The 72,089-nt window shown below is 40.7% G+C and overlaps 1 long non-coding RNA gene across 2 annotated transcripts; it reads left to right on the plus strand.

Annotated features, from left to right (window-relative positions):
• The first annotated feature begins 27,311 nt into the window (after positions 1 to 27,311).
• Positions 27,312 to 37,806, plus strand: LOC148130608 (uncharacterized). 2 transcript variants are annotated; one of them, XR_015750013.1, is made up of 3 exons: positions 27,312 to 27,717; positions 35,013 to 35,117; positions 37,189 to 37,806. It is a non-coding gene; the product is annotated as an uncharacterized LOC148130608 (long non-coding RNA). The 2 variants fall into 2 exon arrangements; XR_015750012.1 differs by lacking the exon at positions 35,013 to 35,117 and adding an exon at positions 35,164 to 35,380.
• Positions 37,807 to 72,089: the final 34,283 nt, after the last annotated feature.

Consider the following 72,089-nt stretch of genomic DNA (forward strand, 5'->3'; position numbering starts at 1 on the left):
ACCCTCCGGAGCCTGGTGGAGGCTGTTTTCACCCTCCCAGAGGCCCAAGGGAAGCCTCCAGATCCTGAGGAAGGTGAAAAATGGCCCTCCCAGAAGTTCCGGCACCCACTCCTCTTCTAGAAGAATGAAATGTTTTGGAAAATCTTAAAAAGGCAGATTATTATATTTCCCAAGGGGAGAAATGGAGAAACTTGCTGTTGGAGGCAGAAAGCAGCCCCCACCTTCCTTAATAGCCCACAGCAGATGTCAGCACTTAAGAGATAAAGAGCCTATTGAAAGAAGACAAATATCTAGATAGCTCTATTCATAAGCAAATAGCTATCACTCAAGGTCCAACACAGAAAAAAAGCCATTAAGCCACAATAGGAATTGCCCAACACCCTTTCATAACACAAACTCCTTTGTTGCATCACCCTCAAAAACCTCAACCAAACTTAGCTCAGACAAACATCTAGGATTTGTACTTTGCCTATATAACCAGCTATGACCTCTACGTAACCCCTACATGGCCCCATGGGAGTCTGAGAACAGCCAATAAATACATGTTCTTGCACAGGAACAGGAAGCTCAAGTTCAAAGCCCAAGAGAAGGTATTTAAAAAAACCTCAATTCCATTTTGTCAGCTGCCCAGAACCCTGCTTCATTTACTGGCCCCAAGCCAGTAAGGGCTTTAACAGTGATAACTTTAATTGCACCCAGAAACCCACATGCAAGCAATGCAGCTCACAAAGCTGTGGTGTTACATGTGTTGAACGCACAACACTCTTTATTGCCCCTGCAGCCATATTTTGCATCCATTGAAGCTTCCAATGACTCTTTGAGGAGTGTCCGAAACAAATTGTCACACTAAAGAAATATCAGTCCAGACATATCCTGCACAGTAGCACTTGGTAAGAGAGCAATGGAGGCTTTGGAAAAGATATTGAGATGCAGTAATGGTAATAAGTTTGAAAAGGGAGATTGTAACCATAAGGTTCAGGTTTTCCCAAAAAAACTTTACCCAAAATGAAAAATAGAAAAATCCATGCCAAGGAGGTCCGAATGAGCTGAAGATTGAACTGGAGAGTGAACTTTCTCCAAGGATGCAAAGAAACTTGTCCAAAAAAGGCTATTTGAACTTTTGCATGCACAATATTCACTTATTTATTTTGAAGCTAAAAATGATGGGAAATAAAATGCATTCAAATTTGCACAAAGATAGCATCTTTAGATAGCATCTCTAGAGATTCTCAGTCATCCAGGACCTGGTTGTCCCAAAGGTGATTTTTTTCAGGAGGTGATGAACATCCTTGGAATGGTGTGGGAGTAGAAATGGATTTCCAGAGGGGAAAAAAAATGCAGACTACAGGAACCAGCAGCACTACTCAGGTGACCCTGAGGACATAGATGAACCTCCAATGACCATCTAAAAGGATGCAAATGACTAGCTGTCTGCAAGTCCTTCCATTCCCCACCATCCTGTCAGAGCTGAAGAAGCTTCTTGGATGAGAAGCAAACAACTTCAAAAGAAGACAGTCCAGTTGCCTCCTGAAAAAAAGCACCTTTGGGATAGGTTTGAGATGTACAATTTGACCAAGGTGCCTGAACTTTGCATACGACTGTATCCTGATACATTTGAAACGAACAGAGAATCTAAGACTTCAGTAGCAAGTTACCAGGTTCCAAAAACAAAAACTTGTTGTGATTGAAAGCTTCTGGTTCCACCCTTTCTGCAACATAACAAACACAACCAAAGCTGTTCTATGGCTAATTATCCGTTTTGCTCAACTGATAGTACAGAAGAGAGCTGAGTCTTGCAAGCAGCTTTCTTGCTGATCACTAACGTGCAAGTGGCTTAAGTAAACTCAGCTGTTTTGTGTAATCCTGTTGAGTAGACTTAACATTTGGTAAGCATTGCTTTCTCTTATTTTCCAGCAAGTTAAGCAGGATATTTTGGAAACAGATTAGAGTAAAGCAGTACTACATAAAACATGTTTTAATTTAAGGAGTTAGTATGATGGTGAAATAGAATTGCAGAGATCCAAATTTAAATCCATCCTCAGCCCCTGGTGAATTTGGTAAATCAGTCACTTTCCAGGAAGGAAGGAAGGAAGGAAGGAAGGAAGGAAGGAAGGAAGGAAGGAAGGAAGGGAGGGAGGGAGGGAGGGAGGGAGGGAGGAAGGGAAGGAAGAGAGGGAGGGAGAGAGAAAAAGAAGAGAGGGAGAGAGGGAGGGAGCGAAGGGAAGTAAAGAAGGGAGAGAGGGAGGAAGGAATCATTGTTTCATAGCTTATAGGGAGGAAGGAAGTGAGGGAGGAAGAGAGGAAGGGGAAAGAAGAAGGGAGGGAGGGAAAGGAAAGGAAGGAAAGAAGGGAGAGAGGGAGGAAAGGAAGGAATCATTGTTTCATAGCTTATATTAGACAAAAACTTTTTCTTCTTTAAAAAAATAACTTTTTATCTCTCTCGGGGTGACATTTTAGAATGCTGAAGTGCTCACCAAAAAATGAACTTTTTTAGCCAAATTTCTCCACTGATGACTTTCAGACATTAAAATCCATAATCCTTCTCAGCAAACTGTCTCTTGTCTCTGTGTCCCTCCCCTCCCAAATGCAGTGCATGTAGTTATTTCTGACATAACTGAACACAAGATGGCAACAGAGCCCCTTAAAAAAAGAATGTGGTTTTTTTTAAGTGTTTTATTTTTTTTCAAAAAGAATATTTAAATTTGTCTTAACAGAAGCCACATATTTTATCTATGAATTAAAAGCATCTTTAACAGCAGTTGTTTCTGCTAATAATTTGATAACAAGGTAGTTTAATCAAAGAAAAATTAAATGTATTAATTAGATTTAAAAAAACAAACAAAACAAAAGCCATATTCCTGTTTGATACTTTGTTATCTCTTCTTGCAGATTTTAACATAATTCCATACTATCTGGGTTGATTAAATAGAAACCATCTGCTCTCGTTATCAGTACCAATACTTTACTTCCACATAGGTTAAAGACCTTCAAGGAGGAGAAGGAGAAGGACACCCTCCCCAAATTTCCAAAAGAATTGATTTCTGGGTTCTAAACCATATGTCCATCTGGGTTCAGTTCCAGGTGGGAAGAAAGACACTGGCAACATGGAGGCTGATGGGAAAGATGGTGAAACAGAACCACCAAGCTATGTGTGATTCTGGATAGCTGACCAGATGGAGTGGAGAGTGAGATATATTTATACTCTCTGTTGGGCTTTGAACTTGAGCTTCCTGTTCCTGTGGCAAGAAATGTATCCTGATTGGTTGTCAGACTCCCATGGGGCTGCAGGAGTAACTTTGCAGGTTGTCTGTGTGCTAAGTTTGGTTGAAACTTGGTGAGTGATGCAATGTAGGACAATTAAGTGGCTCTGCTTGAAAGAAGTAGATCTTTGTTATGTAGAATAGACTGGCCCAGGCCTTAATGGCCCATTAACAAGGGTGGTGGGGCTGAGTTTCTGCCTCTCTTTTAGGGGAAATAGTATGCCCTTTTAATATATCCTAAAATATTTCATTTTTCTTAGGAGAGGGGTGGGTGCTAATTTCCTACACCACGCCATGGAAGATGGAAGCATCTAACCAAATATGTCCAATCAAAAGAAAACAAGACTGCCTGCCTGTTTGTCTGTCTCTCTGTCTCTCACTCACATATGCAAAGACCTATTTGATGTCCATCACTAGTGGTTTTCAAAAATGGACTGGGCAACCATTTGACCAGGATGGCATAAGGTCTACTGCCTTGAGCAAGGTGTTCAACTAGAAGATTTCCAAGGTGCTTTTCAGCTTTATGACTCTATGTTTAATAGATAAACAGAGTTGGAAGGGACCTTCTAGGTCATCTAGTCCAACCCCCCCACCCAAGCAGGAGACTCTACCCCATTTCTGACAAATGGCCATCCAATCTCTTCTTGAAAGCCTCCAGTGATGAAGCTCCCACAACGTCCGAAGGCAAGCTGTTCTTAGGATTGCTGCATTAACAGAGGGATACAATCAAGCTCAAATGATGTACTAATGCCACTCTATAAAGCTTTAGTAAGACCACTCCAGGTTTTGTCACCACACTATAAAAAAAGATGTTGAGACTCTAGAAAGAGTGCAGAAAATATAGAAAAAAGTTCTATGTTTTGATGATGAATGTTCTGGCTCACCAGTGGCCAGCAAAGCTGGCAGCAGACTCAGACAGTAAGGACATTGTGGAGGAACATGGGCCAGTCCTGGAGTCTGGGAAAGGCTGTGACGAGTGCTCTGCGTTGAAGGCAGAGATGGGGCCAGGGCCGTCTGACAGTTATCAGCTGCTTTTAGAGTCAGAGATCAGTAGAGCAGAAAAACAGCCGGAGCCTGTTCCCAGTGTGTGCATGCACAGAGCTGCCAGGAGAAGGGAACAGTTAAGGAACAAGGGTCTACTCAGGAGTAAAGGCTCGGGTGGACGGTGAATAGCCTCTCCCACAGGGAATAAAGAGGAGTGAAAAAGGAGTGGTGTTTGCAGGACACAATTAGTTCAGTTCATTAGAGTAAAGATCTGTTTCTGACTTCTTGCCATGTACTTGCTGCCAGAGCATGGCATTTGGAAGATATCAGCCTGGCAACTTCCCAAGCCTGATAGCGGTCTATGGTTGTAAAATCTCATGAAAGACAGTTTGCCGGGACTTTGCTGGAGAGGAATTCACTTTAACCTAAATAAAAGGGGTTTTATCAACACGAGGAGTCTGCTTCATGATCTTGGGAAGCCTAGGTCAGAACAATGAACAATGAGGAAGTGACATCTGAAGGGTCCTCTGAAGATGGAGGGTCAAACTGATAAAAGCAGCTATTGGGAGAGGAATCAATGTTGTATGTTACAATGAATTTCCTTCAAACATTGGCGAGGTTGGAACAAGCATAGTGCAAACCCACATTTCATAACTGGACAGTTCCTTACACTTGCAGTTTACCGCAGCACACAGCCTAAAAATAGACTGGAGATCTTGAAATTTGTAAAGAAGAGTTTCTCCCGTTTTTGTGACGGGGAAAGTGCTATGCATGGGCCAGAAACTTCACCTCAAACTGGACAGTGTAGATAAGTGCTGGACTGAGTACAGTAGCTGCCACACTATTTAGGAGAATATAGTATAAGGCATACATTCATGCTTCATCTGCTAAGGTTCTAAGTCAGAGAGAAAGCCAACTCGGTCTTCTTGCCAATCCCTGTATCGAATAGAAAGCAGCCTTTTAATCCCCGAAAAGCTTCTCAGCCTCGTCTTAAAATTAGGAAAACTTGGTTTCCTGTGATCTCCTGGATTTTGCAGCTTGTCGGTTTGAATATTGAGAATGAAAGGAAGTGGGAAACAGGGATGCTCTAATTCGCCTGTCGTGCATTTACTTTGCTTCTCTGCTTCTGGAAAGGCAAAGACGTAATGAGAAGATTTTCTTCTTCTTCTTCTTTTTTTTTTTTTGAGCCGATTCTTCGGCTTGGAGGAACAAGCCAAATGCAGCTGATTTGTATTAACACTTCATCTCCAAGGCGTATTTCAAACAGTTCGCACCTCTAATCGTTGCTCAGCACAGATCATCTAATAACTTTAAGTGATCCAATTTTCTCTCGGGCTTCTCTTCCTTCATTCCTGAAATCTTAGGTGGGTGTTAGGCATCAGAAGGTGTCCTCCAAATGGTTTCACTGTTATGTAGGGACAGACTACCATTGGACTATGGTTGGGGGGGATGAGGAGGGGGAAGCTTGGGGAATCAAAAGTAGTGGCTGCACCTCCTTGAGACGCTGCCCCAAGGTCATCCAGCTGGAAAAAGGAGGGAGCCACATACCAAGCTGTGCTTGGACTGACCATTGTGAAAACATCTTGCATGGACATGATTGGTTACAATGAGGTGGGCAGCAAGGGTCATTTTAGAGACTTAGAGCTTAGAATAACTTTATTGTCATTTTAAATGTGACACTAATCGGCATATATTAAAATGAAATTTCATTGCATACAGCTCTCAAAGGGTCACTACCTCCAATATACACTACATAAACATGACTAAATAAATAAAGAAATACAAAATTATGCATGTACCCCCATATATTATGACACAGAGAAACAACACAGTCTAGTTTGGATGTATACATGTACGTGGCGAGAAGAACGAATCTTGTGAGTTTACCAGACAGATGGCATAGGGAAAAAAGTTGCTACAGAATCTGGTAATCCTGCTGTAGAAATACTTTGAATCCTCTTCCCAGTGGCGAGCAGAAGAAACAGACCATAAAGTGGGTGTGTGGGGTCTCTAACAATGCTTTGTGCTCTAAGCTCCTAACGCTTATAAGCAGTATCCTGAATAACAGGAAGTGAGCTTCCTATAATCTTCTCGGTTGTCCTTACCACAAAGTATGGACTTTCTATCTGAGGCGCTGCTGCCACCAAACCAGACATTGATGCAGTTTGTTAAAATGTTCTCAGTTGTGCCTCTGTAAAAAAGTGGCCAGGATAGAAGGAGAAAGATGTGCTCTCTTCATCCAATGCAGGAAATGCAGATACTGGTTTGCGTGCTTCAGTAAGGATGATATGTGGAGAGATCAGTTCAGATTGTTACTTATCTGCACCCCGAGATATTTAATACTGTTGACCACCTCTACAGCTGTGTCCTTGATACTAAGCAGAGTATGACTATTTGGGGAGGGAAGTAGAACTTGGGGAATGCACTTTGAGAATTTTTTGAGTATGTAATAGTGCACTACACTTGACTTCTCATCAAACTTTCTCAACAAATGGAGCCAAGGATCATTTCCATTCAGAGGTTAAGGTTGTGGCCAGTCTGAGAGTGTATTAAAAGACATTTCAGCTAAGAGACCATCTGGTAGAAGAAATGTTTGAGATCAAGTCCTTAGTGTAGGAGATGACCCCGAGGGCAGAGTCAGCTTTGGAAACTATGTTTTACTCAGAATTGGCCACATCTTAGTGCCTGGAATTTGGGAGGGAGGATTTCATGGAGAAGATTAGACATAACAACATTCTTCTCATAAAGTCAAGGACAAGTCACCCTACACCTGCAAAGGAGTGCCTGGAGGAATGTGTCCAGTTGGGACAATGGTTGGGCCATGTGATGGACTGGTGGGTGCAGGGGATGGGTTTTGAATTTTCAGTTGGGAAGGGAAAACCTGTAACTCTCAGATTCAGGTTTTCCCACATGTGCCAGTATGACTTCCTTAACAAATTCTTACTTGGAGGAACTTTGTTTCTGGGTGCTGAATGAAATGGAAAGTTCCATTGGAATGTTGACATCAAATACATCATTAATTTGGAGTTGCTCTGCTCCCACGAGAGACCTACGAGCAGCCCCTACCCCCCCCTTGAATTCCATTGACTCTTATGTAACACCAATTTGCCTTGATCATTAGTAGATCAGATTCTTGTGTATGGGTAGCATGTACTAAACCTGAAGTGCTTTGAACTAAACCCCTGTTCTTGAACCTGACACTTACGTCTATCTCTGGTTTCCCCAAGGGAAGATAGCCTGGAGAGATTCTTGTAAAACATGGGATCAACAACAACCTATCTGACCCATTCTTGGAGCTGTTCTGGTTGCTTGGCCTGACGGTTGTAGCCCCCAAACACTGGAAGGTTATCCTGACCCTCCTCTATCAAAGGTCATGCGATGGCAGTGGATATTTTAATCACTGCTCTTCTTTTTTAAATTACCCATTCTGAATGCTGTTCGGTTGGAAACTCAATAGAAAAATTTAGCTTAATGAGAAATTTCAGCACACACTCTTTTGTTGCAGAGCTGAAAGGGAGGCCCTGACTGAACAGATGCCCTTTGCAAGCGGTGCCCTTTTATGTCATGCTTTCCTTCCCTTTATCTTTTTCAGGGCAAGTACTTTGCTGGGAGAAAGTGATACCACTGCTCAGAATATCAGTTTTCTCTAATTAGTTGCAATCAGATTCTCTCTCATACCATTAATCAGGATTAACTCATGATATATTAATGCGACTGGTTATATCCTTTAAAAGGCTCTTGGAAATGAATTGTATCTTTGCTTCTGTTCAGAGGAGATGCCTGCTGAAAAGATGGAAAGGAAAAATAATAATGCACCTAATCTTAATTCAGGTACAGAATCGGGGAGAAACAATATGCCCAGACAAAAGTCACAAGAGAATTCTTCCTTCCTTCCTTCCTTCTTTCCTTCCTTCCTTCCTTCCTTCCTTCCTTCCTTCCTTCCTTCCTTCCTTCCTTCCTTCCTCCCTCCCTCCCTCCCTCCCTCCCTCCCTCCCTCCTTTCCTTCCTTCCTTCCTTCCTCCCTCCCTCCCTCCCTCATCCCTCCCTCCCTCCCTCCCTCCCTTCCATCCATCCTTCCTCCCTTTCTCCCTCCCTCCCTTCCTATCTTATCATCATGGCTATTATAGATTATTTGCACAATTAATGATGTGAATCCCTGATTGCTTAAGATAAGTGAGTTTACATTGCATATAAATGAGAAAATATGTTTATGTATTTTGTTTCACTAACACTCAACAACTAATCTCCCTTTACACATTTATATAAAAATGTGTGCAAGGTGTACATGATCCTGTAAGATGGGAAAACCCAAACTTACTCATTGAAAAGGTGTTACCTGCCTCTCAGAATTCTGTGGGAATGCAAAGGCATACAGTAAACAAAAATCAATCATATCTTGGTATTTTAGCCTACTTCAGGTAGATATTTCCAATGTTCGTAAAGTTTGCTATTCCAACAGCATATATTAACCAGTGAAATGGCTTGCCTTCAGAAGTTGTGGTTGTTCCATCACTGGAAGCTTTTAACAAGAGACAGGACAGCCACTTGTCTAAAAATGGAACAGCGCCTCCTGCTTGAAGAGGGGGTTGGATTAAAAGATCTCCAAGATCCATTCCAACTCTCTTATTCTCTTTAAAAAAATTCTTCACAATTTTCTTCTACTTGTACATCCATCAGCACTGCTACTGTATTATTTCTTGAAGACAACCTTAAAACCAAACTATCCAGAATTACAGTGAGGGGAAACATATCATGTATATAGTATTCTGCTGATCTTCTAGGAAGAAGATCCATATCTGCGGATTAAGAGATTCCTGCCACTGTGCAACTGTATACATGATGACATTTTCTGTGCTAGCATCTGGTCTGATCAGGCAACTTGTGATGTTGTGTCTTCAAGGGGTTGGGGAGAAGGAAGATTTCAAAGGTAAAATCTTCTTAAATATTCCCTTGAATTTCTGCAAACACCTCCTTTCAGAGTTCTTGCTAGGAGAGAAGCTATGATGGACCAGTGTGAGGGACAGGTTTTTCATGGGTGAAAGTACGCAAAACTCTGCAACAGAATCTGAAGGAACATGTAATCCAGGAGTTCTCTTGTCCTTACTTTTCTTTCTGCTCTGTTTATTGGATTTTAGAATCTCTTCATTATGTTGCATTCTTGTTGTTTGGCTTGGTCACCACATTATAAAAAAGATGTTGAGACTCTAGAAAGAGTGCAGAGAAGAGCAACCAAAATGATTAGGGGACTGGAGGGTAAAACATACAATGAATGGTTACAGGAACTGGTCATGGCTAGTCTTGTGAAGAGAAGGACCAGGGGAGACATGATAGCAGTGTTCCAGTATTTCAGGGGCTGCCACAAAGATGAGGGGGTCAAGCTATTCTCCAAAGTACCTAAAGGTTAGACAAGGAATAATGGATGGAAACTGAACAAGGAGAGATTCAACCTGGAAACAATCAAGTCATGGAACAGAAGTTGCCTTCAGAAGTTGTGGGAGCTTCATCACTGGAAGCTTTCAAGAAGAGACTGAACTGCCATCTGTCAGAAATGGTGTAGGGTCTCCTGCTTGGGTGCAGGGTTGGGCTAGTTAACCTACAAAATCCTTTCCAACTCTGTTATTCTGTTCTGCTCTTCTAGATGATTCCACATGTAGATGTATCAACCTTGAAACAACATGGCTCAGAATTGACATCAATTATCTAGCTGGTTATTGTTTCTTGAGAATGATCTCTTTAGAGGTGTCTGGATGAGTTGAGAGAAGTGCATGATGGGAGACTTTTCAATTGGCATCAGATATCAGGATGCAAAAGCATAGGCGTGTATGTGCTCTGTGATGACATCGCCACGTGTGTGTTGTGTATGTTATTTTTGTGTCACTGCAGCTTGATTCTGCATTTATATTTTACTTCATTGTCTATTTATGACAGAATAAAAAGTTGAAACTACATCTCGGGAATAAAAGGGAGAACAAGTTGAATCAGCCCTATGTTTAAGAATACAGACAGGAGATTCGAATACTTAGAATGCTACAAATGAAAGTATTGCAGGATGTTCTATTTTTTTCTCCTCTTTCACTCAGGGGAAACAAAACATGAAAAGAAAATATTTTTTAGAGCAATATTCATAAAGTACTATGGCAAATTGTTGATTCAAGATGATAGCAGGCAGCCATGTATAAACAATCAGTCTGACAAAAAAGGACGACGCAAAGGAACACATAGATATAAATGCATGAGACATAAAACTGTTTTTAACTACAGCCTTGAATTGGGAGCAATGCTAAATATATTGCAAAGTTTGTTCAATTTAAATAAATAAATAAATAAATAAATAAATAATTCATACATACATATATACCTATATAAGTCAGTAATTCAAAACTTTGGGGACTGGAGTCTAAAACATACGAAGAACGGTTGCAGGAACTGGGTATGTCTAGTTTAATGAAAAGAAGGACTAGGGGTGACATGATAGCAGTGTTCCAATATCTCAGGGGCTGCCCCAAAGAAGAGGGAGTCAAGCTACTCTCCAATGCACCTGAGGGCAGGACAAGAAGTAATGGGTGGAAACTAATAAAAGAGAGAAGCAACCTAGAACTAAGGAGAGATTTCCTGACAGAACAATTAACCGGTGGAACGACTTGCCACCAGAAGTTGTGAATGCTCCAACACTGGAAGTTTTTAAGAAGAGATTAGACAACCATTTGTCTGAAATGATATAGGGCTTCCTGCCTGAGCAGTGGGTTAGACTGGAAGACCTCCAAAGTCCCTTCCAACTCTATTATTCTGTTACTTGCATAAGATTTGATTCCCTACAAATAATTATCAGAACATCAAGGATTATTTTTTCCCTCGCTAAAATCATTAGAAACAATCTATCTGGGATGAAAATTAGTCATTTGACTGTAAGGATGAGTAGCAAGTAGAAGTAGAAACAGTCTTCTCTAGGCCCACCAACCTCACTTGATGATTAATTAACTGCCTTTAAATATATATATATATATAAGGGATGCGGTGGCTCAATGGCTAAGACGCTGAGCTTGTCAATCAGAAAGGTCAGCAGTTGGTGGTTCAAATCCCTAGCACTGCATAATGGAGTGAGCTCCCATTACTTGTTCCAACTTCTGCCAACCTAGCAGTTCGAAAGCATGTAAAAATACAAGTAGAAAAATAGGGACCACTTTGGTGGGAAGGTAACAGTGTTCCATGCATCTTCGGCATTTAGTCATGCCGGCCACATAACCACGGAGACATCTTCAGACAGCGCTGGTTCTTCGGCTTTGTAACGGAGATGAGCACCACCCAGAATCATTTCTTTTTGTGAACAGCACTGCCATTTATAGCCATTATATAAAAGAAATAATGTCATACCAAGGAAATTATGAAGCCCTGCCTATTAATTAGATGTTAGCTATCTATGAGCAAACTATGAGGAGAGACAAAAGGAAAGAGGTAATTAATGAGAATTAAATGCAAGCTATGTACCAGAATGCAGTTCCAGCATGAAACCAACATGAAACCCTGAATAAAAGCTACCTCAAGGGCTTTTGATGCAAAGGTGGGATTAAGGTGTCACAATGGTGCATCACACTTTGTGGTGGGCATATTCTCTTTTTTTTAACCACACCCTCCAGGAATCCCTGATGCATGAAGTACAGATGGAGATATATATTTTACATATGAAAAGTAATTTTTAGACATTTTTAATTGACTGATGGAAATTTTGTTGATGTGCAGATTTTCCAAAAAGTTTTTTGGTATGGCACCCACTGGGACCACTATCACCAGTTTACGCCATAATCTGTCAATTTTGATGTTCAAGTCTTGAAATGTTGTGATCCTCTCCAATTCTTTGGCTTTGATTACCTTCTGGCATTGCCACATCAATTGCTCATGCTTTCTTCTTTTCTCTGTGTTATGAGCCAACCCTTAATCCATTTGTATTCAGAAATCCCACAATTATTATGATTATTATTAGTGATGTGAAGCCATTTGCTCAGTGATAGGATCATTGCCTTTGCATGCAGGGAAATTCCAAAGGTAATTGAGAAAACATCTTAGTTTCAGGCCCTTGGTTTACAACTCAAAACCCAATTGCAATATTCTACTCTCTAAAACCTGGTGTGGCTAACATTTAAAGGCACAGAATCTTGTCTTAGGCAAAGCCTAGAGCAAGTGTCTTCAAACTTGGCAAGTTTAAGACTTTTGGACTTCAACTCCCAGAAATCCTGAGCTAACGTGACTCAAGGAGGAATTTTGGGAGTTGAAATCCACAAGTCTTAAAGCTGTCAAGTTTGAAGACCCCTGGCCTAGGGATTCATATATTATTATTTTTTCTGTTTTTAACATAGAATATGTAGAATAATAGGGTTGGAAGAGCCTTCTTGAGGTCTTCTAGTCCAACCTCCTGTTCAAGCAGGAGATCCTATACTACCCCAGACAAATCACTGTCCAATCTCTGCTTGAGACCCTCCAGTGATGGAGCAGCCACAACTTCTGAAGGCAATCTGTTCCATTGATTAATTGTTCTGACTGCCAGGAAATTACTCTTTAGTTCCTGGTTGGTTCTCTCCTTGATTAGTTCCCATCCACTACTTCTTGTTTGGCCCTCAGGTGTTTTGGAGAACAGAACAGCTTATTCTTCTGTGTGTACTTCCTCAAGTACTCCACAGAAAAAGAAGAGAAGGGCTAAGACTGATAGGATCTCAGCCTTCCATTACTTCCTCAAGTATGGGAAGGTTGCAATCTTATCAATCCTAGCCCCCCCCTCCTCCTCCTCCTCCTCCTCCTCCTCCTCCTCCTCCTCCTCCTCCTCCTCCTCCTCCTCCTCCTCCTCCTCCTCCTCCTCCTCCTCCTCCTCCTCCTCCTCCTCCTCCTCCTTCTTCTTCTTCTTCTTCTTCTTCTTCTTCTTCTTCTTCTTCTTCTTCTTCTTCTTCTTCTTCTTCTTCTTCTTCTTCTTCTTCTTCTTCTTCTTCTTCTTCTTCTTCTTCTTCTTCTTCTTCTTCTTCTGTGTGATTCCAGTGCAAGATTGAAGTATTCAAACCAATAGCCTTCAAATAAGTCCTACATAGGGGCTCTTTACACCTCTGCCATGCAGTTTCTTCAGAATCTTCTCTCCAGTGGTGGGATTCCAAAATTTTTACTACCGGTTCTGTGGGCATGGCTTGGTGGGTATGTTGTGGCTTGGTGGGTGTGGCTTGGAGAGCATGGCAGGGGAAGGATACTGCAAAATCTCCATTCTCGCTCCTCCCCACTGACCTGCTTTCCAGCTCTGATCTCCTGTGCAGGGGAACCAAAGAAGACCCAGCTGATCAGCTGGGAGTTGGGAGGCAGGGAATAGATGGAGGTGGGGCCAGTCAGAGGTGGTTTTTGTCAGTTCTCCGAACTACTCAAAATTTCCGCTACAGGTTCTCCAGAACTGGTTAGAATGTACTGAATACCACCTCTGCTTCTCTCCCTATAGGCTTGTTACAAGTTATGAGTAGCATGGAACTGCAGGTTCCATTCTTTAAGACTTCTCCGAGAGAAGAAAAAATAAGTACATACTCTTTTTTTTCCCCCTTCATATTTCCCTATCTTATTTGTTAGTCTTAATCTTCTTTAGCAGATCTCTCCTCTTCAGCTAGGCTATGTTATTTCAAAGAAATTTATGTTCACTGAAAAAAAAAAGCCTTCTAACAGTATGTAATATTATTTCAAATAATCTGAATGCTTTGTTTTTTTTCTTCTGTAAGCCCATAGCATGCTATTTTTTAAGTATAATTCTTGGTACTTAACAAGCAACTTCTTACAGTAGCATTCTAAATTTCCCTATAAATAATTGGCAGCGAGATGATTCGCAGTGCAGTTCAGCGTAAGGTGTCTTTCTACATTGCTCTGGAGAGAAAAAAAACTAGCACAAAGGAAGCCAGAGACTGAGTTTCCCTTCTTGCAATTGCTTCAGAGACAAGGTAGAAGAAAAAGGTTGCCAACTAAATTATAAATTTCATGTAGCACTCATCACTCAATGACATGTCATGTACTACTCTTAAAGACTATTGGGAGACACAGCACACAGAGAAAAAAATACATAACAGGCTCAAGTCATTGAGCCTTGCTCCCTTGGAACCTGTTCTCAAAATAAGGTAAATTAAAAAGTTTCCAAGAGATTCATCCAGCTTCTGAAATGTACATATCGATGGATTGAATCTTCAAAATTTCAAATGCAAGGCTGATATGTTTACCGGTCCCATTCAAACTTTATCAACAAATACCATGCATATGTGATAGGAGGGTATGGTTGAGTCCGCATTGACCCCAATTAGAATTAAATAACAGAATTGGAAGGGACCTTGGAGGTCTTCTAGTCCAACCCCCTGCTTAGACAGGAAACCCTACACCACTTCAGACAAATGGTTATCCAACATCTTTTTAAAAACTTCCAGTGTTGGAACATTTATAACTTCTGGAGGCAAGTTGTTCCACTGATTTATTGTACTCACTGTCAAGAAATTTTCCCTTAGTTCTAAGTTGCTTTTCTCCTTGATTAGTTTCCACCCATTGCTTCTTGTCCTGCCCTCAGGTGCTTTAAATAATAGCTCAACAATTCAACATGAAGTAGTTCAACATTAGTATAATAGTTCAGCATTCAACGTGAAGGCATGGTGCACTAATGAGAGAATACAGTAAATGTATGAACATAGAACTTAGAATAACTTTATTGTCACTTTGAATGTACACTAATCGACATACATTAAAATGGAATTTTGTTGCATGCAGTTCTCAAAGAATCACCATCTCCAATATCCAATATGCCAAAATAAATAAATACAAAATTGTGCATATACCCACTTATATGGAGAAACAACACAGTCTGGTTCAGATGTATATATTTATGTGGCGAGAAAAACGAATCTTGTGAGTTTACCAAATGGATGGCCTAGGGAACAAAGCTGCTACAGAATCTGGTAGTTTTGCTAGAAATACTTTAAAACTTCCTGAGCCAACAGTGTGCAGAGGCAGCCAAAAAAGCCAGTGCAATCCTAAATTGCATTAACAGAGGGATACAATCAAGATCAAGTAAGGCACTAATACCACTCTATAAAGCCTTTGCAAGACCACACCTAGAATACTGGATCCAGTTCTGGTCCCCACACTATAAAAAAAGATGTTGAGACTCTAGAAAGTGCAGAGAAGAGCAACCAAGCTGATTATGGGACTGGAGTCTAAAACATGATGAACAGTTTGCAGGAACTGGGCAGGGCTAGTCTAGTGAAGAGAAGGACCAGGGGAGACATGACAGCAGTGCTGCAATATTTGAGGGGCTGCCACAGAGAGGAAGGGATCAAGCTATTTTCCAAGCACCTGAAGGCCAGACAAGGAATAATGGATGGGGGAACTAAACAAAGGAGAGCTTCAACCTGGAAATAAGGAGAAATTTTCTGACAATGAGAATAATCAACCAATGGAATAGCTTGCCTTTAGAAGTCGTGGGAGCTTCATCAATGGAAGCTTTCAAGAAGAGATTGGACTGCCATCTGTCAGAAATGATGTAGGGCCATGATGGCAAACCTATGGCACAGGTGGCCCACAGAGCCATTTGTGCGGTCATGCGAGCCCCAGCCAAACCTCCCTGCATTACACATGTGGGCACCTTCCAGAAATACTGGAAGTGCCAAAAAGGGCCCGTTTTTTCAGCCTCCTGAGGCTGCAGAGTGTTCCCTCGAGCCTCTGGGAGAGTGAAAATGGCCTCAAAAGGGCTGAATATCAGCTGGGAGGTGTGCACATGCACAGTGCAGGTAAAGAGGCGGGGTGGGGGTGGTGCATGCAGATGCGCAAGGGGCGGGGTACATTGCACTGTGGGTGCCAGCCTGCATGGACTCACACTATCGCATGCACACACACATCCACTTTCTCCACACCACAACAAAAAGATTCGCCATTATTCGTGTAGGGTCTGCTTGGGTGAAGGGTTGGGCTAGATGACCAACCAGGTCCCTTCCAACTCTGTTAATCTATATCTCCTCCCAGAGGTAGGGACAGAAGCAGACCGTAAAGTGAGTGTGTGGGGTCTCTAGCAATGCTTTGAGCTCTAACAACTCACTCCTACTGGTGCATGCCAACCTTCCTCATAAATCAGCAGAAAGACTAAATCCAGGAAGCCCCTGCTGGCACTTGTACTAAATCTGCCCAACGATTTTAACATTGATTCCCAAGGGAAAGCCAAATGGGTGACTGAACAGCCAGTCACAGGAAGACATATAAACAACCCCACAAAAAAGTGCCATGTTTCGAACTACTACGTCAGCAATGGACAATCCTGAATAGGACCCACACACCTCAAACAGCATCTGCTAGGATTGTTTGTAGAAATGGGGCATAGTGTCCTCCCCTCCAGTGGTGAAATGCTACCGGTTTGGCACGGTTCGGCCAAACAGGTAGTAAAAAAAAGCTCCGACGATCAGCTCAGAGGTGAAAAAAGAGAAAAGTACAGGATCAGCCTCCCTACCTCCTATCATCTACGCTTTTTTATTCTTTATCCACTCAGCTGATTGGCATGGCAGAGCCTCAGATGGTGTTTGGAAAGTTGTGTGCGCACACGCATTAGGAGCATGCAGGCACGCACATGTGTGAAGTGTACAATCACTGAACCAGTTGGGAAACTGGAAGAATCCCACCAATGCTCCCTTCAGTTTGACTGCGGGATCCCACATCAAGCTGTAGATTACATTGTGGCTGGCTTTAAGCTGATGTCATATACCGGCCAAGTATCTGAATTTTTAAATATAAATGATGCTGTGTGCTTCGGTGGTTAGATGGCCTGGACATCAGTATTTGAACATAGATCTTTTTCACATTTGTATTTTATTGGCTTCTACTAATCTAGATGAAATGTTAATATCTCTTGCTAGCCCACATATAACATGCCATATGCTAAATAAATAACGTTCAACAGATCTGTCAAAAACCTTGGGCTTAGCACAAAGCAAATTGAAACTGAACTCTATTTCATCTTCTTGGCCTCACTAAGTGTCAGCAATCATTCCATCCTTCTTTCTTCAAAACTTTGGTGGCAGGAGCTTCATTTCTTTAATAACACCATTGCAAACATCCAAACAACAAGATTGGCCCATTTAGAGCACAGGAGCCAAGGGGGGGAAAAAAACCAAACCAATTAGTATATTCAGCAAAACGCTCTTCGTTTCCTCATCAACAAGCAGTATGAGCCTCTGTATAAATCCTCTTCAAAATGGCAAAGTAAGAATTGGATCAGAGAGCAAGATATTCCCCAACCTAGTATGGATCTGTCCACAGAGCCTGTGCACAGATCGCAAAAGTTTCCACAGCATAACCCAGAGATTTCTGCTTAGTGAGCTATGATGATATTAGGTTTAATGAATCTTTAACACCACGCAGTGCACATATCCAGACAAAAACATGGCAGTACTACTCTATCACTCCCAGGATCTTCTCTTCAGGCTTAATGAACCAGGTTTGTGGTGCTCTTTCTACAAGCCTAATGTCATGTACTGAATACAAGAGACTCTTTCACAGTAGACTATTAAGGTAAAGGTAAAGTTTCCCGTGCACATGCGTGCTAGTCATTTCCAGCTCTAGGGGTCAGTGCTCATCTCCATTTCTAAGCCGAAGAGCCAGCACTGTCTGAAGATGTCTATATGGTCATGTGGGCAATGAAGGTGCACATTATCTTATATTATGTTATCTTCCCACCAACGTGATCCCTATTTTTCTACTTGCCTTTTTAATGTGCTTTCAAACTGCTATTTTGGCAGAAGCTGGGACAAGTAATGGGATGGTGCTAGGGATTCGAACCACTGAACTTCTCATCAATAAGCTTAGCATCTTAGCCATGGAGCCACCACATCCCCTGTTATACCCAATTATACCCCTTGTCAGCATTACAATGAAACTCCCATTTCATTCAGCACTCAGGGATAAAGTTTATCCAAGTAAGAATTTATTAGAGAAGTCATACTGGCATATCTGGGGAAATCTGAATTAGAGAGTTCTGGATTTTCCTGGCATAATTAAAAATCAAAACCCATCCCCTGCACCCACCAATCCATCACATGGTCCAATCACCCATTGTCCCAATTGGAGACATTCCTCCAACCATTCCTTTCCAGGTGCAGGGTAACTTGTCCTTGACTATATGAGAAGAATGTTGTTGTGTCTAAACTTCCATATCTCTATGAAATCCCCTCTCCCAAATTCCCAGACACAGAGATATGGCAGCGTGGAAGCTTCTAAGTAAAATATGCCTTCCAAAGCTGACACCCCTGTTGTACCCAGACTATTATTAGCTGGCTACAAATCTGTAGCTGAGCCAGTTCCTTCTACAAAAGGCAGAAAGTTCTACCTTAACTGCCATTTAGTAGGTTTAAATACATATTTGTGTGCCTTGCTTTTAGTCATACAAATGGAGGCAATCCTCAGTTCTGATGCTTAAGAGAAATCATAAGGATGATTACAATTTACCCAGGCCTGTGCCCATTTTTATGCTTAACTTTACTATTGTTAGATGACCCATTTGTTCATGACAATCTTAATTTTCATCATCGTTTGAGCATAGCAATTTTCATCTACACACCAATCAAGGCTGAAAGCACAATGCACCATATCTAAAAAGCCAAGCAAAATTCACTTCTCCATGCAACTAATGAAATATTAGGAAGAAGAAAAGCCAACTCAGAGAACATCAAGAACCCAGCAGTACATTATTCATTATTCCAACAATGGCATTTGTCATGATTTGGTCCACCCCACCATGGAGAACTCTGGAAAGGCCAGGATTGTGTTTCCATGGTCCCAAAAGTTACTTATTTCATGGAAATAATTCACGTTGGATTTGGTGACATTTCTTGTAGTACAAACTTATTTAGCACAAATGCATATGAAAAAAACAACAGTATAAATATTGTATAGTTACCATCAGGTTCAAAGTCCTCAATATACTTCCAGAAGAAATTCAGAGCATGGCAAAGATAGTTGCATTCAGAAGATCCAGTCTTTTTATCTCTTTTTCAGACTTGAGTTTCATGACTAGCATTCTCTACCATCCTCTCAACTCCTACCGAGATCTCTTTCTTGGGCTGAGCTAGATAAAATCCACATTTGGTAGATTCCACTTAGTTTCATAATATAGATAACGTAACATTAGTCTCAAAGACTTCTTTCCTAACTCTCTGACAATATTTTGGGAAAAGAGCTCCCTTTTTATGACCCTTTTTATGTAATCCTTCAGTTCAGGGTCGAGTCAGGGTGACTGGATGGAGCTGAGTGTTTACTGACCAGGTACCCTTCCCAATGGATATGGGGAGCTCACAGCAGATTTTTTTTTCTCCTTTACACCTTAGGAGAGAAGCATCTGATGCTACCGAGGATTGAATTATCAACCTTCCAGGTGGGAGGCTAGAATCTTCACCATTAGGCCACCATGCTGGTCAAACAAGGGATACAATCATCATTTATTTTGGACTTTTACATCTCAATGATTACAACAGGGATTTGATATCTCAGGAAAGAAGCATCCTCGAAGATTGCTAATCACCACTGCACTGCTTCTAAAAATAATATGGCTATATCTATGTGGTGATCATAAGTCCAACTCTGCTAAGGGTATTTTAATATTTTATAATTTGGCAACTTGCATCTTTTATATATATATAATTTTAAAGGTGGCCATCAAAAAGAGCAAGCAGCATGTATAGAATAGAGTAGAGTAGAGTAGAGTAGAGTAGAGTAGAGTAGAATAGAGTAGAGTAGAGTGGAATAGGAATAGGAATAGGAATAGGAATAGGAATAGGAATAGGAATGGAATAGAATAGAATAGAATAGAATAGAATAGAATAGAATAGAATAGAATAGAATAGAATAGAATAAACATTATTGTCACTTTAAATATACTCTAACTGGCACATGTTAAAATGAAATTTTGTTGCATATAGCTCTCAAAAAGTGACCACCTCCAATATACACTACAGAAAAATGGCAAAAATATAAATAAATAAATAAAAATTATGCACATACCCACATGTATTATATGACACGGAGAAAGCATGGCTGGAATGAATAGAAGACTGTATCTAACCTTTCATTTAACCATCTGTCAATGGACCTAGGAAAGAGGTGAACATTTTGACTACTGATTGATTGGAAGACTAGCCCAGTTTGAATGCAGACGGCTTGCCCCCAGTCTGTGACTTTCAACGTAAGCTTTATTCTGACTTTCAAATGAACAGGGAGGTTTCTAGAACCATTTCCCTCACCTGAGGTTATATATTGTTGACCAGAAACGCTCCTTTTAACACTAAACAGTTTGTTTAATTAAAGCTTTTCCCTTTTTTAAAAAATCAACACAACTTCTACGAAAATGCCATATGTTATGTAAAGCATCAATCATATTTGTTGGGCAGCGTTTGAGAACAAGCAAACAGCTGATGAAGCATTTGGCAGAACAAAATTTGCATCCATCAATCTCTTGGTGACTTGTGAACTACGTGTTGTTGTTGTTTACACAGATTAAAGTGTGAGTAAGAGAAAGGTGGTTTTGCTCTTAATAGCCATCCATTTCAAAGTCACACATGCCAGGATTAATATTTAGACAGGAGCCAAGCATTCATCCTGGAATGACTGATGCCAGCAGCCTTGCCCTCATGGTTAATGGCCTTTTGTCCTTTATTTCATTTTACTTGTGGGTGGTTGTTGTTGCTGTTTTTAACACACACACACACAAATGCTATAATTTCCTCTAAATGCTGATAAGTGATCCCAGGGTGGCCTATCTTTATTATCATGTGTTCTTAGTAAGTTTATTTTTAGATGATGAAAATTATATCTGAGGTAAGCAGCTTGTTGCCCAGATGTTTAGGATTTCAGTATCGACATGGCAAGGTCGCAGAATGATGGAAGCTGTAGTCTGAAATTTCTGAAAAGCACAGCTGTGTTGTATTCAAAATTGGAGGAAATTGATATTTTTAAAAGATGTGAAAACACACACACACACACACACACACACACACACACACACACACCGAAGAAGCTCCTTGGATGAGAAGCAAAATGTCTTCAAAGAAAAAAACAGAAAGTCCAGTTGCCTCTTGAAAAAGCACCTTTGGGACAACCATGACCTGGATGACTTAGAATCTCCATAGACACACACATAGAGAGAGACAGAGAGAGGGGGGGGAGGGAGGGAGGGAGGGAGAGATGGAGAAGGAGGGATGGAGAGAGGGAGAGAAGGAGAGAGAGGGAGGGGAGGGAGAGAGGGAGGGAAAGGGAGAGGGAGAGAGAAAAGGAGGGAGGGAAGGAGAGAGAGAGGGAGAGGGAGGGAGAGATAAGGGGAGGGAGGGAGAGGGAGAGGGAGGGAGGGAGAGAAGGAGGGAGGGAGGGAGAGACAGGGAGGGAGGGAGAGGGAGGGAGGGAGAGAGAGGGAGGGGAGGGAGAGGGGAGGAGGGAGAGAAGGAGGGAGGGAGGGAGAGACAGGGAGGGAGGGAGAGGGAGGGAGGGAGAGAGAGGGAGGGAGAGGGGGAGAGAGAAAGGGAGGGAGGGATGGAGAGGGGGAGATAAGGAGAGAGAGGGAGGGAAAGGGAGAGGGAGAGAGAAAATGAGGGAGGGAAGGAGAGGGTGAGGGAGGGAAGGAGAGGGTGAGGGAGAGAGGGGGAGGGAGAGAGGGAGGGAGGAGAGAGAGAGAGAGAGAGAAAGGGAGGGAGGGAAAGGGAGAGGGAGAGAGAAAAGGAGGAAGGGAAGGAGAGGGAGAGGGAGGAAGAGATAAGGAGAGAGAGGAAGGGAAAGGGAGAGGGAGAGAGAAAAGGAGGGAGGGAAGGAGAGGGTGAGGGAGGGAAGGAGAGGGTGAGGGAGAGAGGGGGAGGGAGAGAAGGAGGGAGAGAGAGATGGAGAGGGAGGGAGGGAGAGAGAGAAAGGGAGGGAGGGATGGAGAGAGGGAGAGAAGGAGAGAGAGGGGAGGGAGGGAGAGAGGGAGAGGGAGGGAGAGAGAGAAAGGGAGGGAGGGAAAGGGAGAGGGAGAGAGAAAAGGAGGAAGGGAAGGAGAGGGAGAGGGAGGAAGAGATAAGGGGAGAGAGGGAGGGAAGGAGAGAGTGGGAGACGGAGAGAGAAAGAGAGGGAGGGAGGGAGAGAATTTTACCCAACTCTTTGATAAATCTGTCTAAAACAACATCAGATGTTTTTACACAATGCTTGCTTTCTCGTCTTTGTTCAAGCAATCTTACGCTGAAGTATAATTGCTCTTTGCTTGATGAAATTAAATAAAAGCTAATCAGTATTAATCACATTTTCCAGTTTACATTTTAGGTAAATAGCAATTAGCACATTAGTCAGGAGGAAGGGGAAAAAAAATCAATGTGCCATAATTATGGCATATACTATTTTATCGCTCAGACCTGGGTGATACATGTAGAATAACAATCAGTGGTTTTCATGTTATGACAAATTCTGATATTCATTGAAATAATCTCTGGAAGTAGGAATAGATATGAAGAACTTACTCCATTGTTAAAATGGTTTAGTGCAGGGATGTCAAGCTCATGTCACCATGAGTTTTTCTCCTTTGCTAAATCAAGTGTGGGTGTGGCCAGCATGTGATGCATCTAGCCTGCAGGCCGGGAGTTTGACAGCCCTGGATTAGTGTCTGGAATCTCAATCGATCAATCGATCAATCGATCAATCAATCAATCAATCAATCAATCAATAATAAATAGTATTACAGAATTTTGACTGAAATGCATTCATTCAAAATAGAAAACTAGATCTTGCATATTATAACTGCAGCTAGAATAAGTTTTGCTCAGAATTGGAAATTGGCTACGACCCCTACAGAAAACATGATAATTAATAAAATACATAAATGTGCCAAGATGGATAGATTAACCAAATTGTTAAAAGATAATCAAGACAGTGAATATTACAAAACATGGGATATGACTGGCTAAAGAAAAGGTGATATCTGATGACTTGGTAACATTTGGAAAATAAGGGTGACGTGTAAATAATTGTAAATACATTATATGTATGTATATAGAGAGTTTAAAAGGATGAAGGAGTTATTATAACAATGTGTAACATGCTATCAGAAGGAAAATACAAGTGTATTCATTGCTCAAATAATGCTGTAAAATGTATATATATGTTTTTAATTTTATAAATATTGAATAAATAAATTTAAATTAAAAAAAAGAGAAAACTAGATTGGAACTCTAAGTTAGGTGGATTGAGAAGGATCTAATGTCAACATGTGTTCATGCACTGGAATCTTAGAGCTGGAAATATCATAATTAACAATGCAGTCATATGGAAGTTTCTATATATGATATGATGCAATGTGGGTCATGTTTTGCTTAATATTTCATTAGGCACATGAAAAGTGGGAGGATTTCTTTCAGATATGTTAGGGACCTTTATAACATAGAACACTGCACCATGTGTTCTCCAATCATATAGAAACATCCCTTTTTCACAACCTGTAATCCCTTAATTTGGGGTAGAGTTAGGCAACTGGATGGAACTGAGCATTTACTGGCCGGATGCCCTTCCTAATGCCACTCTGAGTTCACAGCTGATTTTTTCTTTGTGCCCTGTTCTTCAGTCATGTGGATAAGAAAAAGAAACTGGCTGTGTTCTTTCCTCACTACGTTAATCCATGTGCCGCTTGACATGCAGCTAAACCCACCTATCCTCCAATAAAACAGACTGTGTGCATAGATTTGAAAGCTTCATTGAAAGAACAGGATATGGTGAAACTGGGGAAAATAGGGATACATACAATGAGAACCAAATGCAAGATAGACAGTATTGAGTTACTGCTGAACATAACAATTAATAAATTCAAGCAATTTAAATCTCACCAGTGATTCTCTGTATGCGGGATGTGGGTTTGTCCTTGGATGACCATGTGCCACCCTGTGCCACAGATTAAGATGGATTTTTCTTTGTGCTTCTGCCTTCTCCAAATGCTAAAGGAAATGGAGTCTGGTTTCCCAGCGTGCACTTGTTTTGAGAGCACGGGCTGAAGGGTAAATGGGTTGGGTCAGCTTCAAACAATATACTTGGTATTTGTCCCTCTGGCCACTAGATGGGGCAAGAGAGCAACAACAGTATATAAAAGTGATATGCTGTGGTATGACAGGCTGCCTTTCATGACTACCTCAAATTGTTTGAGAAGTCTGGAAGATTGGTAGGCATTAGTTTGTTGGTCACTAATTTTACAACATGAAAAAACCTGGACATGGCAACATTGTCCAAATAACTACAGGAGCAGAGTCATTTTCTCTCTGAAACCAGACATCAGAGTGAGAAATCTGCATGCCAACCTGGCTTCCATGTTGGTCTGTGTCTAATTTTTTTTCTAATCTCATAACCCATCTGGACAGGTTTATGAGAAATCAAAAGATGTGAAAGATACTCAGTTACCCTGTCACTCCACAGTCCTCCACTCCCCACAAGAGAGATGCTTAGACAGATTGGTCAAATTCTTATCATCTACTGAAATCAAAGATGAAGCTGGAAAGATAATGGGTAGATTCTTCCATCTTTACTGCCATCCTGCCAAATTGCAGCTCACAGGATATGCTGGACCTCTCTATCACCAGAATTTTCCAGATTCTCCACAGTGGGGCAGTGGTTAGAATGCATTATTGCAGGCTGACTCTGCTCACTACCACAAATTCGATCCTGACAGGACTAAAGATTGACTTAGCCTTCCATCCTTCTGAGGTCAGTAAAACAAGGATGCAGATTGTTGGGGGCATTATGTTGACTCTAATTATGCTCAGAGAGGACTGTAAAGCAGTGATCCCCAACCTTTCTTATGCCGCGGCCCGGTATCCCCAACCTTTTTTATGGCGCGGCCCAGTACCGGCATCAGCTGGGCGCCGCCATCTTTTTGATGAAAAAGTGCTTCCAGTGACCTCACCGGAAGCACTTTTTCGTCAAAACAAGATGGCGGCGCTAGCGCTCGGTGAGCTTTTCCGGTAGAAATGGCTTTCTACCCGGAAAAGCTCACGAAAGCATGGCGCCACCATCTTGTTTTGATGAAAAGTGCTTGCGGTGAGCTTTCTACCGGAAAAGCTCACCGGAAGCACTTTTTCATCAAAAAAGATGGCGGCGCCCAGCAAACCAGCGGCCCGGTAGGACTTGTTCCATGGACCGGTACCGGTCCGTGGACCGGTGGTTGGGGACCCCTGCTGTACAGTACTATAGAGCAATGTATGCAGTAAGTTTGCTATTGCTAATTATCTATCAGAAAAAAAAATATTTTAAAACTATTTCCCTTAGTGTAGGGAGGAGAAAAAACCCAGACATTTCTAAAATGTCATTTGAGATTTTATTAGCAATAACCAAATTTGAAACATTGCTCCTGCAGCATAAACATAATTAGACACAAAGGCATGCCCTTGGCCAAGTCACTCGTGATTCAAATTCTGCTAAATTCCTCTGGAAATCCTTCTCAATTGTTCAAAAAATCTATTTATGAGACCAAGGGTCTCCAAAACACTCAGCTTTGGTGAGAGAAATAACCTTTTCCACTTCTTTGCTACATTTCCATGTTCAACACATTCTGTTCATTCATCTCATAAGAGGTAGAAAGAAATATTAATACCAAGATGCCAATAATAATAATAATAATAATAATAATAATAATAATAATAATAATAATAATAATAATAATAATAATAATAATAATAATAATAATAAAAAAATGAGCTTTCTGCCATCAAAACACATTTTCCCTTAATGGAAATAAAGTGCATATCATAATATGACCTCCAATAATATTATTCAAATATTATTATTTTTCTCCCTGGAGTTGGAAAAAATATTTTCTGATCAATTGACTACCAATAACTTCTAAATACTAAACATATACTTGTGCTTTGCAGAAGGAAGAAAATAAATGTTGACACTAATAGCTTGAAAAAAACCAGACCCACAACAAATTGAAAGGATAGACCAATAAGAAGTTGATCGAATGTTATAGAAAAACCCTCTAATTATGCAAAATAGAAGAGCAAAAGAGACCCCCAACCCTCTGCTGAGAATGAAAGAAATATTCTCATTTATTTATTGTGGTCTGGAGTTCAAGGGGAGATATTCTTAGAGGGGAACATGGTAAGGGAAAGAACTATATAATACAGTATAATATACTGTATAAAGTATAAAGCTAATACAATCCTTGGTTATATAAACAGAGGTTGTATAAATAGAATCAAAATCATGTAAAGTATTAGTAACACTTTATAAAGCCTTAGTAAGGCCACACCTCAAATACTGCATCCAGTTTTGCTCACCACAGTACAAAAAAGATGTTGAGACTTTGGAGAAAGTGCAAAGAAGAGCCCTGAGATGATTAAGGGGTCTGGAGACAAAAACACATGAAGAACAATTACAAAATTTGGGTTTGGCTAGTCTAGAGAAAAGAAGGAGTGGCGAGGGGACAACATGATAGCAGTATTCCAGTATTTGAGAGGATGCCACAAAGGAGGAGGGGGGTTAACTTATTTTCCAAAGCACCTGAAGGCAGGACAAGAAGCAATGGATGGAAATTAATCAAGGAGAAAAGCAACCTGGAATTAAAGAGAAACTTCCTAATAGTGAGGACAATTAATCAGTGGAACAGCTAGCCATCAGAAATCATGGGCTAGAAGAGACTAGACAGTCACTTGTCTGAAATGGTATAGGTTCTTCTGCTTGAACAGGAGGCTGGACTAGAAGACCTTGGAGGTCCCTTCCAGCTCTATTATGATTGCTTTTAGCTTTAAGACACACAGTTGGGTGGCCTTGATTAGGAAAATCAGTATAACCACTCTCTCTGATTGGTTTTAAAAACAACCATTCTGACTCCCTGAAAGTTGATAGTTTAATATTCAGGATGAAACCAGTAGATAGTTCTGGACTCAAAATTCCCCAGAGATAATGAGTGGTTGTCAATGCAACAGACTCTTAAAAAAACAAAAAAACAAACAAACACCCCAGCACATACAATGCTGACCACATGGGGCACCAGAGATAAACATCGAACACTCTTCCTTTGATTTTGATTGTCTGAACCGAATATTTCTGCTGATAGCAGTCACATAATGCCTTTGCTTTCAAATAGGCTTGGTCTGATATTCCTTTCACCAGAGCTTTATGTAGCAGCCTCTGATATTCATTTAGACTTAACAAAGAGCAATGCATCTGAAAAACACATGAATATTTTCTCTCAAAGATTGCATATTTCCACAGAAATACAAGAGCATGAAGAAACATGATAACAAACACCTGGCTCTGTCCAGGGATAGTATTCTACCAGTTCAGACCGGTTCAGGAGAACCGGTAGCTCCCGTGATCGTTTGGCCCCGCCCTCCTGCCCCTGCCCTTTTCCTGTGCTTTATTTCCTTGTTTTTGAGCACAACTGATTCATGTGGCACAGCAGTTTGCTGTGCATCAGCTGTTTTACTCACCGGTGATTGAGCAAAACGTGAGTATTACAGCTAAAAATGGTATTTTCTAAATGCTGTGCACGTGTTCATCGAACCGGTTGTTACACCGGTTGAATCGTACCATTGTCTCTGTCTCTCTGTCTCTCTCTCTCTCTCTGTGTGTGTGTATGTGAGAGAGACAGAGCGACAGAGAGAATGTTGTAGAAAATATTGTCATCTGTTTTTCACAGAGCCTAAAATTCTTCTTCTCATGCCATTAACCAGAAGTAGCTCTGATATAAGCCTATGAAATGCAAGATTCTATATCTTATTACCAGTTTCTACAGCTTCGTTAATTTACATCTAACTGGGCGAACTTAACTTCTCAGCTCCTGAAGGGAGACAAAACTGAAAACCTTGGAACAGATTTGGTGGCACAGATCCAAATTCTAAATGTGTTAATAGGAAATATTATGTAAATGGCTAGCTATTTTAGGAAGTAGATTACCATACGACTCATTAAAAAATGTAGGGAAGGCATTGCTACAAGATGGGGAAATGGACGTAGTTGCTAGTTCACTAGCAGCCTAAAACTATGACTGTTTTACATGCTTAAACAAAATTAATATGCTTTTGATTAAGATTATTTTTGTTGCCGAGAGTCACTTTCTTAGGAGATAGCTGGCTGTACAAACATGACAAAAATTAGTTAAGTTAAGTTAAGTTAAGTTAAGTTAAGTTAAGTTAAGTTAAGTTAAATAATAAAGTAAAATAAAATAAAATATCCTACTTATTGGTTGATTTTTTTTTTAAAAAAAAAAACTTTAATTAAAAAAAGAGAACTAGTTTGGTCTAGTGGTTAAGTCACCAGATTAGAAAGCAGGTGATTGTGAGTTGTAGTTCTGCTTTAAGCATGAAAGCCATAAATAGGAGGAGGAAATAGCATTAGGTATGTTCACTGCCGTGAGGTATTTCTAAAAATAATAAAGGTAGGGATATATGTATGTATAAATAGCAATAGCACTTAGACTTATATACTGCTTCACAGTGCTTCACAGCCCTCTCTAAGTGGTTTACAGTGTCAGTATCTTGCCCCCAACAATCTGGGTCCTCATTTTACCCACCTTGGAAGGATGGAAGACTGAGTCAACCTTGAGCCTGGTGAGATTTGAATTGCCAAACTGCTGGCAACTGGTGCTCAGCAGAAGTAGCCTGCAGTACTGCACTCTAACCACTGCGCCACTGCGGCTCTTAAAACTTCAAAGAAAACACTGCATTTTTCATCTCTTTCTTTATCTCCCAAATCAGTCCATTGTCTTTGGCAATTTTAACTCCTTTTTAAGCTGTAGAGAAATGGGAAGTATTAACAAGAAAGCCAAAACTCTACCTCAAACTGGTCCACCTCGCTGGTAGGCCTCAAATGTGACAAGCACCCTTGTATTTGTGTGAGTGTATAAGGGTGATTGTGGCTCTGGGTGTTTTTCTTTGTTTTTCCTCACCAACTTGCAGCGATGCAAATATAGTGGCTTGTGATGGAGGAAGCAACTGTATTGCAAAAAGTAACCCATATCCTTGCTTGGAATTACTAGTGCTAGTAAATTGGCCAACAGTCTACTTGTCTAATACATAATACATTTGTGCTTCCTTCATTTGGAAAGAGGCTGATACAAATTCAGGCTTGGTTTTCCTCTTTGAATAATTTCTCTGTGGTTCAGAATTGTGGAGTTCTTTTGTTTTAATTCTCTTAAAATTGTGCTTTTGTCCTCCCTCAGGCTTAGTTTATTACATAATGTGCTCCCATATTGATGTAAACTGATTCCAAGACGCCATTTTTTAAAACATAAAAATGGGCCTTATAAAGCATAAAATAAAGCAGAGGCATAAATATTTAAGATCCTGAGGGAGGAAGCTATTATAGCTCATAAGCTGTGTTTCAATGAGCTCCCAATTTCTAGAGATAACGTGTTGAATAGGAACAGTATATTATATTGGATAGCAAAATTTCTTAGAATTAATCCATATATTATGATGATGCATTTTTCTTCCTTGTCATAAAATGCATCCCTTACAGAATTGAAAGTTCACTCTTTTTGAATATTGTGTTCTTCCTTGGCTGGTTTTAATGTGTGGAACCATGATCACTGCATGATTGGTGTTGACTTTGATGTGCTAAAAGAAGTTATTAATGGTACAGTTATTTTCATTGTCCCACAAAATAGTCATTCAACATAACAAACTATTCTGAATCTGGAAGACTTTGAGTTTGCTCCTTTGTTCACCCATTAATGACATCATCATGTTGGCAAGATAAATTGGGCAGCCAACCTTATAAAATTATTTCCAACTAGCTACGATGCTTTTAGGGGGCATTTTTAGGAGGCTCAATGGTTAAAGATGCTTAGCTGGTTAGCTGGGCATCCCCCCAGTTCCTGCTCACCTAGCAGTTTGAAAACATGCAAATGCGATTAGATAAATAGCCGCCACTTTGATGCGAAAGTAACAGCGTTCTGTGTGCCCTTGGCATATAGCAGGGGGTTAGCAACCTTGAACGCTCAAAAAGCCACAAAGGTCGTAATCGGAAGCCCCCCATTCAATTCTGGAATCAACCAGAAGTCCAGTTTCCCCCACTAGAATCTCCTCCTAGTGCCGCATCGTTTTTCCTCTACCTGTCCTAACCAGTAAGAGTTTCAGAAAGATAGGGGCTCCAATAACAAAATCTATTATCTCCCAGCCCAATTCACCTCACAGGGTTGTTATCGTGTGGAAAAATAGGAAGAGAAAGGTATGTTGGATGGAGTTAATTGTAAAAATAATATAGGCAGGATACAAATACTGCTAAATAAATAATATGTTGCACATAAGCTGGATTTGGCAACTCCACTCTATCAAAAAAATATGTTTATGGGGGGAAATGCTACCATGTTTCTCATATAATAAGGCCGGGTCTTTTTTTTTTTTTTTGAGCCCCGAAAAAATGGCTAGGCCGTCTTTTCGGGGGTGACTTAATCCCCCCCCCTTGCATCTTTGGGCAGGTGGGCGGCGACAGCTTGGATGTTGACCTCGGCGTTGGTGGGGCACTTTGTATCAGGGTCAACGCAGGCAGCACCATATCCGGGTGTGCAACAAAAGTACTTCCTAACAGCAAGCCCCCCCGCCATTTCCCCCCCATTTCGCATGTTTTAATATAGGCCTTAATTTGGGGGGAGGGGCTTAATTTCATTTCATGCCTATAAAACATGCTGGGACTTCCTATTGGGGGAGGCTGTATTGTTGGAGAAACAGGGTAGACTAAATAAAACCCCAAGCAATTCTTTTAGAGAGACTCTGAATTTGTAATCAGTCAAATGATATAAGGTGCTCTATTAGCCTCAAATCAGTGTGTATTCATTTATCCTTAAAGTTTAAGCAAATTTCTATAAGGTAGCAGATTAGAATGAATGCTTCTAGGTATTCTACCTCGGCATGTAAATCCCACTTTGACACACAACTTCATGGATTTTGGCTGGTTGATAGCTATGCAGGCTCATTGACCACACACATGAATGTAGACAGCTGTGTTCGTAAACAATTCATAATAAAAGTCAAGTCTTCTTCAAATTTAACTTCTCGTAAATCTATAATCGTATTCAGGCTGTTTCCTTGTTCAGTTGTATATCAATAGTATGCCCATTAGAGAAAACAGAGTAATTAGAGCTGGAAGGACCTTGGAGGTCTTCTAGTCCAGCCCCCTGCTCAAGCAGGAGAACCTATACCACTGCAGACAAAATGGCTGCCCAGTCTCTTCTTAAAAGAGCACCAGCGGTGGGATTCAAATTGTTTTACCACCAGTTTGATGGGTGTGGCTTGGTGGGCGTGCTTTGCCTAACAGGTGCGTGCAGCTTTCCCCACACCAGCTGAGGCCTGCAGGGCCAATCAGCTGAGAGGATAAAGAAGGAAAAAGTGCAAGCACAGGTGGGAGGGTCGATCCTGCGCTTTTCTCTTCTTTCTCCTCTCATCAGCTTTTTTTTTACTACCTATTCAGCCAAACCACTGCATACCATAGCATACCACCACTGTGGAACACCCATAATTTTGAAGGCAAGCCATTCCACTGGTTAATTATTCTCCCTGTTCTTTAGTTCTAGGTTGCTTTTTTCCTTTTTAGTTTCCATCCATTGCTTCTTGTCCTGCTGTCAGGTGCTTTGGAAAATAGATTGTCCACCTCTTCTTTGTGGCATCCCTTCAAATATTGAAACACTTCTATTATGTTACACCCTACTGCTTCTTTCCTCTTTGCTCATAGCCCATCTCTGCAACCTTTCTTCATATGTTTTAGCCTCCGACCCTCGAATAATCTTTGTTGCTTTTGCTGCACTCTTTCCAGAGTCTCTACATCTTTTTTTTTAAAATAATCCAGTGACCAAAACTCGATGCAGTATTCCATGTATAATCTTGCCAAGGTTTTGTATAACGGTACAAACATTTCACATGATCTTGACTTTATTCCTCTGTTTATGCAACGAAGAATTTTAGGCTCTGACAAAATTTTCTACAATCTCTCTCTCTCCCCCCCTCTCCCTCCCTCCCTCCCTCTCCTCCCCTCCGAATTTCTTCTTGTAAGATCTTTCTTTCAACTACAAAGTCTAGTCTTGTTGCACTCTGTTGTACAGTGGGCCTATTTATCAGTGTATTCAGTAAGGCTACTCACAGTTTAGTTCTTTAGCAATGGTAAACCTCTTCACCTGCCCACCCTCCTCACCAAATTCAATCCGGAGATTTGGAGATAAAATCACAGATTTGCAGGATTCCATAATGGAACATAATCGCGTCCTTTCTGGTTCTTGAGGATTACTGAAATGATCTCTCTTTTTTTTTAAAAAAAATACTTAATCGGGATTGGTGACTCAGATGAATGGTTAAGGTGCTTATCAAAATAATTTTAGACAAGCAAGGCAAGGCACAAATAGTGCTTTGGAAATCCCTTTGGAGCCTTTAGCTAAAATCATGATATCATTTTCTGCCTATAAATTAAGCACATATGGAGATGTTTTAAATATGATGCCCTCCCAGAGCTTAGTTAATCTCTCCTAAAGTGACTGGATTTAGCATGTTTATTTAGAAGAAGCTTACAAGTTCGTTGAACAAAACCATGCCATTCTAGGGAAGCATTAGTTCTGCAAAATATATCTTCATTTCTAATGGGAATACTTATTTTTGTAAAAGTGGGATTGCAGTTTAGTGTTGAAGCTGGTGTTACAAATGATATAGACCAATTGTATGATATCATCACTCACATCAATAGCATGGAAGAGTTTATATGCAGTGTTCCAATATCTCAGGGGCTGCCCCAAAGAAGAGGGAGTCAAGCTATTCTCCAAAGCACCTGAGGGCAGGACAAGAAGCAATAAGGATGGAAACTAATCAAGGGGAGAAGCAACCTAGAACTAAGGAGAAGTTTTCCTTACAATTAATCAATCAATGGAATAACTTGCTTCCAGTAGTTGTGGGTATTCCTACACGGGAGGTTTCCAAGAAGAGACTGGACAGCCATTTTGTTTGAAATGATATAGGTCAGGGGTGTCAAACTGGATTTCTTTGAGGGCCGGATCAGCATGGTAGTTTTCCTCCACAGGCCAGCTGGGGGTTGGAAGGGACAAATGCCTCCTGCAACACCTACTGGTCAAAACAGCACTGCACACAGTCCCCTCACACCCCACTTTGACCAACAGAGTGCTGCAGGGGGCCATCCAGTCCGAAAACGGGGCACGGGGAGGCTGTGCATCTCCCCCATGTTATGTTTTGGCCAGCAGTGCTGCAGGAGGTGGTCCAGGATGAAAACAGGGCTTTCTGCTTGAACAAGGGGTTGGACTAGAAGACCTCCAAAGTCCCTTCCAACTCTGTTATTCTGTTGTTGTTATTTTTCCAAAATTACCCTTGCACTGCAATACTTTGTAAAGAAATGCATGCAATGAAGAAGGAAATGGGAACATTATCATTTATACTGCATGAGGGAAAAACTTGCACATTAATTACAAAGGACAATATCATATAACATTCCATGAGAGTGATACAAGCAGCAGGTATTCTCTGCATTGAAAAGAGAGAAAAAAAAGTATGCCTTTTCTCAGATGACTGACCACAAATGATGGGAAATTGATATGTGCAGTTGGTACTGATCTCTATACCTGGTTTAGAATTACAAAAAAAAAATATACCTCTTATAATTTAGGTCCATCATGCAACCATGAAATGGATGTAGAGGTTTGGGCTTCTATAAATATTCAAGTATATATAGGTCAAGACAGCAAATTTAAAAAAAAATAAAACATAGTGTAGAGGAAATGTGGAATGGCCTTGAAAGGACAATGGTCTGATAAGTAGGACTTGAGTCCAGGCCATGAATGTAATGTGAGAAAGCGTCTCAGATAAGCCCTCCCCTATTTCACACAAAGACAAAGGGATAAAAAGAAAGAGGTAGAAGGGGAAGAACATCCTTTTTTTTTTCTTTTTACAACCCTTTAATCCCTTAATTAGGGGTAGTTGGGACAACTGAATGGAGCTGCTGAGTGTTTACTAGCCAGATGCCCTTCCTAATGCTTATGTTGAGTTCACAGCGAATATTTTCTCTTTGCACCCTGTTAGAGAAACATCTGCCACTGCATAGGATCGAACTCTTAATCTTCTGAGTGTGAGGTGAGCATCTTCACTTCTAGGCTACCACGCCAGTCATCCAATACAAGATTTTGTTAATGTTAATGTAGCTGTTGCATTAAGAACAACTGGTACAACCACCACGATATTCTTTAATTATATAACACCAATTTCTTAATCTCAGCAATTTCTTGCTGAGATGACACATGCACACAAATTCAATCATACTTAAAATGTTACCTTGAACTTCACTCTAATAATGAAATTGGGTTATACTTGCCTGGCCCAGTACCTGAATCAAATCCATCCGTCTGAGAGAAAATGGCCCATTGATTTGAGAAAAAAAAAATACTTCAAAGAAATTCATTTAAGATTGTAATTTTTTAAAAAAAAAATAATGGAAATCAATATTGCTCACTGCAGAGCAAGGGGTGTTTCCAGACAGAGACTCAAAGGAACAACAACGAAAATAAATGATTTAAGATTTGCACAAAATTAGATTTTGGATTATGCAGTGCAATCACAATTTATAGGCTTCCTTTGAATAGATAAGTTAATTGATTAATTTAAATGATTTTTGACATATGGGCTCTTTTGTTTTAGGAAAGCAACTGTGAGAATAGTTTCATAAGCACAATTTGTAGTAACAATATACAACGGAAGTATAAATAATTGTTTTATTGTTTTAGTACAGATCAATATTGTTGTCTTCTTGCTACCCTAGGAAAGAACATATAAGGGAAAGCTGAAAGATATCTAGATATATGAAGCAGACTGGAGTTTTGTTTCCTGTAGTCATGAGTGCCAGATATGAACTGCAAAAATCTAGGTAGATAATTATTAAGAGCTTGTGTTTATTTATTGGATTTGTTAAGGTTACCAAGCTTCAAGAAGAGATGAACAAAGATCTTGAGTCTTGGCTAACATCTAACCTTTGGCTGTGGTTTGGTTTGGTTTTTGCAACCCAGAATTGGGGACCTTAGCTTGATAAGAAGGTGTTTTTTGTCAGACAAATTGTTGCATGAATATCTTTGTATACCAAAACACATTTTTCTACAGCATTCTATCCCATCCCGGTAAATATCCCAATCGGTAAGTTTTATTACTGAGAGTTCCATAACTAATATGATCCATTTAGTGGTGGGATTCAATTTTTTTTTTACAACAGGTTCTGTGGGCGTGGCTTGGTGGGTGTGGCAGGGGAAGGATACTGTAAAATCCAGACAGAGGTGATATTTGCTGGTTCTCTGAACTACTCAAAATTTCTGCTACCGGTTCTCCAGAACTCGTCAGAACCTGCTGAATACCACCTCTGGATCCATTACTTCGAATTATGGGAGTTTAGTTGTTGAGTTTTAGAAAGATGCTTCTGCTTATTTAAAATACCAAGTTCTACTCCTAAAAGTTCATGGATGCTGAATTTGTGGCTTTAAGAGTGAATTCTCCTTGCAAAGACTGTGTATGGATTCATATATTGCAAGGAAAGATTCACTCATTCATGTTTTTTTTTTTCTGATAGAAAGATACTCAGAACCTATATAACTAAAATCTCAATCAGACCTGAAAAAATAATTATGCAAATATGTGGGACCCAAAGTCAGATTATGGAGAACATAAATGGCCCAAACAGCAATTGTCATCTGTCATTGATATAGGAGCCTAAAGATGATAATTGCTGTTTGGGTCAAATATCTGTTTATAAGAACTTTCTGAAAAAGAAAAAAAAAACATTACTTCACTTTGGTATTTGGCATAAAATAGTCCAAATATCTAAAGATAATGAACCTCTGGAAGCAGTTAGAAAATGTTTACAAACTCATGTATGGCATTTGCTGCTTCAACTCTAGCTAAACTGATTATTAACGATGTTGTTGGTAAGACCCCGCTTGGAATACTGCACCAGTGTTGGTTGCCAAGACATAAAAAAAGATCATGAGATCCTAGAAAGAGTGCAGAGAAGAGCAACGAAGATGATTAGAGAACTAATCATCCTCTAATCATATAAAGAACATTTCCAGAAATTGGATATGTCTAGTTTAATAAAAAGACTAGGGGGTGAAATGATTGCATATTCCAATATCTAAGGGGCTGCAACAACAAAAAAGGGGGAGTCAAACCTATTTTCCCAAGTTCCTAAAGGCAGAACAAGAAACACCTGACAACAAGACAAGAAGCAATGGATGGAAACTAGTCAAGGAGAGAACCAAACAGAAGTAAGGAGAAATTTCCTGATGCCAAAAACAATTAATCAGTGGAACCAGGGATGGGCTTCTGGGGGTTTGCAGGGGTTTAGGAGAGGCCCTAGTTAAGATTCTGTACAGTTCAGAGAAGCCCCAAATCCCCCTCCTGAGTGCAGAGTCCACCCACCCCCTCCCCTCCCAAGAGTCCCCACATGGCCCATTTTGGATGCAGGTAAGTGCAAGGCGCATGTGCAGGCTTGGGAAGGGTGAAAAACAGGCCACCCGGAAGTTTGGGAAGGCCGGAAATGGGCCTGTTTCTGGCTTCCAGAGAGCTTCTGGAGACAGGAGAGGCTGTTTCCGTCCTCCTGGAGGCTCGAATAAAGCCTCCAGAGCCCAGGAAGGGCAAAAAAAAAAAAAAAAACACACAAACACACACACTGTGGTGCAGGAGGTCGACTAGGCCATGCCCACCATGGCATTGTCCACCCAGCAACTGGGCAGAGAACCCATTGCTAAAAATTTTGAAGCCCACCCCTGAGTGGAACTGCTTGCCTCGTGTCTGCTCCATCACTGGAGGTTTCTAAGAAGAGATTGGACAGCTGCTGAAGTGGTATAAGTCTCCTGCTTGAGCAGGGGTTGAACTGGAAGACCTCCAAGGTCCCTTCCAACTGTGTTATTCTGTATTTCTGCTTTTGTCATCCTTTTGGTTCTTCTTGATAGGTTTTCATTATTCTGGAAGAAATGGGTTGAACTACAGACACTATCGGTCTAACATCTGGACACCCTCGGAGTTTGGAGATCCAACATAAAACTCACATTTTTGCATTTTTGATACTAACCTCTGGAAAGAAAGGAATATAAACTCTTTCATAACAATGATGTTTGCCTGGAAGATTGTATCTCAGCCAATTATTTATTTAATACCTTCTGTGTATCGCACCAGGGAGTCTTTTCCCTGTCCAGATTTAATGCCCTGTCATCCATGCTAACAGAAGGGAAATATAACAATATTCCCATACAAGATTGCTTATGCCCTTTCCCATTGGGGAAAATTGAATCAGTCATGCATGCTTTACTGTGCTGCCCATATGAGGTGATCGGCACTCAGTTTTAATAACTCTTTTGTTATTGAAATCCCATGATAGGTGAAATTGGAATGTTTTCTTTTTATGTGCTGAATGGTTGATGATTAGCTTCAGAGCCTTTGCTAAGTTATGCTGTATAGTGTTCGTTGTTTGCAAGTTGTAACTATGCTTATATAATTAACACAAACAGATATGCAAGCTATGCATAGAGATATACCTTTTGTTCACAATTACAAATATCCAAGAAGTTTAATATTGTTTGAAGTCTTTCTTTTGTTCCTGATATTGGGAGTGAGTAGGTCACATGGAATGGCTGGGGACTTTGGGCTACAAATCCCAGAGGTCCTTTTTCAAAAGGCAACTGGTCTCTCTCTTTTTTTTTTCCCTTCAAGACATTTTACTTCTTATCCAAGAAGTTTATTCAGTCCTTCAAGAACCTTCCTGGACTGTGGTCACCATGATGTAAAAAAGATGTTAAAAGACTCTAGAAAGAATGCAGAGAAGAGCAACAAGGATGACTGGGGGACCGAAGGCTAAAACTTACAAAGAACAGTTACTGGAATTGGGTATGTCTAGCTTAATGAAAAGAAGGACTAGGGGTGATATGATAGCAGTCTTCCAATATTTGAGGGGTTCCCACAAAGAAGAGGGAGTCAATCTATGTTCTGACTCAAGCCTGGTTCCAAGACAGCAAACACAAGACAAAGGCAGCAGTATAATCTTTTTAAGTTTCAGCTAAGAATCCTGTTTCTTCACAGAAAGATTATCCAACCTTGAAAAAAAAGACACAACGCAAAAACCTGAACATCCAATAGCTACAAACCACATCTCTACCCAACAACCACAACCCAATCCAAAACCCAATCCACAAATAAACACAACCCAGACAAATATTGATATCCCAATCCTCATCAGAGAAGCTGTTGAGCGTGAGCGGAAACGTCCAAACGCCATCTTATTTGGTCTACAGGACATCAATGTTAATGATGACATCACAACTGTCCGAAACATCATCAGTGATTATCAAGCATCAACCATCTCCGCTGATGAAATACTTGACATTTCCCACATTGACCGAGAGCTCAAAAACAGAGACGGCTCTGTGGCCCCACGCTTGTCCAGGGTCATTTGCAAAAATGAATCAAGCAAACGTAAATTCATTTACACTATAAATTCACTCGCCAAAACCAACACCAACCATAAGAACCTCCGTTGTCGCCCTGACCTAACCATACAGCAATGTGCCCGCTCCCATGTACTCCGCACTGAACTCAAAAAACGTCTAGACAATGGAGAGAAGGACCTGTACATTGACTACCATGCTGACTGTATCAAAAGTAAGCCACACAACCTGCAACTCGGCTTTAACCCTCAACCACAACCCTACCTCAACCGATCCACCATCACCCAAGACTAGGCATGCACGCCCCTAACTACCTCAATTCCAACTACTACTGGCCTTAAATGCAAACTACTCAATGCAAGAAGCCTCGTGAATAAAATACCTGAATTTTTCCTCCTACTAAATATGGCTAAATTTGACATTATATTTGTCTGTGAAACATGGCTCAATGCATCTCTCCTTGACTCCATTACCACAGTAAGGGACTATCATGTTTACCGATCAGATCGTGAAATTCGTAGAGGAGGTGGTGTTGCTATCTTCTATAAAAAGTCCTTACATCTAAAAAATATCCAAGTTACCCAGGAGTTTGCCCTTCCTGAGACCATCATCTGCGAACTATCCTTAAACATCACAATTCGATTCTTACTATGTTACAGAGCACCTGATTATGACATCGAAAACAAGCTAAATACATTACTAACATGGGCTGCATCCTGCCCATACCCTTTTATCTTTCTTGGTGATTTCAGTCTACCTCATATTGACTGGACCCTAAATGAATGTACAACTGAAATCATACACACAACCTTCCACAATGCTATTACAAATCTGGGACTGGAACAACTAGTAACCAACAACACTAGACTAAACAACTGCCTCGATCTCATCTTCTGCAATAGTTTGAATTTAATTTACGGAATACAAACTAAAGAACCCTTTTCAGCAGTGACCACAATATGATTGACTTTTGTCTCAACATACGCCCACACAAAAATCACCACAATGATGTAATCCCCAATTGTAACTTCAAAAAGGCAACTATGATCTTATAGACAACGATCTCCCATCCCTTGATTGGCAATCTCTATTCACTGGATGCAATACTGTTGAAGACCATTACAACATATTTTTACTTGAAGTCAAAAGAGTCATCAAACTGTATGTACCAACAACAACTCCCAAAACAAAACAAAATAGCAGATTACCCATAACAATAAGGAAACTTCAATCCAAAAGAGATCACTCTGGCGGAAAAACAAATCTGGTCACGTTGCCAATTTCAAAAGCCGATACAAAAATTTATGCCACCAGATAAAGACTGAATGCACCAATTATCACATTAAACAAGAGGAAAACCTTCTAAGCACCAATTCCACCCGTGCTTTTTACAATTTTGTAAACAACAAACTAAAAGACTCAAGGTCCATCCCACCCTTGATAGGACCTGATGGTAAAGACTGCAACGCAGCGACACCATTAAAGCCAACCTCTTTAACACATTCTTCGGCTCAGTATTTGTAAACAGCAATGGATCATGCCCAGTATTTCCTAGCCGTACCACAGATAACAACAATGATCTAATACATATCGATTTTACAGAAGACAATGTTGAAAAAGCACTACGCAATCTAAAACCATCTCTATCTATTGGACCGGATGGAATATGTGCCTACTTCTTAAAAAAGCTATCCACTGCCATAGCCAAACCTCTAAGCATAATCTTTGAAAAATCTTTCAGGACCAGCTCCTTGCCTAACCTATGGTCACAAGCCACAGTCATCCCCATCTTCAAAAAGGGAGACCCAAGCCTAGTTGAAAATTACAGACCAATCTCCTTATGCTCGTCACCTGTAAAGTCATGGAATCAATTATTAACCAATCCATCATCCTCCACTTAGAGACAAACAACCTACTCTCCAATAAAAATTTGGTTTCAGAAAAAAAACTATCCTGTAATCTGCAACTCTTACACTGCAAAAAACATGGGGACACAACTCGACCAGGGCAAAGCAATAGACGCAATCTACATAGACTTCTGTAAAGCCTTCGATTCAGTGGTTCACGACAAACTACTCTTAAAAATAAAATCCTATGGTATCACTGGACAACTGAATAACTGGATAGAAGCATTCCTGGCAAACAGACAACAAATGGTCAAAATTGGGAGCGTCCTATCAAATTCTGTACCTGTCAATAGTGGTGTCCCCCAAGGCAGTGTTCTGGGACCAACTCTCTTCATACTCTACATAATTGACCTCTGTGATCATATTAAGAGCAATTGCGTTCTTTTCGCTGATGATGTAAAGCTGTTCAATACCACAGACAATACTGCTACCCTACAAAAAGATCTTGACTATGTATCAGAATGGTCAAACAAATGGCAACTTCAAATCTCAACAAATAAATGCTCTGTCTTACATATTGGCAAAAAAACCAGAAAATAAAATACAAGCTGAATAGTCAAGATCTTGTTGATGACCCAAGCTCTGTAAAGGACCTTGGAATACTCACCTCTAATGATCTAAGTGCTAGAGCCCACTGCAACTACATAGCCAAAAAGGCATTAAGAGTTGTTAACCTAATCCTACGTAGCTTTTTCTCTGGTAATATCACACTACTAACCAGAGCATACAAAACATTTGCTAGACCAATACTCGAATACAGTTCATCAGTCTGGAACCCACATTACATATCTGATATTAGCACAATTGAGAAAGTCCAGAAATATTTCACAAGAAGAGTTCTCCACTCCTCTACTTGTTGTAGAATACCTTATGCCACCAGACTTGAAATTCTAGAACTAGAAAACCTTGAACTACGCCGTCTTCGGTCTGATTTAAGCATGGTATATAAAATCATACATTGCAATGTCCTACCTGTCAATGAATACTTCAGCTTCAACCATAACAACACAAGAGCACACAATAGATACAAACTCAATGTTAACCGCACCAAACTTGATTGAAGGAAATATGACTTCAGCAATAGAGTGGTCAATGTCTGGAATACTCTACCCGACTCTGTAGTTTCTTCCCCAAACCCCAAAAACTTTAACCTTAGACTGTCTACTATTGACCTCACCCCTTTCCTAAGAGGTCTGTAGGGGGCGTGCATAAAGCGCACCAACGTGCCTACCGTCCCTGTCCTATTGTTTCTCTTATTCTTCTTTTATTTTTCTTATATGTACCCATTTCATGTATTCACAACTATGTATACACTTATACTTATTATCTTGTAAACAATTGGCAAATCAAATAAATAAATAAAAATAAATAAAGATAAAAAGCTGCTTCCAACTAATTAGCTCCAACAAGAAAGAGCCTTGCCAAGTTTTTCAAGTCTGACAAAAAACAACAGATAAGAAATAGTTTACAAGAGTCTTCCAATACCAACTGTAATGTCCATAAGGCTGAGTTCAAAAATTCTTTGCCTTCTGCAAAGTGCGTTCATTCACAGCTGGCTTTTATCTTCTTGAAGGAAAGGCCATTACCTTGCAGCCTTACTCCTGAGTCACCCATGCTTTTGTAACTGTTCTTTCCTCCGAGCAATCCTTCGTGCACGTGCACTTGGCACAGGCTCCTCAGGAATCTCCTCATCACTGCTGCCAGCCCCCACAATCTCTGAAGACAGCAGTCCACTCCCTAATGGTCCTGGCCCCTCATCTAAGTCCTTGCTCTCCTCAGCCATCTGCACCTGCTGCTGGCTAACTACAATAACCTATTCTCCAAACCACCTGTGGGCAGGACAAGAAGCAACAGATGGAAATTAATCAAGGAGAGAAGCAACCTAGAACTAAGAAGAAATTTCCTGACAGAACAATTAACCAGTGGAACAACTTGCCTCCATAAGTTGTGGGGGGCTCAAACACTGGAGGTTTTTAAGAAGAGATTGGACAACCATTTGTCTGAAATGGCATAAGGTTTCCTGACTGAGCAGGGGGTTGGACTAGAAGACCTCCAAAGTCCCTTTCAACTCTGTTATTCTATTTTATTCTTTTCTGGATGAGAAGCAAAATGTCTTCAAGGGAAAAACAAGGAAGCCCGACTGTCTTTTGAAAAAGCTCCTTTGGGACAATCATGAGCTGGATGTCTGAGAATCTCCACAGACACTTTTGGCAATAAAGTTTCTCATGTTATATGTTATCTTATTCAAGTAATATACTACAAGTCTTCATATGGTGAATTTCCAGGCAGCAAATATTCCAAACAAAAACTATATAAAAATAAGAAACAATTTACTGGAACAATGAGAAATAATCTAATGTGCATACCTTCATCATTATTCAAGGAGATAAAATTGTTATAGATCCATTTTAAAAATGTTTGCAAATGAAGAAGAGGAAGAACTTAACTTGTTAAGAAAATTCTATATAGCATCCCATTTCTAAAGAAAGTACAAATAATCAGTTATTCATGCATGAAAAAAATCAATGCCGCAAAAATCCAAAATTATTATCTGGAATTTGTCAAATAAATCTTGCAGACCATCAAGGTATAAGCATTGAATAGCAATAATAATGATTGTAACAATAATAATCACACCACTTCGTTTCAGTTGGGGTCCATGGAAGATGTCTGAAAATAGAATAGATATTGCAGATTAATGATTGGATAAGTAGATATGGAAGTGATGCAAAAAACATTAATTTTTGGCTGTTGGTCTTCATTGCATAAGACACTGTTGGGTTATACCTCACAAAGACTATGGAACATGTCAAACAACATCAGGAATTAAATTAAACCCTATGCAAACTGGAGATGGAAACCCAGAATTTCAGATAAGGATTTGGGTACTGCTATATACCATATATTGAGGCCTATTAAACTATGAATGAAATGATTATGAATATCACTTATTTTAAAAGTGCAGTCCGGGGCTTCTGTTCTTGATATTCTAATGTTTGAAGAATGGCATGTGTAAATTAAACAAAATGAGCTTGAACTCTCATTAGAGAAAAGCAAATATGATTTAGTTGTTATGAATGAAAATTAGTAGGGTGGTATAAACTCCTAGTTTGAAGAATACAAAAGGGATGGAATTAATATGGTAAATGAAGTGAAATTGAGAAGTTGCATTTTAGGACAAAAATGTCCAGATCTAGACGGAAATCCTAGAATGGATGTATTGGGAGTTCTCAACTAGGGAGTTGGATGAAGGCAACAAAATAGTAACTTGTTAGTTCCCACTGGCCATCCAACCAAGGAAAAAAATGTGAATTACTGCATGTTCTTCACTATCTTCTTTCAGATCTTGTAGAGAGACATACAGCAGTTATAAAGGGGGATTGTAACTATCTCATTATCTGCTTGAAGACAAGTTCTGCCAAGCACAGACCCCCCCAGAAAACTTCCAACTTCTCTTGCTGACAACTTTCTCCTCCAGAAAAAGTTAACCCTTGAAGAAATCTTACCTTCCTTCTAAGAAAACTCAACCAGTTTTGATGTCTGCAATGGAAGGACATCCCAGTGTCATCCTCTTGCCATTTTTCAAAATGTTGTGAGAGGACTGGCAGGTCATTAGAACTCATAATAAAGAAATGAAGACATCATCTTCATACAAGCCAAGATACTAATTTACAGGTGATAAATGGAAGCTTGTAAAAAGTAAGGATACCCTCAACTTGCATTCAAATTCTGGTGACTGTAGCTATGTGGTTTTCATGGCAGGGCTATGTATGTAGGTTACTGAATCTTCTTCCTATAGATTTTGTATATGACTTTGACTTTCCAAGGCATTCCTTCCTCCAGTCAATTAGACTTGGACTTCCTTAGTTTTTTCTGCTGCTACCTGAAGTAGACTTTTAAGCTATAATCATCTCCAAAACAACTTGTTAAAACGTCTCTTATCTTGTTCAATCATTAGATTTCTAGCTCATTTTGCACCTCTTGGTCATCCTCACTGCTACCACTCAGCCTGCATGAAAGAAGGGTTCAAAAGTCCTGACCTAGATTTTAAAAATCAGTGATTGCAAGCACTAACATTGGAATGTTTTGAACAGTTGCTTTATCTTAATGAAGCGTTGATTGAAGTGCTCTTCAAAGCTTTTTGATGAAGCTCTTCTGCTCTACCCATCTGCTCTGTATTTATTTATTTCAGTACCTTTGAGTCACTGTTGACTCCTGGAGAGGCTTGGTCTAGTATCTGAAGCTTTATTGGCAAAGTTTTTCAGAAATGGTTTGTCATTGCCTGCATTCCTAAAAATGACTGGCTCAAGGTCACCCAGTTGGCTTCATGCCTATGATTGTACTAGTCTCTCTGTGTAGAGAGAGAGAGAGATACTGTAGATATATATTATAGATATACGTATATAGATGATATAGTTATAGATGATATAGATATAGATATAGGGGTGTGTGTGTGTGTGTGTGTGTGTGTGTGTGTCCAGGAGTCAAAACTCTGCTCATCGAAACAAGGTGGTATCTTGAGTAGGATTAACCCTGTCATGACATGTTGTAAAGGCTGTATCGAGTCAAAGTGCCAAATTTAAGCCCAAAACACTGCTGCCTTCACTTCTGCTACCATCCCCAAAAGGAAGCCAAGCACTCTGACATTAATGTTTTAGACACAACAGAGATTAGAATAATGAGGATTCATAGCTGTTCACTGGCTATCTGGCATAGCATGAATCCATAACTTTCCATTTGGTACATCTTATTCATGAATCATATCTGTAATTATGTGATATATTTAAAAAAAAAGGAGAAAAATGTGCATTTTCTCAGACAGGTGAATGTTTGATATTGCTCCCTGATGGTTGCAGGAATTGGGTTTGGCTTGTCCAGAGAAAAGAAGGAGTAGGGGTGACATGATAGCAGTCTTCCAGTATTTGAGGGGCTGCCACAAAGAGGAAGGGGGTCAACTTATTTTCCAAAGCACCAAAGGCAAGGCAAAAAAAAAATCAAGGAGAGAAGCAACTTGGAAGGGGGAAGTACTTCCTAACAGTGAGAACAGCTCGCCTTCAATGTTGTGGGTGCTTCATTACTGGAGGTTTTAAAGAAAAGATTGGACAACCCCTTGTCTAAAATGGTCAGATCTCTTACCGGAACTGGGGGTTGAACTAGAAGACCTCCAAAATCCCTTCCATCTCTATTCTAATTGAAATATAATCAGTTTTTATCTGTATCTTTATTATAAAGAGCTATACTACAAAATCTGGAGATGGGCCAACTTTGAAGTATAACTACTTCACTCCACTTAGTCATCTGAATTAAGTCCATTCACATGAGAGTGAAAATCAAACAAAGTTCTTTGTCATGACTAATGGAAACACAGTAGGAGGAGAAGTTCTGGGCTGACAGGAGACCTAATGGATATATAAGTCTGTCAGCAGTCTCTATTTTCTCACCTTTCCCTAGCTCTGGCTCAACCTTTCCTGTTTAGCAAATAATGGAGAATGAAGGGAAAGAAACACTCCAAGGGGGAACAGCTATTATGGATGGAAGCTCTTTTCAGCCAGACAAATATATTACAGTTGCAGTTTATCATGGTGGACTTAAAACACACTACATACTGTAATTTGTCAAATCAGCTAATGCTATTATCTGAAAAAAAAAAAACAGACACATTCCTTTAAAATATATAAAAGTAAAGATTACCCTTGCACATATGTTTCTGGCTCTAGGGGACAGTGCTCATCTCCTTTACAAAGCCAAAGAGACAGCACTGTCTGAAGACGTCTCCGTGGTCATGTGGCCAGCCGAAGGTGTACTAAACGCCGAAGGTGTACAGAATGCTGTTACCTTCCCACCAACTGGTCCCTATTTTTCTACTTGCATTTTTACATGCTTTCAAACTGCTAGGTTGGCAGAAGCTGGGACAAGTAATGGGAGTTCACTCCGTTACGTGGTGCTAGGGATTTGAACCACCGAACTGCCGACCTTTCTGATTGACAAGCTCAGTGTCTTGGCCACTGAGCAGGCAAGCAACCATAGATTTTTAAAAAATGATATAGACCAAAGTAATAATAATTAATATAACTATAGACATTGCCTGACACATTGTGGATGAGGGGAAAAAAAGAGTGGTTTTTTTCTGCACTTTTTTGTGCCACCATTGATAAAAATAGGATCACCAACATGATCACCAACGTCTGATGACAGATATGGCAGAAGAAGAAGAAGAAGAAGAAGAAGAAGAAGAAGAAGAAGAAGAAGAAGAAGAAGAAGAAGAAGAAGAAGAAGAAGAAGAAGAAGAAGAAGAAGAAGAAGAAGAAGAAGAAGAAGAAGAAGAAGAAGAAGAAGAAGAAGAAGAGATGTGTACATTCATTTTTGCTGAGTTTTGATTTTTTTTTTTAAATTGATGTAGGATCTCTAGAGTCATTCATTATAAGTTGGGTGACTTTGTAAATTCTTTAAGCAATTAAGACCAGAATTGTTTATGTGTGGCTGGTACTATAAATATCTCATGGAAGGGTTCCTCAAAACTAGGCAAAAGTAGAAATAATACTTTTCTACCATGTTTCACAAGGATAGTTCTGACATTTGTAGTCACATGACTTTAAGGTTTAGCTAATGGGATTGTCAACATAAAATATTTCTATGGTCTTTTTAGAGTTGCCAACAGAAAGGGGGGGAAGAGGTTTGAAAGAACAGTGTGGCAGCTTGGAAATTGAAAGTGCATTCCATAAATAGTTTTTCAAAGATAGTAACTAGGTGATTGAAGTTTCTGCTGCACAAAATTCTAACTGGAGAGCATGATTGATGACTCTTGGCTATGGATGTGTCCCATTGGAGAATATGAATTACGATACACCCAGGGGGTGGGGTGAAAAATTCTAACTGGAGAGCATGATTGATGACTCTTGGCTATGGATGTGTCCCATTGGAGAATATGAATTACGATACACCCAGGGGGTGGGGTGAAAACCAGGGTCAAGGGTGACAATGAATGGTGTGTCTCAGAATTGGCTACACCCAGGCAGTGCTGGACATGTTAACTCCCAATAAATCCTTTTGAAGTTTTGGAAGTTTGGCTTGAGATTCATGATTTAATTGGGGTAACAACCACAATCCTGACACTGATAAATTGGCGCACAACTAGTATTGTCTGAGCAGAGTGATGGTTCAGTGGTTAAAGATGCTGAACTTGTCATCTGAAAAGTGGACAGCCTGGGTTTTGGACCCGACTGCCATGCAATGGGTGAACTCCCGTTACTTACCTCAGCTCCTGCCCACTTAGAAGTTTGAAAGCATGCAAATGCAAATAGATAAATAGCTACCACTTCTGTAGGAAGGTAACAGAGCATGTAGTCATGCTGGCCACTTGATCATGGAAATGTCTTTAGACAATGATGGCTCGCTTGGCTAGATGAGCACACCTCCCTAGAGTTAGACATAACTGGACAAAAGAAACATTTATGTTTAGCTTTAGTATAGTTCACGATAGACCTAAAATTGAGGAAAAGGCAAGATTAGACAGGCCAAAGGATCAGCTACCTCCCTCAAGATAGTAATCCTGAAATGAATCCTTTTCATTATCCTTTCACCCAACTGACTCCACAATATCCCCAAAATAGAAGTCTTATAGATATAAAAATTGGCAAGCTTTTTAAAACTCTCTTGTGAGATGACCCAAGACCTTATGTATGATTACCACAAACCTCATGAGAGATGTCACAAGATCTGAGGCTACAAATAAAGCACAGCCATCTGTGGTAAACTATCAAATGTTTCAAGGGAGAAGATTCAGATCTTTAAATGGGCAGACACATGTTCAGCTTGACAAGCCTCAAATTATGCATGCTGCACATAATGGCGCCATTATTCAAGCCAACCAACTCAGAATCATTCCAAATAGCATGGCAGCTGCAGAGAGCATGGCTGATCTATTTCATATTCTTCTGCCCTTTCAGGAAAAATAAATCTGAATCAGATTCATAACTGCAGCTGAGCTAGAATTTCATGTTCCTCTTTAGATGTTTAGTCCAGTGGTTTTGTTGAGTCAGAAAACTCTGCCATACACAACACAAAAGGAAACACTGCTCATTAAAAGGCAACAATTTAAGCTATTCCAAATATTTCTTGGGTCTGTCTATCTATCTATCTATCTATCTATCTATCTATCTATCTATCTATCTATCTACCTACCTACCTACCTACCTACCTACCTACCTACCTACCTATAGCTAGCTAGCTACCTCTTTCTCTTTCCATCCATCCATCCATCCATCCATCCATCCATCCATCCATCCATCTATCTATCTATCTATCTATCTATCATCTATCTATCTATCTATCTATCTATCTATCTATCTATCTATCTATCTATCTATCCATCAATCCATCCATCCATCCATCCATCTATCTATCTATCTATCTATCTATCTATCTATCTATCTATCTATCTATCTATCTATCTATCTATCTATCTATCTATATCTATCTATTTATCTATCTATAGCTACTGTGTTTCTCACATAATAAGGCCGGGCCTTATTTTTTTTTGAGCCCCGAAAAAACGGCTAGGCCGTCTTTTCGGGGAGTGACTTAATTCCCCCCCTTGCATCCTCGCCAACAGCCGCTCCTAACGGGTGATCATGGCGAAGCGCAGAGAGCTCCCTACTCCCACCTTTGCTGCAGACACCTTTGGCACCCGCCGCTGTTGCTTTCCCTTCTGCCCATTCCGCCACCACGTTTGGAGCTGGCGCTTCGGTGTTTGGAGTGCCGCCGCCATTTGGAGCTCCAAACGCGGAAGTGGCAGCTCCAAACATGACGGCAGGCGATCTTTTTATTTTGGTCCGCGCGAAGTTCAGAGCGAGCAAGAGAGGGAGACTGCGATGCCTCCATCCGAGATGGCAACCTCACTAGTGGATCACAACGTGACTGGAAGCCCGAATCGGCGGGATTCGATGACAATCTTTTTGGAGCGAGAGGAAAGGGAGAGAAGAGTTGCGAGGCGTAATTTGCAGGAGGAAGTGGGTGTACCCCATGGCAGGGAGCCCAAGGAAGAAAGGCCGGTAGGCAATGGAGAGCGTCCCGTAGCTCCGGAAGCAGCCTAGAGACGCGCCCGGGAAGAGGCGCAGATGCTGCCTTGTAGTCCCCAAACCAACTCCAAATGTGAACGTGTTCCAAACGCGAAGCTGGTCGCTAAAGAGCCAAAAAGCAGCAAGGGCGCCAGGTGGAAAGGACACAGTCACAATCACACGGAGATGCCCAGAGAGCGGAGCGCACATAACTAAAGGTGGTGCACGCAGTTGATTTGGGGACTACAAGGTTGCCATCTCGGATGGAGTCATCGCAGTCTCCCTCTCTTGCTCGCTCTGAACTTCGCGCAGACTAAAATAAAAAGATCGCCCGCCGTCATGTTTGGAGCTGCCACTTCCGCGTTTGGAGCTCCAAATGGCGGCGGCACTCCAAACACGGAAGCGCCAGCTCCAAACGTGGTGGCGGAATGGGCAGAAGGGAAAGCAACAGCGGCGGGTGCCAAAGGTATCTGCAGCAAAGGTGTTTGGTGGGAGTAGGGAGCTCCCCGCGCTTCGCCATGATCGCCCGTTAGGAGCGGCTGGTGGCGAGGAATTCCTGCCCGCCGGGCGCTCCTAACGGCAAGTCTCCCGCCCTTCCCCCTTATTTTGCATATTTTAAGATAGGCCTAAATTTGGGGGGAGGGGCTTAATTTGATTTTATGCCCCAAAAACATGCTGGGCCTTCCTATTGGTGGAGGCCGTATTGTTGAAGAAACACGGTAGCTAGCAACCTACCTCTCTCTCTTTCCATCCATCCATCCATCCATCCATCCATCCATCCATCCATCATCTACCTATATCTATCTGTCTAACTGTCTGTCTATCATCCATTTGTCTGTCTGTCTGTCTATCTATCTATCTATCTATCTATCTATCTATCTATCTATCTATCTATCTATCTATCTATCTATCTATCTTTTGGTAAAAGTACAACTGAGGGCTATCCCCCACTTTCTTCATGATGTTTGTTGTTCACTTCAAGTACATTTCAGTGACTATTTGCAGACATTAGGCTTTTTTTATTATGGGATGATATCATCAAAGTTCCTCTTTACATAGTCATGGGACCAGCTCACCAAATTAGCATGGATAAACATCTCATCATTTAGGAAATTGGAAAGGTATGAACTAAAAGGTTGTACCACAGCAATAGTTACTCTTTTTGTAGAACAATATATTTTTTTTATTCTGAAACACAACTCAAGAAGTCCAGAAATGTGGAGAGGCAAACGTGTGCTGTTCTACAAACCAACCAACAGAAGCTATAAAGCAAAAGATGATAATATTCCATAACATAAAAAAATATATATCAGAACATTTAGGCTTCTAAAAGCCAAGACAAATAGAACATAGAAGAATAGAATTGGAAGGGACCTTGGAGGTCTTCTAATCAGTGGTGGGATTCAACTGGTGTAACAACTGTGGTTTGGTGAGTGTGTGCAGCATTTGAAAACCACCCATTTTCAGCTCTAAAACTTACCTTCTACTGCAGCCCCAGTGAATAAAACAGCTGAGGTGTGGCAATCCGGTGTGCCATGCGAATCAACTGAGCTGCAAAACATAGAAATGTAAGACAGACGAGGGCAGAGGTGACTGGGCGGGGCCAACTAATTGCCAGAACAACCTGTTCACCTGAACCAGCCCAAACCAGCTGAATCCAACCCCTGCTTCTAATCCAACCTCCTGCTCAAGCCAGAGACCCTATACCATTTCAGATAAATCAGGGATGTCCACCTGGCAACTTTAAGACTTGTGGACTTCAACTCCCAGATTCCTCAGCCAGCTTTGCTGGCTGAGAATTCTGGGAGTTAGTCCACAAGTCTTAAAGTTGCCAAGGTTGGACACCTGAGTTAAATTGTTGTCCAATCTCTTTTTAAAGCCTCCAGTCATGGAACATCCACAACACCTGAAGACAATAAGCTCCATCCTGTAAGAACCTACCTGGAATCACATCTTGTTCTCTATGACAAACTCATGAAGAATGTCACTTCTGGTTATTATGCAAGTAAACAAGCAGAGGTTTTCATTTTTTTTTATTTACCTGGTGCTCTATCAGACCTTCCAACCACTTCAGATAATGCCTACATTGATTAGAATTAGAGGTGCTGAAGTCCAAGACAGTTGGAAAGTACAAGATCACAACAAGTTTTGTGTCATTTGAATTTTGTGAACATTCAGTGGAAGACTTATTGAATATCTCTTAGCATGGAAGGATTGAGATATCTCCCTTAAGATAGGAGATGTATTGACCATGATAGAAGTGGTTTAGCTTTTAAGAATTTGTTGAAATTATTCTTTAATAGCAACCTGACTCATGAATATCTTATTTCCGCCCGAAATTGTGCAAGTCTATAGATTATGTCTTCCCATCAGATCTCTGGCAGCAATGGAAAACATTATTATTGAATGTACCCTTCTTTCTGGTATTTATGATTTCTTTATTTCTTAAGGAAAGATATATAAATTATGTGATCTAACCCAGATTTGGGTTGATAAACAAGTTTCCATCTAAGAAATGTACTAGATTTGGCCATTCATTATTCATGGATTGAGAAGTTTCCTGAGGCTCTTTTTTCCTCCTTTTCTGATGCTTCTATATTAGACTTAAACTAGAATCTGCTGCAAATATTCAGGATGCGCTACTATATATTCAGTGTTATGTTGACACCTAGGCCTGTTCCACATTCTTGTCACAGCTCAGCTCCACCATGCATATGCGCACACATTCCACCAGCCAGCTGGTCTTTGGGTCTCTGCCGCATATGTGTGTGTGTGGGGTGCACGTGGAGGCATCGGCGCATGTGGGGGATGCACATGCATGCATGCCCAACAGGGATGTGCATGCATGGGGAAGGAGACATGCGTGAATGCACGGGGACATGTGCACATATGCGAGGGTGGGGCACATGCATGGGGGTGTGTGGACATTGCATTTTGGGGATGCACATGCACACTTTGGGCACTTGGTGCCGAAAAGATTAGCCATCACTGCTCTCTGGGCTGGAAAGCAACACTCAGCCAAACTGAGCCCTTAGTTGCTTGAGGTGATGACAGGACACATAACCTTCTTGAAAATATACACACTGAAGCGACATGTCCCCAACCTAATTAAAGCTGAAGTGCTATCAGACTAGTAGGGAGGTCTGAGGAGGGACCATCACTGTTCCCTCTTCTTTTTACCATTGTTGCTGCTGGGAAATCACCCTGATCTCTCTCGGAACATATGTCTCCATTATCACCGATAAAAAAGAAGCAAACAATTGAAGTTAAAATGTAGTTATGAAATGGTCAACAGCGATTGGATGCATCTGTTGAGCCATCGGCTTAAAGTCATGAGACGCAAACAGAAGACATTGCAGCTTTGTCATTGAAGCTCATTCTCTTATCTTTCTCACCTTCTCACTTTACCTACAGTCTTCTCCTGCTGATATGATTTATCACTTGTGGTTTGTATCTTATGATTTATGAATGTGTCTCAAGATTTATGATCTGTGACTTTGTTTTTGTATGCACATGGAGAGCTTATGCATCAGAGACAATTCCCCTGCATGTCCAATTATACTTGGCCAGTAAAGAATTCTATTCTATTCTATTCTATTCTATTCTATTCTATTCTATTCTATTCTATTCTATTCTATTCTATTCTATTCTATTCTATTCTATTCTACTCTACTCTACTCTACTCTACTCTACTCTACTCTACTCTACTCTACTCTACTCTACTCTACTCCACTCCACTCCACTCCATTCCATTCCATTCCATTCTACCCTACCCTACCCTACCCTACCCTACCCTACCCTATTCTTTCATTAGGATGCCAAGCATATTTTAAGGGCTATCTGGTTACCCAATCAGTAAAGAAGAAAAAGAACCTAGTATGGAGATGCCAAAGACCTGGAAATGATTGTTCAGGAAATTATTGAAGATCTGGTTGTTCTCCTAGGCCTTGAGTAAAGAGCAACTGTGACTTCTTCTTTTTTTGCTTCATTTGGTTTCACTTAGTTTTGATTTTATTTAATTTGTGGTTGTATTTTACTCTTCTGCTTTGTTACATTTTTGGGTTCTTGATACTCTCTGAGTTTGATTTTTTTTTCTTGCAGAGGTTTCATTACCCAACTAGGTATCATCATCAGATGTTGCATAATGAAATGTCTGCAAGAAAATAACCAAGCTCAAAGAGCATCAAGGACCCCACAGTTCAACCCTGAGCCACAAATATTGCTATATTCTTCTATAGGCTGCCTTTGTAGTTGAAGGTCACCCAGTGTCATTTGGGGCTGGTGGTGTCAGATAGCCTATAGATTAAACAAATTCACCTCATTATGCAACTATCACTTAAGTCAGCTTGCTAAGCTTAGGCAAAATCAGAAATGACAACCAGGCTTGCTTTGCCCTGTCCTATCATTTTGGTATCCGAGGCAGAAAAATCTCACAAGGGTAGGACCAGAACAAATTAATTTCTCATTAATGTTTTGTTAGAATATCCATCTGGGTTCAATTCCAAGTGGGGAGAAAGACATTGGAAATATGGAAGCTGCTTGGCAGGAAGGTTTAATGGTGAAGCCCAACCACCAAGCTAGATGTGATTCTGGGTAGCTGACCTCATGGAGTGGAGAGTGAGATATATTTATAACCTCTCTTGGGCCTTGCAAGAAATGTATCCTATGTCAGACTCCCAGGGGGCTATGTTTGTGTCCCAGGCTTGGTTGAATCTTGCTGGGTGATGATCAGTGGTGGGATTAATTTTTTTTTTTTACTACCGGTTCTGTGGGCATGGCAGGGTAAGGATACTGCAAAATCTCCATTCCCTCCCCACCCCACTAACCTGCTTTCCAGTTCCATTATCCTGTGCAGGGCAACAAAAGAAGACCCAACTGATCAGCTGGAGGCAGAGAATAGATGGAGGCAGAGCCAGTCAGAGGCGGTATTTGCCGGTTCTCCGAACAACTGCAAATTTCTGCTACCTTTTCTCCAGAACTGGTCAGAGCCTGCTGAAGAACACCCCAGGTGATGATGTAACAAAAAGGGTTGTGTTCTGAAAGGGTGTTGGGCAATTCCTATTATGGCTTAATGGCTTTGTCCTTGTTTGGATATGTGTGAGGGCTAATCCTATCACCCTGGAGCTAAACATCTTTTGTCTTATAGATAGGATGGCTCAGTCTTTCTGGGGCTATTAAGAAAGGTGGGAGGGGGCCTGCTTTCCAAGAGCACATTTCTCCTTTTCTCATCCAGTGGAGTATTATATTCTGCCTTTTTAATATTTCCTAGAATATTTCATTCTTCTAGGAGAGGGGTGGGTGCTAACTTTCTACAGTTTGTTGCCTTTTTATGCCACTCAAAGTTGATGGTCTGAAGTATTTGTCTTGTTTCATTTAATAAGGCAGTAATAAAATGTTTGGCCCACCAGATGTCACTGAACTACAGTTCCCAGAAGTCATAGTGAACAATAGGGTAATCAGACTATTTTAGCTGAATACTATCAACAGAAAAGACACTTCTAGTAAATGATTTGAATATTTTCTGTCTGTTGATGAATAATAGTAGTGGCTCTGATCTATAACAGCAAGTCTAGTCCAATACAGGATAAAAGATTTAAGCTTCTTTTACTTAATCAAGTTTTCTTTTAATTTCCTCAAGTTAAAACTTGATGCAACTAGGCCATATCAAAGGGCAAAGTTCCAAACACAAATTATTACTAAAATCCAATAAAAACAATTTAAAATGTAATTGGAATAAAATATAGAATTTGATATATCCAGGGGTGGGATTCAAATTTTTTAACAACCGGTTCTGTGGGTGTGGCTTAGTTGGTGGGCATGGCTTGGTGGTCATGTTATTGGCCAACTCAATATCACTCACATCGAGGCACGCATCTCTTTGCCTGGCCTTTCATGACTGTGGGAATGCTACAACAGTCGTAAGTGTGAAAAATGGTCATAAGTCATTTTTTTCAGTGCCATTGTAACTTTGAGTGGTCACTCCACACAAGCAAAGTACCAGCAAAGGAGGGGAGATTAACTCCAGACACGTTCCGGAGACAGGAAGTCTAGTCCTGCCAAGAATGTAATAAGGGTTAACAGAGAGGCAGTTTCTGTAAGCAACACCAGAATGTTTCCTTCCTGCCTTCCTTACAGGATTAGGCCAGTAATTTCTTCTAACAACCGGTTCTCTGAACTGCTTAGAATGTTAACAATCGGTTCTAGCGAATAGGTGCGAACTGGTAGAATCCCACCCCTGTATTTAGCTAAGAATGAAGCAATAGGTTACAACTTCTTAGTTGTAATTTAATTTACAATCACTAACTTACAATCACAGTGCTTGAGCAAAATAGTTCAGTTGAGATCAGCATATACGGAGCTGATTGGGGTAGACCATTGGAGTGATTCTGAATAAGATAATTTTATCTTATTTTATTTATCTCTATCTTAAATTATTATATTTTATTCCAATTTCATTTTAAATTGTATTTTATTCCAATTCCATTTTAAATTGGTTTTTTTTTAATTCCATAAAAATTCATGTTTTGAACTCTGCACTTTGACATGGCCTATGGGCAAACTAAACTCAAATTAAAACTAGACAGAAATATATATTTAAAATATATCAACTTGATCTTTTCATTTTTTTTAACATTTTGCCCTTGTTTCTTTCTACAATTTTAAAGACAAAAGTAAAACTTCCAGGAAAGTATACTTAGCTGAAAAGTTTATTTTAACAATTTGTCTCTGCAGTATCAGGGCTTTTGAGTTGTAGAATATTGTTGTTTTATCTGTTTGCCTGGCATGTTGCCTCAGATGTCAAGAAAATGTAATGAAATGCAAATGGTTCGGAATGATTTTTGTCAACTAAAATACTCATTTCACTCAGTTTCAAACTTAGGTCGTGATGACACATAGTTAGAAAGTTGGAAGATGCTATTTGAATGACAACTATTATTTATCTGCTCCCCATTCTGTACCATTTATTCCCTATTCTAAGCTTACAATTTAAAATTATATATCCGAAAAGGGTAGTGAGAGTGTTAAGAAAGATGTTTCCATTCCCTGAATATATAACTAAATATAAGGGACTTTTATACAAAAGAAGTGGGTGCTATTAGGTTGATTTGAAGAAGGCAGATGCTTAAATCTTTCAATTTGTTTGGCGCTTGCTTTTAGAAGTAGTTTATCAAGATGTTCTTTTGGAATAGCTTTATTGGCTTTCCAGTCTAGTCTAGTCTCAAGTGTATGAGTTTCTGGACTTCCAAAGAAAGAAGGGTCTTTTCTGAGTGCAGCTATGGACTGCCATGTGCTATGGTCCATATAAAAAAAAAGAGATAAAGGAGTTCCTACACTGTCCAAAGACATTTTGGTGATCATGTGGCCAGCATGACATCATGGAGCACCGTTACCTTCCCATCAAAATGGTACCTATTTGTCTACTTGCATTTGTATGCTTTTGAGCTGCTAGGTTAGCAGGAGCCAGGACAAGGACAGGAGCTCACCCCATTGGGGCACCCGGATCTCAAACCTGGACTGCTGGCTTTCCAGCTGACAAGCTTAAGGCCTTAACCACTGAGCCACTGCACTGCCCATATGGTCAATATAGCAGGCGCCTTAATCATTTCCCAAGTCCTGCTAGCTCTATATGATCTGCATGGAGGAGCAATACTGGTGAATTATTTTCCAGCTTTGAAACTAGTCCAAGTTTGAGGTAGGTTTTTTTTTTTTTTGCTTGTTTATATTAAGTCTTATTGGGGAAGAAAGGGAAGAGGGAGGGAGGAAGGGAGGAAGGAAAGAGAAATAAGTTGGGAGTGAGGGAAGAAGGAAGGAAGGGAAAATAGGTTTGGGAAAGAAAGAAGGGAGGGAAGGAGGGAGGGAGGGAGGAAGGAAAGAAGGAAGGAAGGGAAAATAGGCTAGGAGGAAAGGGGGGGAGAGAGGGGGAAGAAGGGAGGGAGGGATGGAGGGAAGGAGGAAGGAAGGAAGGAAGTTAGGAAAGAAGAAAGAAAGAAAGAAAGAAAGAAAGAAAGAAAGAAAGAAAGAAAGAAAGAAAGAAAGAAAGAAAGAAAGAAAGAAAGAAAGAAAGAAAGAAAGAAAAGAAGGAAAGAATTAATTTGATCTCTGGGTGATGACCCTTCCCACTGATAGAGTTGAAGAGGTGAAGGAGAATGGAAATATTTATGTCACCACTTTTGGTGGTCAGGTTAGAGTGATCTGTATAAGATGGAGAGGTTGATTTATCAAAATGTAGGCTATAAATGAGCCTATAATTAACTTATGAATGATACTACAGTTAGAAATTACAGGATTTGTTATTCAAAATTCCATCTTTCCACAAAGTAAAGTAGCTATATCCTTATTTTTATAAGAATAAGAGCAAAGTTACGTAGGGGACCAGAAACTCTCTTAACCCAACCTCCATTCTTGTTCCCTAGAGAAATCTAGCAACTGTACTGTGCTATTTCCTGAATTCAAGCTTTCAACATAATAAGTACTTTACCAATTAGATAGCAGTTTTATTTCTAGCGGAGGGGGAAAAAGAATATTATGTTAAAGAAATACATCTTTGCATTGCAGCAAAGCTAAGCCTGTCATGTGGTTTAAGACATTAAATTACTTGGTAAGCCTGTCTTAAAATACTTTCCATATAAGAAAAATCCTTTTGGAGAATTAACAGATTCCACAATTGTGCATTAGCTAACCTGCAATTAATAATGAAAGTCTTTGGATTCAGTGAATCATGAAGCACCATCTCTAGATGTGAAAACATGGTGAAGAAGTACATATTGATCAGGAAATTATTTTTTCCCTAACAACCCAACACACAACAGATGCTGTTGCTAAGTAGAATCACTTTTAATTGAATGCAAGATTGCCATCTTTCTCTGATAGTTGTCACAACAGTCAGAAGTACACACACAGTCTTCATTAGGTTGTTATTAAAACAATAAATGCATGGAAACTATAGACCAAGGGTCTTCAAACTTCAGTTTTAAACTTGTGGACTTCAACTCCTAGAATTCTTCCTCCGGTCATGTCAGCTCAGGAATTCTGGGAGTCCACAAGTCTTAAACTTGCCAAGTTTGAAGACCCTTGCTGTAGACTAAAAGAGAATAACTTTCAGCCCTCTCTGTAAATTGTTTTGGATAAAAAGATGCAAGAAACTTAAACATGGATTATACATTGAATCATACTTGATAGATACTCAGCAATTGATGGAACTTTTTCATCACAGCTTCTTAGCTTTTCTGTAATCAATTACTTCATAGGAGTTCCTGAAATTTTATGTACACGTTTACTCACTTTTAAGAAGATGTCTGACAGATGCTTAATTGCAGGTAAAGCTGTGATCAAAATCACTTGGGAGCATATATATATGTATGTATGTATGTATGTATGTGTGTGTGTATATATATATATATATAATACAGAATTATATGACACAATACAGAAGCCTGATGATGGCAGATGAGATTCTGCTGAAACGTTGCTACAACTTTAAAAGAACTACAATGACGTGGGAAAATACCCGAACCAAGCCGAACACCATACATGTAAGTACCATGAAAACTTAAGAAAACAAATATCAAACCTCTACGGGAGGAAATAAACAGCCAGATCAAAACCTACGAGAAACTGGAAATTAAAAGAGCAGGAATACTATGTGACCTCCAATTCCTCACGCAGCTGCAGAGATAACAATACTACACCAACCTGCTTCAAATTAACATTTCATCAAAGCACAGCAGCCACTAAATGTATCCTGAAAAGAACTGAAATGGCTCTACTAAGAAACGAGCTCCACAGTAAGAGATTCCGATTAGATCAGTTAAACAAAGATTTGCTAGCACTACACCTGGAACTGAGCAGCAAAATCCACCCTCTACTTTGGGACAAGATAAAACAACTTACAACTTGGAGAGCTGATTCTGAAGGCATTTACAAACAGGAAAAATTATTGAAAAAATTAAAGAAATTAGAACATGACAAGAAAACCCCCAACAACTCACAACAACACCTGAAACAATTAGTGCACAACGTTTCCAACAGAGAACTCACCAAAACAGAAACTGATGTTCTAACCAAAGGATTCAATTATGCTATAGCACCCCAAAAAATCCCCACAGAATCCATCATATGTGCAGTAGAATCCAGCCTAACTAAATTAAATACAGATGAAGCTGATAAAATAAGACACCAAGTTACCAATATCCTATGCACAAGCAAGCCACCCAAAAGCAACTTACAGAAAAATGAAATTAAAGCACTACAAACCCTGAAAAGAGATAGCAGCATAATCATCCTCCCAGCAGACAAAGGAAATGCCACTGTAGTAATGGACAGAAAGGACTACGAAACAAAATTGACAGACCTACTCCAAGACTCCACATACAAACCCATAAACACAGACCCAACCACATATCTGGAAAAATTAACCAAGAAGAAAATTATAACCAGCCACATAAGCAAAGAGATCCAACACACGATTATACCCAGAGAGAAATCTTCCAGATGCCCCAAACTATACGGCCTCCCAAAATACACAAAGAAGGCATACCTCTCAGACCCATAGTCAGCTCCAGAGGAGCACCACTACAAAACCTAGCCAAATACCTAGCAAAGCAGCTACAGCCCCATGCTGAAACAGCAGCTTCACATGTACAAAACTCATACCACTTCTTGAAATGATCAAAGATCTACACGTGGAGCAAGAAGATCTGCTTGTAAGTTTTGACGTGGTTTCCCTATTCACTCAAGTCCCGATAAAAGAGACCCTTGAAATCATCAAAAATAAATACCAACCAGCCAAACACCTCATGGAACTAACAGAACACTGCTTAACCAACACATATTTCATATACAAAGGACAAAGATACAAACAAATAGAAGGAGCCCCCATGGGATCACCACTGTCACCTGTCATTGCTAACCTGTTCATGGAAGAATTCGAATCCAGAGCCCTGGCCAATGCCATCCTCAAACCCAAACTATGGTTAAGATACATCGATGACACATTCGTGATTTGGCCCCATGGACAAGAAAACCTAAACAATTTCCTAACACACCTAAACAGCGCACACCCCAAAATCAAGTTCACCATGGAAACAGAAACAAACAAACAACTACCATTCCTAGATGTACTAATCTACAAAAAAACAGATGGCACACTAGGACACACCATATACCAGAAGAAAACACACACCAACCGCTACCTCAACGCCCAATCCCACCACCACCCAGCACAGATAAACTCCGTGGCTAAAACACTAATTACCAGAACCAAACGCCTGGCAGACAAGACACACATTAAGGCTGAACTATGCACCCTGACTAAAGTACTGACAGCCAACGGCTTCCACAAAAGCAAAATCACCAGCTTGATCCACAAAAACACACTGAAACATAATAGAGACCCAGAAGATGAACAGACCTATGGAACAGCTGTCCTGCCCTACATAAGAGGTACTACAGACAAAATTAGTAAGGTACTACACAGACATCACATCAGGACTGCCTTCAAAACAGACAGAAAAATAGCAGCCATCCTTAGCAACCCCAAAGATAAAATTGACCTGGAAAACCAAGGCATATACGAAGTCCCTGTGCATCATGCCCGGCCACATACATTGGACAGACCAATAGAAGAATAAGTACCCGCCTGGATGAACACAAAAATGCAGTCAAAAAGCTGGAACACACTTCCTCACTAGTCCAACACATGGAAGCTACAGGTCATAGCATCAACTTCAATGGCACCAAAACCCTGGCCACTATGGAAAACCCTAGCCACAGAGTCATCAGAGAAGCCATAGAGATTGAAAAAGACCAGAAAGCATGAACAGAAGAGATGATTCCACCAGGCTGTCAATCATTTGGAAGCCTGCACTCACAAACAAAAAAATCTCCACACCACAAGCCAGGCAAACACCTGGCCACAAACAGATCCCCCTGATACCTCCAGCTCAAACACACCCCAACCAGGCACCCAGATGAAACCCAGCTTCCTAACTAATGATAGCCGTCCATTTACCCGAAGCCAAGCTGCACTAAAGGCCTCCATTAAAGTAACACAATGCTGCCAGCCAATCAAGATACAAAAAGAGCCAAAAACAGACAGAAGATATCAGAGACACCCATCAAGCAGAACACAGCAAACTCCGAGACCAATAAACACAGACCAAGACTCCCAACCAATCAGGATGAAGAAAAAACCATTCTGGCACAGCAATAGGCTGCCCCAAATTTAAATCTGAAACCACTGTAAAAGTCTGACCCACAGACGGACATAATACAGAAGCCTGATGATGGCAGATGAGATTCTGCTGAAACGTTGCTACAACTTTAAAAGAACTACAATGACGTGGGAAAATACCCGAACCAAGCCGAACACCATACATGTAAGTACCGCTGAAAACTTAAGAAAACATATATATATATATATATATATATATATATATATATATATATATATATATATATATATATATATATATATATATATATGTGGATCTTTGGTTATTAGGGTTCTCTCCCGCGTAAGATTCAAAGTATCTAGGAACGCGTTTGGCGAGGTCCCACTCGCCATCTTCAGGCTGGTGCGGCTTAGTGCCAGTGCAAGCAGGCACTAAGCACTATATATATATGTGTGTGTGTGTGTGTGTGTGTGTGTGTGTGTGTGTGTGTGTATCTATATGTGTATCTATATGTGTATCTATATATATATAAAGATCATTCAAGAAGCAGTATATGTCAAGATCCTGAAGATTCATCTTGTATGCACACCATAACTACCAACCTAAAAAGTTCCCACACTGCTGGGAGATGGTATGCAGGGCTATTCTTCTTAGAAAAAATAGACTAGAATATCAGAATTGGAAGGTACCTTGGAGGTCTTCTAGTCCAACCCCCCTACTCAAGCAGGAAACCCTAAACCATTTCAGACAAATGGTTGTCCAATATCTTCTTAAAATCTTCCAGTGTTGGAGAATTCACAACTTCTGGTTCCTCTGGTTAATGGTTCTCAAAGTCAGGAAATTTCTCCTTAGTTCTAAGTTGCTTCTCTCCTTGAGAAGTGTCCCTCCGTTGCTGGTTGTCCTGCCCTCAGGTGCTTTGGAGAAGAGCTTGACTCCCTCTTCTTTGTGGCAGCCCCACAAAAAGTTCATCCTTGAGGAACATAAGATTATAAGAAAGAAAGAATTTCCTATGAATTTCCAGCAAATTAAAAAAAAAACAACCCAACACCTGTATCTCCTTGATGCCAGGATGAAATCAAACCGATTGGCTGCTCTGAGCCAGCAAATCTCAGCAGTGAAGAAATTACAAGACTTCCCTTGGAGCTTAGCCAACTACACCCACAGAAATTTTCTACTGGATCAATGATCTCTGATCGATATGGATGTAGCCTACCATTTCTAAGTGGTTTCGCCATCACAAAAACCTTTTCAATCTGTGCAAATGTTCTTTTTCAACACAATGACACCCAATGTTCTGTCGATGTAGGTTTCTTTTTTAAAAAAAATCTTCTGTGAATTTCATCTTCACAGGAGGATTTAAGAAATAACAGGTTTTCATATGTGATTTTTGTCTAAATCGTTTAGGAGAGCCAGATTGGTCTAGTGATCAATAGCAATAGCAATAGCACTTAGACATATACTGCTTCACAGTACTTTACAGCCTTTTCTAAACAGTTTAGAGGCAGCCTCTTGCCCCCAACAATCTGGATCCTCATTTTACTCACCTCGAAAGGATGGAAGACTGAGTCAACTTTGCACCTGGTGAGATTTGAACTGCCAAATTGCAGGCAACCAGCAGTCAGCAGAAGTAGCCTGCAATATTGCACTCTAACCAATGTGCCACTGTGACTCATCAAGGCAGCAGACTAGAAGCAAGGAGACTGAATTGCAATCCCACTTAAGGCATAAACACTAACTGGGTGACTTTGAGCCAGTCATTCTCTTTCAGCCCACAAAGTCAGGCTCAGTTGACAAGCTGGTCAGTTAATTCCTGTTACAACCAATGTATCAACCCTTGGTTTATTGCAGGAAAAATAGTGGATCATGAACTTGCAGGAAAATACTAGTGTTTTGTTTTGTTTTGTTTTGTTCATATATATATATATATATATATATATATATTAGGACTGAGCTCTGCATTGCAAAATTATAAACATGAAAGTGAAAATGATGAGATTTCAAGCTTAGTCAAGGCAGGATATTTTTAATTTTCAGAAAAAGCAAGCAAACACTTCTCTTCTGAAGTGTGTTCTTGTTTTGAGCTATACTCTTAGATACAGCAGGAAGTTTTTCTTTATAATTTTCTCATGTATATTTTTTTTTCTCGTTTTTCTTTTTACTAACAGAGGGAATGTTCAGTAAATGATCTGTAACTACAACACTTTCTCTTTAGGTACAGACATCTGGTAAAACACTAAGTGCTTCTACCAAATTCTTTCCTTTTTGTAGTTTTCATGTTCTTTCTGAATTATGCCAAACAAACAGAACTGTGTTGTAAAAGGTGATAATTTTCTCATTACAGCGATATATGCAGTTCAGGAAAAGAGATAGGAAAAGATTCTTCTAAGAGCTGTTCAAGAAAGATCCCCTTTCTTATGTAATGCCTGAAGATATTTGGAAGCTGTAGTTTCTCAATGGAAAGCAGGAGGTTGACTTATATATACATTTTAGTGAACCAATAGAAGAGAATATTTCCAACTCAGAGCAGAACTGTGGAGTTTCTCATATAGCCCAATTTCCTTTAAAGTTTAATTAGTTAGAATAACAAGCTTAAAGTTTCAGTTAAATATGGATTTCCTACCTTCTATTTATTGATTTTTAATTTAATATGGCCACTCACTCCAAAAAACAGAGTTTTATAGATAACCAAATATTAATAAACATAACAGGCTGCTCAGAGTAATTATCTATGGATCTACCCAGTTGCTTGTTTTCTTGCTAACCTAGTTTATGAATTAAGTGCAGCATCAGATCTGCAAGGTCATTTTCACAAGAAAGGGTTACTTACATTTCAATTTGCCTGAGCTTCAATCTTCTCATATCTAAAATCCATGCTTCTATACTCTTACTTATGTATCATCATTATATATTCATTAATTTTTGTGCAAAAGCTCAAGGTATTACAGAGGTAAGATAAAATTAATGTATGCAGTATATTAACACATAGAACATGGTATTTGCTGATATATACTGCGGGAGTTTTAATCTAATTTCTGGAAAGGTCCGATATGAAAAGCAGCATTTCTAAAAATTACGATCTCCAGAAAAAGACATTCATAGTTTCAAGGACAACCTCATGCATCCTGGACCAAATGTATCTCAAGCAGTAATAACCATTGCATTCACCAGAGGCTTATATAGACAGGGTAAAATTACTATCCTGTGAATGGGGAACCCTCTGGGTTTTTATATGTTAGCAACAAAGTGATACAAAGAATTTCAAGACAAAATGACTTTGTTTGAAGTGCAACAATAATATAGCAGAATCATCAGGGGTATGATGGTAACCAAGGGGAAAACTGTAGAACTGAGACATATGCAGAATTGTGCACATGCCCATAACAAATGGGGAGAAAATGTTAGCAGTCTTTAAAAGGGCTTATGTAACAGACCCAGCATATAAACATATGATGAAATTCCCTCTCTGTCTTCAATTTTCCCATGTAGATGGGAAATGCAGTTAAATTCTTAAATAAAGTTAAATAAAACTTCCAGTGATGAAGTTACTACATCTTCTGAAGGCAAGCTGTTCCACTGGTTGATTATTCTCACTGTCAGAAAATTTCTCCTTATTTCCAAGTTGAATCTCTCCTTGTTCAGTTTCCATCCATTATTCCTTGCCTGGCCTTCAGGCACTTTGGAAAATAGACTGACCCCCTTCTCTCTGTGGCAGCCCCTCAAATATTAGAACATTGCTATTTTATCTCCCCCGATCCTTCTCTTCCCTAGACTAGCCATGCCCAGTTCCTGCAACCGTTCATTGTATGTTTTACCCTCCAGTCCCCTAATCATCTTGGTTGCTCTTCTCTGAACTTTTTCTAGAGTCTCAACATCTATTTTATAGACCAAAATTAGGTATGGTCTTACTAAGGCTTTATAAAGTGGTATTAGTACCTCACTTGATCTTGATTGTATCCCTCTGTTAATGCAATTTATGATTGCATTGGCTTTTTGGGGCTGTTGCTGCACACTGCTGGCTTATATTTAACTGGTTGTCCACTAAGACTCTAAGATTCTTCTCACAGTTACTGCTATTAAGCCTGGTTTCACCCAGTTTATATGTGTACTTTTGTTTTTTCTTGCCTAAGTGTGAAACTTTACTTTTCTCTACATTTAATTTCATTTTGATAGATAGGGCCCAGTGTTCAAGTCTGTCAAGATCCATCTTGGATCTTGAGCCTATCATCTAGGGCAGGGGTCCCCAACCACCGGGCTGCGGACTGGTACCGGTCCATGGATCACTTTGCACCGGGCCGCAAAGAAAATAAAAATAAAAAATAAAATAAAAATGGCGGCTTTCTTCGCCTTCGGTGAATGCTGCTGGGATCAGGGATCAAGGACACAAATGAAAGAAGGGGAGGGAGGAAGCAACCAAAGCCTGTCCTACTCTCTGGCTCAGTGGCTTCGGTTTCCTCCCGCCTCGTTCCTCTCTCAGTCTCTCTCGCTCCTCCACCAGCCCAGGAAGAAACTGCTTCAAAGAAGCCGGCAGGGTGGCTTTTCCTGTCGGCGCAGCTCCCCAGAAGCGCCCGTTCACCCCCACCCCACCGCCAATCAATCCAGGTTTAATCCAGTGCTCCGTTCTGCCTGCCTGCCTTCGTTTCTGGTTGTTTCGGAGCAGCTTCGGCTGAGAATAATAACTATTCGCCTCTTTTACTCAGCTGAAGCTGCTCTGAAACAACCAGAAACCAAGGCAGGCAGGCAGAACGGAGCACTGGATTGAACCGTGGGTGGCGGGGTGGGGGTGAATGGGCGCTTCGGAGGAGCTGCGCCAACAGGAAAAGCCACCCTGCCGGCTTCTTTGAAGCAGTTTCTTCCTGGGCTGGTGGAGGAGCGAGAGAGACTGAGAGAGGAACGAGGCAGACACCTGAGGGATGAGGCTGAGAGAGGAGGGAGACACCTGAGGGATGAGGCTGAGGGAGGCAGGGGCGAGAGGCGGGGCTTCTCAGCCATCCTGCAGGGACTTGTCCTGAGCTGCGGAGACAGCCGTGGGCCGCCGCCGCCCAGCGCTCAGTTTTGAAGGCGCTCCTCAGCCCGGCGCAGTTCCTGAATCTGCAGCTGAAACCCTCTGTTTTAAATGTCCCAATAGAAGAGAATATCTGTCGCTCAGGGTTGCAATGAGGAGGCATTGGCGCTCCCTGAACTTGGTGGTTTGCTGGCAAACGTTTTATTACCCGACTAGGTAACAACATCAGATGTTACCTAGTCAGGTAATGAAACGTCTGCAAGCAAACCACCAAACTCGATCTCCTCCCCCCCCAGTCCTTGAAAAAGTGTTTGTGCTTGAAACTGGTCCCTGGTACAAAAAGGTTGGGGACCACTGATCTAGGGTGTTGGCTATTCCTGCTTAGTATCATCCACAAATTTGGTAAGTTCCTCTTCTATTCCCTCAGATGAGGGAATAGTCATTTATGAAGATATTGAAGAGTATTGGGCCTAAGATGGAACCTTGTGGCACCTCACTGTTTACTTCCCTCCATTAAAAGGACAATTGCCACAACAATTAAAAATGCAACCTATTAGATTAAGGCAGAAAAGTACTATATCAACTGTTGTGTTTCCTTGAAGAGACAGTAGCATCTTTGGAAACATTGGTGAAGGGATAGAAAAGAAGCGCATTTCCATAACCAGGAACAGAATTGTCTCTGGCAAATATAATGACTATGTTACATCAGAGCAATATGCAAACCTTAGGTCCATGTGCACAACCAAATCCACGGTCATGATGAGCGTTTTCCTAGCAAAATATATAATGTAAGGTACTCATCAGTCTCATTACTGAAGCAGAACTGAGGTTTAGAATGAGGAGGCCAATTTATGCTGCCATTTCTTTCTAATGGCTCACGGAGTAGAGGAAAAAAGCTTTATAATATGGCTGACCAAAAGCGTCTCCATTCTTGGAAAAAAGTGGGGAATAAGAGTAATTTGGAACAAGATGGAAAATGACAGGAGTAACAAAGCAGATACCATGACTAGGAAGAAGAGCTAAGCTAAAAATTGATCTAAAGCCTCTGATTTACAACAGCTTGCGAGGGAAAAAATCTAGGGAATGTAAGCAAGAATAATTTGCTGGAGTGATCCCCATCTTTAAGGTATACAGATAATGCTTTTATTCAAGAATCTGTGATTGAATGTGTCTGATGGCGCCAATTCAAAATCCAAGAAAGAAATACTCCATTAATTAGAGAAAATATATCTTTTACTGGAAGTCAAGTGGTAGCAACAAAAGAATTCTGAATCTGAGAAAATGAGCACGTAAATCACAAAGTGATGGCAACATTCCCTCCCCCAATAGTTCAATTGGCTCAACCAATTAAAAGTTGTGTATAGCATCATGTGGGCATCTCCAGGTGATGATGAGGCCTCTGTCTGTTGACCTTGACATGTTTTGATAAAGAGTTGCGGCTGAACATAGCATAGGATAGAAGCCTAAGCAAGAATCTCCCCCCCACTTATACAGTTCTGTTTTGTAACACTTCCAGCTCGCTTCCCATAACCATGTCCCCCCTCCTCCCCCCCCTTACTTATGACAGCTGACAGATGCAAAACAAAGGAAGAAAATCTTGAAGGCTGACAGAATGTTTCATTGAATGTTTCATTCGTTTAATGTGTTTCCTTATCTTTATCTCCCTGATGATTATTGCCTTAGTACAAAACTCAGTCTGTCAATTTGATGCAAATGGTCACCTCCTTCTATCAAAATTAGCTTAAACATTATTAGCCAAACAACACCACTTTACGATCTTACTTAGAATTTAATAACTTTTCCTGTGCTATTCTGTGGGAGATTCCTACCAGGAACAGCCTTGAATTTAGCAACACTGTATTTCTAATTTTCCCCACCATCAATTCCTGTGTTTTTGTGTGACTGTGTGATTACCAAAAGTTAAAAAGGGAGGTGTTTTTTTTTATATGTGGCTGGACTTTTGATTCAATTGCCAAAAGAAAGAAGATATTTCTCCTAAGGTAAAGGAGCTCTGTCGAGCCTAAAATTGACATATGTGTAGCCATTTTATTTAGCCCTATATCCTAATCATATATTCCTTTTCTTTCTTTCTCTTTATTGGTAACGGAGGAAGGATTTCAGGGTGGCCACATTCCTAAGATGTGAGGAGGGGTACCAGTGATGGTATTCAGCCAGTTCGCATCAGTTCAGGCGAACCGGTAGCAAGGATTTGGCATGGGTCACCAAACCGGTAGTCAATTCTGGCTGGCCACGCCCCCTACCTGGTTGCCCGGTCACCACTGCTTCGCTTGCCCCACCCACCCAATACTCGCTCACCCTGCCCACCTGATGCTTGCCCCTTAAGGTATTTCTTTTTTCCCCTCCTGACAATCAGCTGTCCATACAATCAGCTGTGCTGGGATTCCCCTAGCTTGTCTTACGGTTTCGCCCAGGAGGATTCCCTGAGGCCCAGAAGGCCCCAAAATGGAGCAAGGGGGGATACTACGTGCCTCCTCCAGGCTCCTTTCTTTTCTTCCTGAGCCCCAGAGGAGCCTTCTGGGAGCAAAAAAATGCCCCTCCAGGAGGCTTGCCTGAGGCCCAGAAGGCCCAAAAAATGGATGTGGCTGCAAAAAAGCAAAAAAATTCACGCCCACCCAGTCGCATGGCCACGCCCACCAAGCCACACCCACATAACCGGGTAGTAGGTACAACAGTGAGGATTGTTTTGCTAGGTGACGTTCCCTGCCATGGGAACAGAAGCTGTCCCTGCTGAGACCTGGAGGTGGAGATCGATGACATCAGGCAACGTTGATTTACTGCTATTGGGGAATGTGACTTTTGGAGGCTGTTTCTACTTTCAGTATTATGTGGTGTAATTCCCGTTTGTGTCAGTTCCGGAATTACAACAGACTTTTGCCAATTTGATGCTAAATAAAAGAAATTTGTTTTAGAAGATAGACTTTGCTCATTTCTTTGTAAATGGATTTCATCACTTGGAAACCTGACGGAGTCCCTGTGGATTTTACTCTGCTAGTTGTTGCTGACTCTAAGACAGGGGTGCAAAACTCCATTTCACTGATGGCTGCATCAGGGTTGCATTTGACCTCAAAGGGCTGGGGTGGACCTGGCCAGGATGGGCGTGGCCAGGTTGACGTCACTCATGCCAGGGGTGCCTATGGTGGCCTGAGGGCTCTGCTAGCAAAAATGGCTTCCTGTGGCCCTTGAGAGCTCCATTGTTTTTGCTGCAATGCCCTCCTGCAACCCTCTGCCAGTAAAAATGGAGTTTGGGAGGGCCGCATGAGCTCCATTTTCATTGGCTGTGGCACCGCAGGCCACTCCTTCACTGTGTCCAGGGTGGCCCTGTGGGCCAGATCTAAGCACCCATGGGCCTGATGTGGCCTGAAGGCCTTGAGTTTGACAGCCCTGCTCTAAGGGGTGTTGCTCATCCGAAGACATTTCTGTAATCATGTGGCCAGCATGATACCATAGAGCATTATTATCTCCCCAAACTGGTACCCATTTATTTATTCACATTTTCATGCTTTTTAACTGCTCGGTTGGCAGTAGCTGGAGTGAGGACAGGAGCTTACCTTGTCATCTGGAGCTCAGGTTTCCAACCTGGGCTTCTGCCTTTCCAGCTGACAAACCCAGCATCTTCACCACTGAGCCACCACACTGTTAGTTCTCCTAACCATATGCCTCAAAAGAGCTCAAATGTGGCACTGTGCAATTTCTTTCATATTTTTTTTTAAATCCCATTTGACTGCCAAATAAGACTGGGGACTCCTATTTCTCTTCCAAATTGTGGCTAAAGGGAAGGATCCAAGCAAAAACCACTGTGGGAAGAAATATCCATCTTGTTCAGTTCCAAGATGGGAGAAAGACACTGGAAACATGGAGGCTGATTGGATAGATGGTTTATTGATGAAGCAGAACTACATGGGTTTATGGTTCTGGGAGGCTGCCAAAACGGAGATGAGAGTGGTTTGTTTTTATACCTTCTTGGGCTTTGCAGTTGACTTCCTGTTTCTTCTGCAAAAACACGTATTCTATTGACTGTTGTCAGATTCCTATGGGGCCATGTAGGGATTATGTAGGGGTCATAGCTGGCTCTATAGGCAAAAGAGGAAATGACAATCCTAGGTGTTTGTCTGAGCTAAGTTTGGTTGAAGTTTGGACTGCTCTAAGCTGCTTCTAATCTTATCATTCTGCCTTTGTTTCAGAATATCCGGTCTTGAATGGATTGTCAAATCTGCATTTCTAAAAGGTGGCCTCCTCAGTTTGGTTTCTGAATAGGATGGCTCAATCTTTCTTAATGGGGCACAAAATATCTGCTGGGGCTATTAAGACTGCTTCTTGCCTTTAAAAAAACATGTTTCTCCATTTCTCATTTAGGGAAATATAACATTCTGCCTTTTAAATGTTCCTCAAAATATTTCATTCTTCTAGGAGAGGATGGGGTTCCTACACCACCAAGTGGCTTCATTAAGGCTTCTACAAGGCCAAGTTAAAAACAGAAGGACTTTTGAGATGAGAGATTAGATCTCCTGCTTTTCTTCTACATGTTTATCCCTGTTCCCCCACGATCTTTAAGCCTTTGATGCTAATGGGAATTATCTCATTTAACCTTTCTCTCAGGTCCCCAATCCCTGATCTGTGGACCAGCACTGGGCCACAGCATACCAGAAACTGGGCCATGCAAGCAAGCAAAGCCTTATCCGTAGGATGCAGGCAACATGTGAAACCATGACCCCTCCAGTCTGTGGAAAAACCTTCCTCCACAGAACCGGTCTCCGGTGCCCAAAAAGTTGGGGGCTACTGTTTTAAATCATCTATTGTACACTAGCTGGATACCCGTGCTTTACAACAAAACTTTGTGATCGGGTTATGCAGGATAAATTTGGTTCACAATCCGTTAGCTCAGTGGTGATCAGTGATTGAAACATATAAGGGAATATTGCTCCTGCCACCTTGAGTCCAGAAGCAGTTCCATAGATGGAAGGCGTAGACATTTTGGTGAGGTACCAGCGTTTAGTACTGTAAGGAGCCCCAGGCTGCTCCTGAGTGAAGGAGTGGAATGTCTGCCAGTTTGAACTGAGGTAACGGAATGTGAGGCAACTGGCAGTTGGAACAGAGTTCTTTTCAGTGGGGAGGGGAGTAGAACTCCTTAGCATCAGAGAGTGTTAATTACTATATAAAAATTACTAATGAAATACTAATGATCTGATGATTTTTTTTGAAAAATCCTTTCTTAGTGAGCACCTAGCAGCAAAGAGGAACACATGTGCCAAATTTC

This window comes from Notechis scutatus, chromosome 5 (genome assembly GCF_049901735.1).
Source record: "Notechis scutatus isolate UNSWTSFEM ecotype Mainland chromosome 5, rNotScu1.2, whole genome shotgun sequence".
NCBI classification, from domain to species: Eukaryota; Metazoa; Chordata; class Lepidosauria; order Squamata; family Elapidae; genus Notechis; species Notechis scutatus.